This window comes from Rhamphochromis sp. 'chilingali' (genome assembly GCF_963969265.1).
Source record: "Rhamphochromis sp. 'chilingali' genome assembly, chromosome: 1".
In the NCBI taxonomy this organism is placed as follows: Eukaryota; Metazoa; Chordata; class Actinopteri; order Cichliformes; family Cichlidae; genus Rhamphochromis; species Rhamphochromis sp. 'chilingali'.
In genome coordinates, this window is record NC_137929.1 from 43946341 (window position 1) to 44007288 (window position 60948).

Genomic DNA, 60948 nt, shown 5'->3' on the forward strand with positions numbered 1-60948 from the left:
TTTAGGCTCACGAGCGCTGCACCTTTCCCCTGTGTATTACACACTCTCATACAGAGGGTGTTTCTTTTTGAACAGCTGAAATTTTTACTTCTTTCAGAATCAGAATACTTTATTAATCCATAAGGAGGTTCAGTAATAATATCTTCATGGAGCTGTGCCACTGACTCTTTGTCACATTCAGAATTTTCCATCTTTTTAAACTTCGTGTCACGTCCAGGAGTTTTAGATGAAAACAATGCATCTTTGAACCTTGTTATTATAACCGTGTTATTGTATGTAATGAGTATAATTGACAGTAAAATTATTCACTTCCTCACATCTAACTTGATAACTATGAATTCCTCTGTTTTCATAATTTTTTTTATTAAACAAAATATTTGTAGACAGAGAAATCATTTAAGCATTTAAATAATTTAATTTACACCCTCATGAGTGTTTTAAAGCCATAAATAAGAAAATAGAGATATAAAAAAAATCATTTTTTTATTTAAAAAAACAAAACAAAACAAAAGTCTGACTGGTGGGTTAAAACTCGTCATTTAAAAGGCAGAAGATTATTTAATCTGTAGCAGTAAGCAGTGATACTTCAATTACCAAATGTAATTACATTTAAATGTAATTTAATCAAAATTTTCAGGCAGTAGTAATGATCAGATTTCTTCATTGTTGCATTGTTGTAATTTAGACACATGTACACACTGTCTTTGCATCACTAACAGTCAATCAAAATTCACTAATAAAATATAGAATAATTTACCTAATATATATTATTTATTTATTTGTGTGTATTTATTAAAAATACACACACACACATACAGACCCTGTGTGTGTGTGAAGAAAGATTAGTGCTGGTGGGACTGAATTTATGTGACACATTAGCAAACAAAAATGACAAATATTTAAGAAGATCTAAAAACAGTATATTAAAATGCAAGCAAATACAACAACAACAGTAATAATAATAATTCACTAATAAAATATAGATAATAATAATAATAATAATAATAATAATAATAATAATAACAATAATAATAATAATTATTATTATTATTATTATAAATTGCTCCCCTTTTCCTTTACTTGTCCAGTGTGTGTCTAGATGCGCTCGCCTCTTGCAAATAATTTATTGACTTGTTTAGCTAATGACTCAGTATATGTAATGAATGGAGCCTTGTATTTTTATTATTATTATTATTTCTTTATTTATTGATGATAATGTCAGTCTTTACTGATTTCATTCTCATTTACTTACACAAACACACATGATCATGCATGTTTACCCACCAACCCACAGTACTATTACTATGTATCTTGTACATAGTAACAGTACAAATATTATACATTTTGAATCTCATTTGTGAATATAGTGTTATTTAATGTAAACCATCATGGTTACATAAAATAAAATACAAGGAGAATTGTAAAATGTAAGGCATGTGTAATTTATTTACACTCATGTCTATAGTTGTTATTTTGCCCGAGGACCTGCAGCGTTGGCCTGTTACGGAAATATTTTATGACTCACTGACGGGAAATATTCAGTTTTACAAGGCCTCCCTGTGAACTACTTTGGGGGATTTCGTGTGTGTGTGCAGTTTTGTCCTTCTCATCTTAACCTCCTCTGACAGATGTTGCACACACGCACGAAGACATCCACTGTGATTCCCATAAACACTGCGCACACACATACGGAGAACAAATAAACCTGTAAAGCTCTAAAAGGCTTTGAGGTAAAGTTGATGAGTTATTGTGTGTGTTTGTGAGTGCGGTAGGGGATGAAGTGTGTCAGCAAGGTAGTCATATTGTGTGTTTACTGTGTGTCATGTGTTCTTACATTGTACATAAAATTGGTGACACACCGCACGCTCACAGCAACAACATGAGAGAACGGTCTGTACTTGTTAGCTTTCACCTCCTATCAGACTTCTATAGGGCGGAGAACCAAATTACAGCTAATCATAACAGACTTGCTTAACAAGGTGCACTAATTGTAAACTGTAGAGGCAAATCTAAGGGGGGGGGGGGAGTTACAGTTATTTTGAAGGGTTAAATTAGCTACAAAGTCTAAAAACCTGGCTGTAAATATCTTTATTTTATTGCTGAAGCTGGAAATTTTAACAGAACTGACTTGCTCAGAGAAGATCTGACACGTAAGCTTTGGCTTCACTTTTAAGTTCTCCGCTTGGTTAAGGTCAAAGATGTGAAGTGGACAGAAAGTGTCTGAGAGAACAGCTATGAACTATGAACAAATAAAGATACTTTTTTTTAGTTACAACTATACTCGTTGTAGTTTCTGACTTCACTGACTAATTTTTTGGCTTAAACTAAATGCTCTTCAGTCTTTCTTTTAAGTTAGGGCTTGTTGCTCTTGAACTAAAACATTGATGTTATTTGTTTGTTGTGAAATTAAATGTCAGGGCGTCACTGCAGTCAGCAGGATTTGTCATTTTGATGTTTTAAATGCTAGTGCCAAATGTCACAAATATCCCTCAATAACTTAAAACGTGTTTCTCTCTGTCTGTGTAGTTTTTGCACTCTGGTCGAATCAGCGAGGCTCACTGAATGAATCTGAACATAGAAGCACATTTAGAAATGAAATTTAGAGATAGCCTGAATACAAACGAGAACTATCTGTCTGGATTTGTGCCACCGAATCTCTAATCAATACACTAATGGTAGATGGTGTGCCACGTTAGACAAACAAAGCACGAGAGTCAATAGTGTTCCTGTAGCACATTACCGATAAGCTAAAAATAAACGTGTTTAAAGATGCAGGGTGAAAAACCCCCAAAAAACTGGGTTTTATAAAAGCCATTGCTGAAGTAGAAAAAAAGAAAGCACAGCTGGAAGAGGCAGACAAGATTTTTCATTAGCACCTCCAGCCGTGAAATTAAACTGCTGCAAAAGCTGATTTATATGTGCTGTAGGAACATCAGAGAAATATTGTATCTGCTTTAATGTGAGACTTTCTCACAGATATCCAAGTCAGCGACATGTGATTATAATTTCTCTGTAACTCTGGTGCATAAAGCAAAACTAGGTTACAGCTGGAAGTGATGAACTTAAATTCAAAATTTATAGTTTGTACAAAAGCGTTTTAAATTCGTGACATTTAGCTTTTGTTGCATAACTCAATAAATAAATAACCTTTGTTTGAGTTTGTTTGAACATAATGGTCTCGTTCATATTCTAATACCGACACAAAAACATACGACCGGGGCCCTGTAACAGCAAAGTTACAAAGAATATTATGAACATGTTAAATTTATGTTATTAAAAATATTTCATTTGGTAACAAAGTAACCACAATCTTATGCAAAGTCTTAGTCACTTTAGCAAAAAGCATCGTATTTATGTTTGTTTTGAGACATGTTACATTGTCATGTATATGACATATACACATATAATTTTATGTGGACTAGTTACAGTTGCGATTGTGTGTGTGTTTATAAGAGTACTGTCCACCTTCTGATCTCAGATCTTGTTCTGATATCGTTGAACGTAATAATGTGGGACTGCACTGAATTAAAAACAAATAATTCAATAAATCTGCATTCGGTGTTTAGCATTTGGGTTCACCTTTAAAAATGTCAAACTTATGGATAAAGATGTTTGTCTATTTGACAGGTAGAAACATTAATCTGAACTAAGTCAAACCCAATGGATGAAAAAGTTATTGTTCAATTATTAACGATTGACAATTATTGTTCTGTTAGCAACTTAGGTTAGTCTGTTTTTCTAGTTGCTGATTGCATCAGTATAAAGTCATGCAGAGGAGAAATCCAGGGAGCCAATTAGAAGACAGTTGGCTTGAACAGAGAGTGGTGTTAAAGGGAGATAAGCGCAAACTTAGAGGCTCCATCAAAGCCATTGAGAACCTAACCAGTTAAAACTGTGAATCATGCAAAGATCCTCTATTAGAGTCTAGAATGAAAGTATGGAGCTGGGAATGATACTAAGAGTTCCCCCTTGAGGAGCTTTTGTGTGGCAACTGTGATTTTTACTGATGAGCAGTTCTTAAACTACTTTATATTTTTGTAATATAAACTTGTGAATTCAGAAAACAGGCTTTTTTGTCCTTTAAATGCTTTGAATTTTAAATTAAGTAAAGGTTTAATACTCCACTTGGGCAAGAATTATAAAAACTATATTTAAATATGTATATATATATGAGTTGTCGATGTGGCAGGTAGGCTTAAGAAAGAGCCTGATTTTTTTCTAAATTATCATAACTCTGGCTCATTCTACTTCTGATTACTTTTAAAGAGAGAGATAAGTGATAAGCGCTGCCACTGCTGAACCTTCACCATATTTACTTATCAAGCATTTATTGACTTCCACTCAAGGCCTTCCCACATTTATATTACCTTCTGGGTAACCCATTTCTGTGAACACCAGCCTGCACAGTCCACACGAGGACTGAATGCTGGTCAGATGAGGTCATGTCTGCAACCCTTCGATCAGGCCGTCCAGTGGAATTCAAGTTGAGAGTTCAAGTATCATTGCCTAGTCAGGCTTTTTTTTTTTCCAGAGCTGATGACAGTGGCCTGCCTGTGCTGGAAGAAAAACTGGCACAGTCACACCATGAAGGCTGAAGCCAGCCAATGCTGCTTCAGTCTGCAGCACAGGCCACGCTGCAGCCTCCCACAGAGAGACCCTGGCATGATGATTAAAGTTCACTGGATTTGCTTTCCCTTTGTAATGTGGAAACTTTTTTTGGCAATGAACATGAGACAAAAAAGCCAAACAAACACATCAGTTACAGCACTCATTGTATTGTTGATGCTGCTGATCAGGAAGGACCTGACCTGCCAACAAAAGCCGATTATAGCTTCTCTTCTTGTGTAGCTTAAAGAGGGTGTTTCAGGGTTTTTCAGTGACGGTAAAGATGGAAACTGTTTCACATGAGCACAGGACACAATGAAAATGGAAACTATCACAGTCAGAAAAAAAATCGATGTTTAGCTTTGATTAGAAGTTTACATTCGTAGACATGGATGTCATGGTAATTTTGAGCTTTTAATGAGTTTTTGAGGGTGAGATTGTTGTACAACAAATATCTTAAATTACTTTATGCTCCAGAGTACACATACGTACTCTGTCTATGATCTGGTGCAGTACATTTTATTTGTAATATTCAGTACATTTAAAATATAGTCAATAGAAATTTGCTGTATCACTACCATCAACACCTGCTTATTTCACCTAACAAACTCTTTAGAAAAAAGAATTACAAACTTGAGGAAACCACAGGTGAAGTTGCAACAAAACGCCCCTGAAGCAGCTGCAGTGTTTGTTAGGTTGTGTGAAAGTGTCTGATTGCATGATGGAGGCAAGGTACACTGAGGTGGAGTTGCATCATTCAAAATTGCAGGTAAGTCTTCTCGTGTAGGCTGCCTGTAAGCAAGCAACAGTGTTTTAACCCATTCAGTCCATGCATTTTGTTAACTATATCTCCAATCCAGAGTTGTAGAGGGACTAGAGCTGGCTGTTTTGCAGAGAGAGGTGGGGTAAACTCTCGACGGGTTGCCAGAGTGTCTGTATTCTTTTTTCTTTTTTCTTTTGTCTTTACAATTCAAATTCAATTCAAATAATTTATCTAGACTGAAAAATACCTTTAACCTTCGGCACATCCTCACTCCCTTATAGAGTTATGACTGGCTTGTAGTGCGCAACAGAGTTACACTATGAGGATCAGGAACGTAATATTAATATATTTGCACTACCGTATATACATGTAGAGGAAATTCTTGTCAAGTAAAAATGTAAAAATCCCCCTGGTAGCATGTATACATATTTGCAAAGTGTAATGCAGCTGGAAACAGTTTAGTGATGTATTATTAATAGCTGTAATATAATCAGAAGACAAAGGACACGACTTTAAATACAGTTTTTATCTGCCATGCTTAGGAGGAGAAATATGCATGTCTCTTTAACTTGTTCCTTTAAATATTTAAACCAGTTGCAGATAACCAACTCTTGGCACTGGTCCTGCATCAGCGCAGCACAGCCGACACAGAGCCGGCGTGGAATAACAGTCTTTGCTGTTCTCCTCCAAAGCCCCCAACAGCGTCATCTGTCCCTGAAGTTTCTCTGCTGTCAACACGATAAGTCACGCTTGGCGATAAATCACGACGCAGATGTTCTGAGTTTATGTCACGCTGATTCCTGTCAGTCTTGTGGGCTTAATGGTGAACAACATTACAGGAATCTGCACAGTAACTTTCCACTACATCCAACCTCAGATCCTCTTTATGAAATCCACCTCCACTTGTTCTCTTTTTGTTTCATTTCCAAGTATTTTAATCCTGTTTCTGCTGTGAAACATACTCAGGATTGATTTACATGAAAATGTTTCCAAAGGTCAGGCTTAGTGCAGTTTACCAGTGATTATTTGAATCCACATCCAGATGTAGATCAAGGAATTAGATGTTAGATGGACTCTTTACAATTGTGTGATATTTTCTCATTGTTTATGCAGGGATTTTCAGCCTTGGCAGACGTACGTCTCTTACTTCTGTGTTGGTGCAGTATATCCCATAAGATAAGTAGTCCAAGGGTTGCTTTCGACACACAGGTAGAGACGCTCCTGTTACTCTGTACCTGTGTTAACACTAATTCAGTGAAAATACAAACTACAGACTGAGATTAGCTTCACTGGCTGCACTTTAGAAGGTGGTGATCACAAACATTAAACTTACTTTTTTATTTATTTATTTTAAAAAAAATTTTTTTTACATCCAAGTGATCATATACTGACACTTGGTTTGGACTCCACATTGTAACACACTAGATCAAACTGTAGTGTCATTTTCAACATGTAGTTCAGTACGATGGAGTTCATCTGCAGCGCCTCCACATGCCATGTCACACATGGTTATAAAAGCATAAGCACATGCTGTAAAGCTGTCTACATGGTAAGCAAAGAGACAAAAATGAAAGTAAAACATGTAAAAAAAAATACTAAGAGGAGCAGAACGTCACATTTATACTTTCAATTTAAATTTCAGATATTTATCATTAAACAATTAAATTTAAAACACTTCTGATAAAATTTATTTTAACTCTATTTAAACCTTCTTCTGATTTTTTTTTATGTTACTGATAAGTGATAAGCTTTGGCACTGCTGAACTTTCCCACATTTACTTATCAGGCATTTATTTACTTTTTATCTCTGTGAGCCAGAAGCTCAGACTCCTCTAAATGCTCAGTTTTAGTCTTTTTAATTTTTTTTTAAATTGGATTTTATTATGTCAGTGAGAGCGTACGTTCCTAATACAGTTAGCTTAGGTGTATAGCACAGAAGCCCCACCCACCTGGTGGATAAACCTTCTGTCTTCAGCCAATCAGGGGAAGGTTTGTTTAGAGAGAGGAGAGATAAGATAAGATAAGATAAGATAAGATAAGATAAGATAAGATAAGATAAGATAAGATAAGATAAGATAAGATAAGATAAGATAGAACTTTATTAATCCCTCGGGTGGGTTCCTCTGGGAAATTCGACTTCCAAAAAAAGCACAGCAACGACCGAAGTTAGTTACAGAACTGTTATATATATATATACACACACACACACACACACACACACACACACACACACACACACACACACACACACACACACACACACACACACACACACACACATATAAATACAGAGACAATATATATAAAATATACGAAGGGGATAAATAGAATAAATAGGAATAAAAAATAAAAATACAAGTGAATTGCACATTTCAAGTATTGAGTCTATTGCACTGTTGACTATTTACAAAAAGTATTGCACAGTGAGGTGAAGAGGCACTACAGCTTAGTTGTTCCCCCCTCCTTTGTCCTCCTGTTTCCCCTCCCTCTCCCCTCCAGAGAGGAGTTAAACAGTCTGATGGCGTGTGGGACAAAGGAGTTTTTAAGTCTGTTAGTTCTTGTCTTGGGGAGAAGCAACCTGTCACTGAACAGACTCTTCTGATTGTTTATGGCCGTGTGCAGAGGATGCCCAGCATTGTTCATAATGTCCATCAGTTTCTTTAATGTCCTTTTCTCTGCCACTGTCACCAGAGTGTCCAGCTTCATGCCGACCACAGAGCTAGCCCTCCTGATCAGTTTCTCCAGCCTGGATGAGTCCTTCTTTGCTGTGCTGCTCCCCCAGCACACCACAGCATAGAAAAGTACTCCAGCCACCACCGACTGGTAAAACATCCTCAGGAGCTTCCTGCAGATGTTAAAAGACCTCAGCCTCCTGAGGAAGTACAGTCGGCTTTGGGCTTTTTTATACAGGTGCTCTGTGTTGCATGACCAGTCCAGTTTATTGTCCACCCACAGCCCGAGGTACTTGTACTTGTTGACCACCTCCACCTCCTCCCCCTCTATCTGAACTGGCAGTGGACCTGCTCTAGACCTCCCGAAGTCCACAACCAGTTCCTTAGTCTTTGAGGTGTTGAGTTGCAGGTGGTTTGTGTGACTCCATGCGACAAAGTTCCTCACCAGGCTCCTGTACTCCTCTTCCTGATCATCCCAGATACACCCCATGATGGCCGTGTCGTCTGCAAACTTCTGAATGTGGCATAATTCAGAGTTGTAGCAGAAGTCAGAGGTGTACAGGGTGAAGAGAAGAGGGGACAGCACAGTTCCCTGTGGTGCTCCTGTGCTGCTGACCACTGTGTCAGACGTGATGTCCTTCAGCCTGACGTACTGTGGTCTGTCGGTGAGGTAGTCGGAGATCCAAGCCACCAGGCAGGGGTCCACCTCCATCCTGTTCAGTTTTTCCTGAAGCATACAGGGCCGGATGGTATTAAAGGCACTGGAAAAGTCAAGAAACAGGATCCTGACCGTGCCTTTTCCCCCATCCAGGTGTGAGTGGGCTCTGTGTAGGAGGTACAGGATGGCATCCTCCACTCCGACACCCACCTTGTATGCAAACTGTAGTGGGTCCTGGGCATGTTGTACCTGTGGTCGGAGGAGGTTGAGGAAGAGCCGCTCTAGAGTCTTCATAAGATGTGACGTCAGTGCCACCGGTCGGAAGTCATTCAGCTCATTGGGCCGGTTCTTTTTGGGGACCGGGACGATGCAGGATGTCTTCCATAGGGCGGGCACTCTCCCCAGTCGCAGACTGAGGTTGAAGACTCGTTGTAGCGGCTCCCCAAGTTCAGCAGCACACGCCTTAAGCATCCTAGGACACACCTTGTCTGGGCCTCCTGCCTTTCTGGGGCGAAGCTTCCTCAGTTGCCTCCTGACCTGATCCACTGAGAGATAAAAACCCACTGAGAGGCGCTAAAACATCTTGTTTTAGACAGAAGAACTGTGTGAGAATCATGCACATCCACTTGAGTAGTCCTTCATCCTGTCTTCCTTCTCTCACCCCAACCGGTCGCAGCAGATGGCCCCGCCCCTCCCTGAGCCTGGTTCTGCCGGAGGTTTCTTCCTGTTAAAAGGGAGTTTTTCCTTCCCACTGTCGCCAAATTGCTTGCTCATAGGGGGTCATATGATTGTTGGGGTTTTTTTTCTCTGTATGTTTTATTGTTACCTTACAATATAAAGCGCCTTGAGGCGAATGTTGTTATGATTTGGCGCTATATAAATAAAATTGAATTGAATTGAACTGAACTGAATAAATGAATCTTTTGAAAGCTTCTATCATTTTTACAGCCAGAAAGATGGATAAACCAGGTGATGTTTTTTTTTTTTAGATAGCTGTTCTTTATTCTGAGCTTAAACCTATAAAAGATAAACAGCAAGACCGTTTACATTTTGTCTTTAAGTCTGATCTTTTGTCATATAATGATGAATAAAACGTTCTCTTTTTGTAGTTTTAAGAAAATGAAATTTTAATTTTGGTGTTATTTTAATCTTAGTCTGTTTGGAGTGACTGAGAACATCTGCACACATCTGCCACACATACCACATCCCTGCTTATGTTTGCTTATGTAAACCCTACCCTCATAAATTTGCACCAGCTACATTATATAAGTGCATGATGTCAGTGTCCCTGGTATTCAAATATGTATTGCAGAACACAGATTGATAAAAACCTTATCATCCTCAAAGTTCATTCACATGCATTGAAATAGAAACACATAAATTTAGCAACCTCTCTCAAACGAGTTTGACCCAGCTGCCCTTGTGTTACCGTCACGTGGGCCGTGTATGGCGCCTCTGTGCTCACATTAGACACAGAAGGAAAAAAAAATGTGTTTGTCTTTGTAATAAGAAAGGACTTTCTCTGAACATACTGGACACATCATGTGACATTTAGACTGGATAAGAGAGGCAAAGAGGGTGAGATGAAGCAAATGGGGTGGACGCTGCATGGACTGTGACTCCCTCTCCCGCCCTCACTGCTCTCCCTCTCCAGGGATCAGGCCCTGACTATATAACAGAGAGACGAGCCCTCCTGAAATCCCCTAAGTCAGGCTCACTTGAAAAGACTTATAGGTTCCAGATTCACTTCTTCTCACTTCTGGAAGTTGGCAGGGGTGCTTGAGACCTCCACAAAGTCTTGGAAATCAGGGAAGCCTCCAGGTTGAGGCTGAGCAACGTAGCCAAAGAGAAAGAAAGGACGATAAAAGCAAAGAATCTCCGTAGACTTACCAGCAAACACCCCGGTCCACTGGAAAGATGCAGAAGACAGGCTTCTTCACCCAAAAGAAAGCAGCAGCAGCACTGTGCATTGTCCTGTTAATGGTGGCTCAACAGGTGAGTGGAGTAAATTTAGTCATAACCACAGATGTGGTGTTAAATTTACCCTGTTCATTCTGCCCTGTCATCAGGAAACACCCATAACCTGATTATGACTATAATTGTAATCCTGGGCAATTAGAACATGTAACTTTTGTTTCTATTCAATTGTTTTTCCAAGTGAGGAAAAACAAATCAGCTTAAAGTCCAATTTGCCTTTCTTTAAAGGATAGAGTGATAAGTTTGTTAGACTATGGTTACATTAATAACCCTCTAATGTATTCATCTCTTATAAGTCTACCAGCAGCATCTTTCACTTCCATTAGTTTTGGATCTAAACCCTTTTTGTGAAAGCCTGCTTTGAATTTTCCCACTTTTCACATCAGGCATAAACTCATATTTTCCTCTGTGGAGTGTCCACAGTTAAGAACTAAAGTGTAACTGAAAGGGTTTTCTCTCCTGCTGGTTGTGTTTGATCCTCTCTTTCTCTTGCTTCTGCCTTATTTGACTTCCTGTCAGAAAAAAAAAGAGTTTTTCCTCCCCACGGTCACCAACACCAATGTCTTCAGTGTTCATATGAAGTCACTGAGTCACTAAATAGTTGATGAAGCTTATATCTTCCCAGTGCTTTGAGTCAGAATACACTGGACTACATCAGCATCAGTCATCAGTGTGGTTCCTTTTAACGAAGATGTGCATACCTTTCTGTCCCATCTGTATTCCAGGTGTGTGCAGGTCCTTTGGTTTCACAGGATCAGTCCAGCTTCCTCCAGAGTGCAGATCTAAGGGGGTCAGATGTCGTCCACGCTCCGAGGAGGATAGCCCGGATGACCCCACTGTGGCGGATCATGAACAGTAAACCCTTCGGAGCATACTGCCAAAACAACTATGAATGCTCCACAGGCCTCTGCAGGTAACTGTGCTGGCAGAATTGTTAATGTAGAAAGAAAAAAGGAAATGTGGAGATTTTTGTTAAGTTCAGAAAATCCACTGGGCTGGTAAATCCTGCAAAATGAAACAGATCTTTTCTATGGCAGCTTGTATCTGCCACTCAATATATTTGTATTTTTTCCCTCAAAATTTCAAAATGTTATTTTTAATAACACGAACACTTAAATACACCTGATTGGAAATTTTGGCAGAAATAAGCTTTGATACTTTGTTAACATCTGCTTGTGTTTTGTTTTAGGGCAGGACACTGCTCCACGATGAACCATTCGGCATCGCAGCCGGTGAACTATTAGACGTCCGAGGACACAACCAGCATGTTCATCCTGACGGGTTCTGATAACTGGGAGATCAGCTTACCCAGGCTTCTTCTTCTTCTTTTACTTCTTCATTTTAAATCAGAATTTGTATTTATTTTCCAGTAAAATTATATCTAAACAATTTTTTAAATGCACCTGTCAGGCAGCTACTGCCCCACCTGATGCATTTCTAATTGGGAATTGTCAGGCCTTTCAAACCTTAAGCATTTGATGACAGTTTAACCACACAGAAAGTTGTATTTCTGCAACTATTGAGCTTTTTTTTTTGTTATTATCTCTGTGTCCTACTAGTTACCCTGGCTTTGAACTTATCCCACAGCTGATATAACGGCGCTCGATAACAGCGTTTCATTTAAAACCCGTTCCTTCAGAAATATCATAAAACAGTGAAACATTTTTAAAGGACATTTGTAATTCTGTAACTGAGCAGATGCGTAGTCTCCACATTTTTATGACTGAGATGTAATTGGTCGTGTTTTCTAGGGTGTGATAAACTCAGATTTTTAATGATACGACTTTATCAGAAGTAAATGTAACAACTAGCTGTGCCTTCTACAAACTCCTCATTTACATAAAGCAAAGTTTTAGAAATCTTAAAAATATGAATGAATATGAATATGAATGAAGTTGCGGAAATGACATAAAAGGTGATGGTATAAAAACTGAGAAGAGGTGGAGCAATGTTGTTATGGATTTAAGATAAAAGTTATTTAAAGTACACTCAGGTTCTTGACAAAAGGTTCAAACACAGTTGGATTAACTAACAGTATCTGTAATGCTGATTCTGGTATTTTATTTATTTTATCTTTTTTTTAAATGTCAAAATGTGCCCATTTTCATTTACTATTTTAAACTCAGTTTAGGATATTTCACTTTTTTGTTTTGTCCCATAACCGTTTGGGTTTTTTGTTTTGTTGTTTTTTAAAAAAAGGATTTAAAGCAGGAACGTTATGACATCTACATGCTCAAACAATCTTAAATCTGCAAAGTCTCAAAGTCGAGCTACCTGATGGGCTGAGTGTACAAATACTGGGAACAGATTCCTCACTATGAGCTGCACAGCCTTGTTTTTTATTTGCACATCTATGAAATCCTGAAATTTAAGAGGAGGTTGCAGCTTTAGCTTCAACTCACCTGCAGTTTACTTCATGCACACAGCAGGTGCTTGCTGATATTTTGTACACTCAGGTTGCACTTTTAAACCCAAATTATCTTTGTACTGTGTATTGCTTACTGTACTGTTTTACTTGCATCTGAAGGGCCGGAGATGAAGTGAAATAAAAGCATCGGACAAAAGAATCAGTGACTCAAACGTGGACTTTTGTACGCCGTTGCTTCGTGTCTTCTCATATACCTTTCACCTGGGACATAATGTGGACAAAGCTGACATTTGAATCCAAGGTAAACAAATGAATCTGCTGCCAGCGTTCAAAAGTCAAACAGCTGCTGGTGCACAGATATTCAGTCTTTCACAACGAGAGAAGCCAGCCAAGCGTGAGTGGGTGCAGGAGATAAGTCGTGTTCATTTAAGAGGAATGACGCCTCCTGAAGGAGTTTTCCACATCTTAAGAAAATCTGCAGAGTCATCAGAAATGTCTGTTTGCATGTTTGTCTGCACATTCCTGCTGAATTCACTGACAAGAAAACAGAATAGATGGTAATCCAAACTCTTATTTGTCTTTGTAAAAAGTGCAAGTACAGGTACTGGATCCAAGTCCTTTAACAAGGATTACCTTACCTTTTCAGACATTTTGTTTGACCTTTACTGTTTCGATAGGAGTTAAGAAGGGAAGGAGCAACTAAGTGGTGATAATACACTTGATTAAGCATTTGTCAGAAAGTCTGAGCACCGCTATAAAAATCAGAACTTCTGGAAGTTTCCTCGCCTGGAACATTCAAGTGTGTTTTAACACCATGATGCAATTTCACAAACTGTGCAACATCTCGGACGCTACAGGCTTCAGTTAGTTAAAAGTTAAAGTTCATGACAGTATTGTTAGAAAAAGATTGAATAAGTATGATTTGTGTAGAAGGGTTGCGAGGAGAAAGCCTCTTCTCTCTAAACAAGGCAGCAAGGTTCAAGTTTACAAAACCGCATCTGAACAAATCAGAAGACTTCTGAAACAATGTCATTTGAATGATGATAGCTGTAGCCCAGGTGGTGGAACAGGTTGCCTACTAATCGGAAGGTTGGTGGTTTGATCCTTGTCTGCTCCCGTCTGCAAGCCAAATATCCTTGGGCAAGATACTAACCCCAAGTTACTCTCCGATTCATCCATTGGAATATAAATGGGTGAAATCTGTGTAAACCGACTTGACTGCTCAGAGTAGAAAAGCACCATATAAGAACCATGATACCAAAGTATTCTAGAGTCAAATGTGAGGCCATCTGTCTGACAACGTCCCAAGCAAATCTACAACAGGATGGCTGAAAAAGAAAAGACAGTGGTGCAAAGTCCAGACACCAACCTGTGCATTAACAAATGTCCACACACCTCAATGTGCAGAAGCAATGCTGTAAAGAAGAGTGAGACAAAACTTCTCCAAAGGTGAGAGACTGAAGAAGTCATGCAGAAAACGATGGCAATGCCAAAAAGTGGTTCTACAAGCTACTGAATAAAGCGGCATATTCAGCTTTTGTCACAGGACTGTATAAAAGATGGATGTAGGTATCGTGACATCATCCACTGGGTTGGGAAGTCTGAAACTGAAGAAAAGTAATTTGTCAGTCACAAGTTTTTATCCTGGATAATCCTCCTATTAGACTCTTAAAAACAACCAAAATTTACAAAATGGACTTCATGCTTTGAGAACGTCGTGAAATAAGTGAATAAATCAACCAGGCAGAGGTCTACTCAGGGTCAGCAACCAAGACGCTTACAAAAAAAGTGTGGAGAGTGGAAACCCAGCATTGACTTTGTCCATCTTTGTCCATGACTGATGTTCATTGTGTTGGAGTGTTGGCCATATAGAGTGCAGTATGAGCCATAAAATTGTGCTCACTGGGGTAAATTTGTGTGATTAAATCCTATAACTGGGTATGTTTGTTGATACTGCCAGAATACGACATCTGAGTTGTTTTAGAAACAGACTCCATCAAACAGATTGCTGGCACATGAGTGTAACACTTACAGCTGAAATGTATTCATGTTTTTGGCAAACAATAAAGAACAAGAGAATTTATCACTAAGTATTGGCATCAAGTTTTTTCAAATCACATCTGGTTTCGCTGTGTTTAATTAATCACATAATTCAGTGAGCAAGCTGAACAGATGACTAAGATGGAGAAAAGAAAAAAAAAAAGTGGTTTACGTGAAATAGAAACTTTCACTGACCATAATTTGCTTAACCACAGAGACAGATTCATGCCTGGCATTGGACAAGTAATCATTGGTCTGCATGTTCAGGCCTGCCAAATGCAGTCCCTGTTTATCCTTGTACGTTTGCTTTCCACATACATGTAACCAGCCACACTTTGAACTGTTTTTGTTTTGTTTTTTTAAAGTTCAGCAGCACTTAACATACTTAATTTATCTGATTGAATATTTTCTCTTTTGAGGCCATTTTATTTCAGGTAAAAAAAAAACCCAAGATCCTGTGCTTAAACCATTTATAACTCTTCTCAAATTAACTAAACCTTTCAGCAGAATTTGAAGAACTTACATCAGTGATGTTATGGTTATGTCTGTGGTTTCTAATTCACTACATTCACTCACCTGATACCTTTTTTGGTATACCTTATTAGTTTTTGGTTGGATGCCCCTTTTTGCTTTAATTCTTGGTGACACCGATTCATTAAGGTACTGAAACTCCTCAGAGATTTTGGTCCATATTGAAAGGACAGTATCGCACAGATACTGGCTGGACATCCACGATGTGAATCTTTGGTCTCACCACATCCCAAATGTGCCCGGTGACTGTGGAGGCCATTTGAGTACAGAACTTGAAACTAGTTTGAGATTATCTGAGTTTTGTGACACTGTGTTATCCTGCTGGAAGCATCTATCAGGAGGTGGTCATGGACATGGTCAGCAACAATACTTGGGCTATGGTGTTGAAAAGATGCTAAGGAGCCATAAATATTCCACACCACCACAAGCAGTTCTGCATTTGGCTAGGGTCAGTGTCACTACTGGTAGCATGAGGCGATATATGGACCCTACAGTGGGTGCACAGATAGTCCAACTCCTTGACGATGGCACATCAACACATGCCTTTGCCAGTGTCTCCAAGCAAACTCTGAGGAGCATGGAGGAGATTCCAGGAGACAGACAGGTACTCTAGGAGAGCTGGACAATGACAAAGAAAGTACTTAACCCATCAGCAGGACCGGTATCTGCTCCATTGTGCAAGGAGGAACAGGGTAAGTACTGCCAGAGCTACAAAATGACCTCCAGCAGGACACGCGTGTGAATGATTTTGATTGTTTGGTCAGAAACACGAGTTCATGAGGGTGGCCTGAGGGCTCTGTGTCCTCTTGCGGGCCCTGACCTCACTGCCGGTCAACGTGGAGTTCGATCTGCCACTCAGTACATTACGTTTTAGTCCATCCGACGGTGCCAGGTTGCACCTCAGACTGTCCAGGAGCTCGGTGATGTCCTGGTCCAGATCTGGGAGAATCCTCCATGATACCAGCTGTCATCTCAGGAGCATTCCCTGACATTGTCAGGGGTGCAAATAGGCATGTTGACCATACAAGCTACTGAGTACCCCTAATTACATTTAATAAGAATGGACTAAGCCTGCCTCGTTATTTATACACTTTGATTTTTTGAGGTGTCTTTGAATTCAGCCCTCACAGTTTGGTTATTTAATTGCCACTAAACTTCTTGGCATCCTTTCAATTTCAACACTTCCTTACTGCTTCCCTGTTCCTTTATTTTTTGGTTTGAGCAGTATATTCATATATATGAAGTTAAACCAACAAAGCACATGTAACAGGTCTGAAAGTTCAGGCAACTGTAAGATGGAGAGAGCACTTTGAAAAGTTTAAAAAGACCTACTCAGTAACATGACTGATTAAAAACACTCATAACTGATTTTGATTATTTTATTACAGAATTAGTTTCAAAAACAAAAAAACAGTCAACCACCGGCTTGCTCATCGATACTCGTTCTGATACGATCGGCTGTAGTTCACGTGGAGTGTGCTGGAACGCCACAAAATGACTGACGTCAGCTGATTACTGGACATTTAAACAGGAGGCACGATCAGGCATGTTCTTCAATAACCTTAATAATTTATTCCAAATTTGCCGTCAATATCGTAAACAATGAACCATCGAAGAGCCAACAGACAAAATGTGTTCAAGTTTAACTGCAATTAATCTAAAAACAGAAACAAAATTACAGTTTCAGCAATCAGATGAGAAGATTAAGGCAAAGAAACGCATTAATACACTACATGCTGAAGAAAACGTTCTGAGAAATTAATTCAGTTCATTTATAGCTTTAAATAAAACAGCACTCCTGAAGTTTCAGTCACACAAACTTCTAGACTCAAAATACAACCATGTTAAGGCATCATGGCCTCTTTAAGACACCTACCTACAGGAGCTGACTTCAATTAACGGTTTAGACCTAAAAAAATAAATACTACTTTTTTGTTTGCTTTCCATTTGTAATACACCGTACAAGCACACAGGACTGGAGGTATACGAAGACGGGTGAGTCTTAGAGGTTGAGCGACCAGGTGAGGTAATAAATTAGGAAACGTTAGAAGATTAATTTGAAATTTACGAACTTCATGTTTAAGTTACGCAGGTAACAGTGGTTGGAGGTGAAAATGTTTAAGGTAGTGATGAGCGCAAGAAAAAAAAAAAAGGGAAAACTGTATTTTCTGGCCATGTTGATTATAGCTGGGATACATTTACATTCATTTCCACAGAGTGAATTAGTATATTTGGCTCATTTTCCCCATAAATAGATGAAAAAATGAGCAGGGGATGGAAATTAACTGCTTTAACTCATCCCCCCCTTTGAGAACTACTACGGATGACCCTCGTTTCTCTTGTCTAAACTTAGTTTCTGTCATATTTCCTTCAGAACAAAATGACTGGGTGTGCATCAGAAGGTATGGGTAGCTTACTAGAGCTACCTCTGGAAAACCAAATGTGCATTAATCCGCAGCTGAAAATCATTCCCAACAAAAAGATGCATTATTTACCACAGTTTTAGTAACATTTGCTAATAACTATAACTATGATATTTTAGGAAATGTATTTAAATATCTGGCCAATGTTTATTTTGCATTAACACTGAAAGTTTAAGTACGGTGCACAAATTTTAAGCTTATGAAACAAGAAATTTTGAACTAGTGGATGATGTGAATTTATACTAGTTAAAATACTTCAGCTCTGGCAAGGGGTTAATCAAAATTGCTGATTTCAAATTTCACATTTACGCTTCCTCCTCCTAACGTGTGCCATTAGAAGTGAATATCTGTGGATTTCCATCACAGCTTTTTTCAGGTGAGTAACACGAGGCATTTGAACGCACTGCCAGACTTAAAGTAGGGAACTGCTGGTGATTACTGAGAATAAAAGAAACACAGGAAGTCAGCACCCTGAAAAGAGGAACAGACGAGGCTAGCTAACGTGGCTGCTACAGTTTGTGCAGCATTCTGTTGCTTCGGTACGAGCAATGGTTGAAGACGACGAATATTCACGTAAAACTTGATCTATCATCTGCATTAACACACATGTGGTGACAACACGAAGCGAGGCTGTTACGTTAGTTTATGTAGTAAAAAAACAAACAAAAAAACCAAAAAAAATAACAACGAACTGTTGCACCATCTCGTCTTCTCACTGTACGGCACACGAGCCGCTGGGCAGGAAGTCCTGCACGTACACCGCCACAGCCTTTGTGAGGTAGGTCATGCTCCCGAAGCGTCCGCTGGGGGCGCTGTCATACAGCAGCCTGCATATTCCTGTGGACGGATCCCTCTCCAGGATGTGCTCCTCTGCACCAAGGTCCCTCTGCAGAACAATGGAAGAAGAACAACCTGCTTTAGCTGATGACAGGGATACGGACGCTGGAAGTTTAGAGCGACTGCTGACCTGGTCCTTGTCGAACATGTCGTTGGCCAGGTGGACGATCTTCTCCACGTGGATTATAGAGCCGATGCTCTGGATGTCCACGTCAGCCAACATGGTGAGGACCAAGATGGCCTCCACCAGCAGCTGTCGGTACTCGGGCTGAGGGACTCTGTTCAGGACAGTCTCCACATGGACAGAGAACTTTATCTCCCCTGGGGTCATCTGGTGGAAAGTTATAGTTTTTATTTTATGCGTAGTTTGTAAAATTATTTAGTTTTAAGGTTTTTCTGTTTAGTTTTTAAGTTTGGTTTCAGTTAGTTGGATAATTTCAGTTCTTTTTGTTTTTTATTACTGTAAAATATTGGATCAAATGTTTCGTTTTTATTCCTGGTTAACCAGGATGTTTTTTCACACCTAGTTTTAGTTTTGAATTTAATTTTAATGATCTTGGTGAGCAGATGAACAATAGATATGTCTGTAAAGAGAGTTTCTTTAAACTTTACAGATAAAAAAGGTGATTTTCTTGCATTTATGCATAGTTTAAAACCTCTAAATAGCTATCAATGGAACAAAAAATTACAACTTTAAATGATAAAATTGTAGAAACAATCTTAATTACTAGCAAATAACAGAACAGAGGTTTTTGCTTTTGGCTGTTTGACTGTGGCTGACCTGACCGACAACACTGCAGACTGATGAAAGTTTTACTTACATTTTGAGGGGGAAGTAAGCAGAAGAAGAGATAAGTAGGCTAACTACAATGAGACTCACATGTACAAGTAAAATGAACCAAAAATAAGCTAAAACTAAATATATTCAAACTTAAACAAGTGAAAAAATATTTCAACATATATTTTTGGTTTTCATAAGTGGTCACAATATACAGGAGCGATAACCCTGATGCAAATATACAAAGCACTAAATGCAGCTTCTCCTCACTTATTTTTATTATTAATACTATTTTTTTTTATGTTGTTTTAAGTTTATCATTCAAAGTTATAGTTTGTTTGTTTTGTTCTATTCACAGCTTTATGAAGGTTTTAAACTAAAGTGTAAATGCAAAAAAAAATATCACCTTTTTTAACTGTCGTTTCCAGATTTCAAGAGGATTCATTGTGCAACATCATTCAAATGTTTGCCGATCAAAGTATTAGTGTCTTAACAAAACGACACAATATATTACTCAGTATCGGTAAAAATCAGGATTAAATAGAGTCAAGGTTTTTCATGCAAAGTGTAGTAGCAGTAAAAAAAATGAAGGATTTTTAGGATTTTGATGTAATTTGGCAAATATCCCAGATTTTTCCCAAATACCCAATGTAGCATTTAAATGATAAGAAGACAGGTTTAAAAAAAAAAAAAAAAATAGAAAATACTAAAGCAGTAAAATTTCTCTCTCAGTTTCATGTGAAGTGTGTAATCAGACATCACCTCTCTGGTGGTTGAAGATGGAAGAACAAAGCCCTCTATGGACAGACCGTGGCACTGCAAGAAGCACATCAGTATCACCACAACTACCACACAAGTCCAAGTGTGACAGAAACTTTTGGTTCATCTCGTCTTGTCACTTTACGTTAAAGATGTTTTAAATTTAACCACATGAAGGCTCACAACAGGAAACAATAATTATACGACAGGTTTAAAATGTGGAATGCAAATGTTTACCAGTTAATCCAAGAAGTGAATAACATTAAAAAACACACTCATGAGTAAATATGCATCTGAGTCATAACTCACCTTCTGCAGGATCTTCCAGACTTTCTGGTAAAAGCCGACGGGCACTCGGTTCAGCGCCCCGTCCAGACGCCTCCTACGCAGCCACTGGCCGTGTCTGGTATCCTTAGCAACCGGAATCTTGTCCGGGATGTCGAAGGATTCCATGGACGGCAGCCGGAACCTCTGAACAGATGGGAAGAGAAAAGCGGAGTCACTCGCTGTAACTGCGTCTATTCTGGAAGAACAGCGCCCTCTTCTTGTTTTGAGGCACAGTGACACCAGCTGACTGCTAATCCACATCTGATGCAGTGGCTCATGTTAGAGGGCCACTACAGGAAAACAGAAGAAAACAAACAAACAAAAACACTAAGTAAAAACAAAAAGCGGGAGAATAAGGCTAAACTTTACCCCAGACTCGATGCTTTCTACGTCCGGTGACTGCATGCCCTGAGAGGCAGAGAATAAAACATAAAAGAGGAGAAAGGAAAAAGAAAGCAAACAAACAAACAAACAAAAAAAACTGACTTGAAAATAACTGAAGAATTAAGGATCGGTAAAAGCCAGCAAGCATGAATAAAACCAGGGCGTCAAGTGGGAGAAATTCTGTTAGAAAACCACGAATCACAGCACAGCTCCACCCAATCTGCATCATACTGTAACAGCTGGTTAAAGATCGGCGAGATCTTACTCACGAGACGGACCTGTGGGCTCCAAATATTTGAGGTTTTACAGAATCGACAACTGTGACATTTTCCTACAAAGCTTACTATAAATAATTCAGCTTAATTAACATAACTTTTCTTTTTCTTGTTTTAAATGGAGTAAAATTAAATTTACAGTCAACTCTGATTGGTCAGAGAAGCATTGGTTAATAATAATAATCACAATTATTGATTAATCAACAATAATTATTACTGATTAACAATTATTGGCAAATCAGTATCTGAAGCTGTGGTTAGCTGCTTAGATGATTACAATTGCAATGCAGTTTACTTGTTGAGCAGCCACACATTAGAGTGTTAATCACTCAAACCACCCTGAATGCTCAGTTATCAGACTTTAATGTCGTTATCACCGTCACCTTCAGGGTGGACGTCACAGATTGGTCGAGCTGAAAGGAAGAGAAGATCACAGATGGAGGCTTTAATTTAACTTCTGCCGAAACGTTTTCCATTCAGATTCCATGAGAGACGGGTCGAATCACCCACACCACCATCATTACCCCTCATAAGAGTGTGGCTGGTATCGTTTTCACCCTGTGAGTCTGATTTGGTTTTTAAGCATTACGGTAGGAATTGACTTGATCACACGGGGACAGAGGTTGCTAACTTTGTATCATAGTATAATTCCAGGTGTAGTTGAGCTCAAAGTAAAGGTTGAGTTTTAAGATGGGCGTGGCCTGATCAGAGTAAAGGATTCAATATAACAGACTCACACAGCTGTGAGCGATACAGCCACGGAAGTTCAGGTTTGTAGTCAACATGATGACAATGATAATAACCAGCCAAGGTTTGATTCAGTTTGATCAGAAACGACCTACAGCTCCACTTCATTTGAATGAAGTGTGAACTGAAAATTACAATTTCTAAATCTTCCTCACACTTTCTTTATCATCGTCACCTCAACTGAGTCGGTCAAAGACACGCTGCGGTCTGTCTGTAATAGACAAAAACACATTAAACAAAGGCCAGTTTTTAAATCTGCAACCCCAGCTTGCTCTTCCACAGCAAAGCCAAAAGCACATTCAAATCTTCCTCCTCAATACCCATGAAATCATCATCATCATCACGAGCAGAATTACAGCGGCTGCCTGAACCATCACAGCTTGTTGTTCCAGAGCTTTCAACTCTCTCTCACAGTCTTTATCCTCCGGGAGCGTTTATACAGTGTTTAAATCAACTTTAAATACAAATATATGGAGGGTCAGTGAATTTAGGGTAGTTGAGTGATATAATTCAGGCTAACATAATACAGCGACGTTGCAAATCTCATCTACAGATTAAGGATGAGAATTAATAGAAGTTTGTGATAAGGGTCATTCTGTGAGGTTAACACCTGCTGGTGGTTTAACAGATACACAAATAACGGCAGGAAGAAGTCACCCAAAATGGACACAATTATAGCAGGTGACTCAGGGGACCCGATCCACAGATCAATAGTTTGAATCATTTTATTACCAAAAAGTTCTGGTGTAACAAGTTTGCAGTACACACCCTCAGTTTTAAAGCATCTACATTAAGGAATAGTGATATCAAACTCATCTCCCCTCATGGGTTAACTGCAGCCCCATCTGAACTCATGCACAGCCCAACCACTGAAACCATTTCAAAGTCTATTTAAAGTTTATTTCTACTATGGGGTCCCCATTATTCATTTTTTGTTTTATGAGATGCTCTATAGTGGGAAATAAAATAAAAAAATATCTCTCTCTCGATACACACACACACACACACACACACACACACACACACACACACACACACACACACACACACACACACACACACACACACACACACCTTATCTGATAGCCTATAAAGTTTACAGTTAAATGACTGCTGTATTTTAGGTTATCTTAAGGAAAATAATGCATGTTCAAAAAATAAAATAACATTCATCAAGACTGGTGTCATTATGTGTACACTACAATTTAAGAATCATGGTAAAAAAAATAATATAATTTTTGTCTAACCCAAAAAAACAAAACAAAATAGCCATAAGTTTCTTTTGACTTAAGGATGTTTTGTTAGCTACTCTCCAAAATGTTGACAAAACTCATCTAAAACCTTCATCATGATGAAGTCTGAGGAACGCAGCTGAAAGCTCTGGAGCAAATAAGCAGGCCTTGAGTTTTACAAATGAACAGCCTCCCTAATGATCGATCTGTTGATCTGATCGATCGGTGAGGTTTACACAGAAGGTGAATTAACAGCTACAGGTAAAAAAACAAAAATAAAACAACAACAACAAATGAACAGATGTCATCACTGTAATAGGTAATATTCTTTCATGTGATCATCACCTTAAGTGTGTCCATCATGGATAACCTGCGATCCACCTGCAACACAAGGACCAGGTCGTGAATGAACGACTGAGCTGTTCTAACAGACATAATGATTCAAATCGATCAATAGTCTCGATCTTAAAGCCGACAATTTCCCATCAACGAGCCACCGCTCTCCTTCAGCACATGCTTTCAGCTCTCTATGAATTACTTCATGTCCCACCAGCACCCTCTTCCAGGTGAATTAGCACCTCATTTAAATCATTAACATCACCTTGTTCAGATCCGTCAAAGACAACCTTTGCTCCAGCTGCAAAAACACAAAAGTCGAGTTTGCCAAAAAAGCTCAACAATTTCAAAATAAGAGCCTCTCCTGCCTCCATCTCCATCTCTGTTTAATGGGCTGCTGAGTCTACTCGTTTCATGACAGTCAAATGTTAAAGTTGACACAGTGTGTGTGTCTGAAGAAGCGCTTTACGATGAGCTTCCTATGTGGAGCAAGGTAACTGTAACCTCACAGTCATGGCATCCTACCATTTTCATGTCGCTCTTCAGTTTGCTGATGCCGGCTCTCTCGCTTTTAGTGGCTCCCACATTCCCGAGATGATGGATCGAGATGGCAGGACTGACGCCGGCATCCATCTCCCGAACTGTGTGGAGGGTTGAGGAAGAAGAAACAAACAGCACAGGCACAGAGAGAAAATAAATGGGAGTAAAGGTCAAACGGTGAACGTGTGGATTTTTGTTTAAAATCAAGTCTGGGAAAACAGATTAGGACAATGATATCAATAACAAGAATAAACAATCTAGAGAGGTCTTCTCTAGCAGTTAGTGGAACATCATGCGTGCAATGTTACAGTTTCTCTGTGGAAATATGAGGCCTGTCAGTGGCTTACTTATTAAAAACTGTTGCCCACCCTTCTTCCACAGCATATTGAAACAGATTACTTTGGCTACACTCTTGTCAAAAGATTTCTCTTTTCATGTGACGACTGCCCCACCCAATCAGAAAGCTTCACCGTCATTGCAGATGAAGCAGCAGTGACTGCGTCAGAGTTGCAGCATATGACTGGTTCTCGTGTTACATGAGGTAAGAGGTCTCACCACTGCGCTCCACTCCAAACTCCTTCCCGCTGAGGATGTGATGGAGCAAGTTCTTCAGTTCAGACGGACTCAGACTCATCAGGGTCTCTGTGGCCTCCTCTCCTGTTTTCACAAACGCAAAGACAAACATGACACCTGAAGCCCGTACTATGAAGAAAGATTACTGTGGAGCTTTAAGTCAGAGTTTCTCTTCCCATGAAACAGACTCTTATCTGGCTAAATCACCATGGTAACTTATGCTGAACACATAACTTGGTTAATACATTACAACAAAAACCTTGAAGATAAAGTTTACAAGAGTGAAAGAAGACTTCATTAAGATTTCATTTCCCACACATTTCTTTTCTTAGCCTTACATCAAGCCAAAGAGGCCAAAGAAACTATTTGGAGGGAAAGCCAAGGAAAACATTTTACGATTGGAGGCAATATTTCACATTTAACTCGCATCAACAAATTAATCAGTTTAATAAGATCTGTGACTGTGTTTACAGAATGTTGATGATGCACTGCTTGGATACGTTTGGGGTGTTTTGTTGTATATATGTGCTTTTATGTCCCGGGGCTACAGTTGTAAATTAGCAGTTCTGTTAAAAGCCAACACGTAGTTCATCCTTGTTCAATTTACAAATACATGGTTTGTAACATTTAGGCTGAATGTGATCTTTGGTTTGTTACTCCACTATAGGCATAAAGTCACAATGAGAGACATGGATTTTTAGTAACAAACTTGAGTAATTTACTTCTTAAAGCCCAGCTTTAAACCACCTTCCCGTCTTACCTGAGCAGCCGAGTGACTGAGCCAGCTCGGTGGCCATCACCTGGATGATGAGACCGATTCTCAGCCTGAACATCTCGCTGAACAGCCCGGGCTGAGTCCTGATGCTCATAGCCAGGTACACCATGATCTCCTGGTGGAAAGACATTTAAAGGATGAAGGACAGAGAGAGGAGAAGGTTTTAAACACATGATTGTGGAGGAGGTAACTCACCTGTGTGAGAATGGCAACACTGATGTTGTTTTCACTGGCCTCGTCGATAAGATTCGCCAGCTGGTCCGGCGGTATCGGAGCCGTGATGGTTTTCTCTCTCGGCTCAGGAGGGAGTCCGATCGTCAGGTGCTTCTGGTGGGCCAGCAAATCAGAGCAGGCCTACCGAGAGAGACCACAACCAATTAGGAAAGAGCAGGAAAAGTTAAGGGCTTGCTGGTGGGAGATCTAATGCAGCATGGAGTCAACTGATAGCAGAGGGTTGGCATTTCAGAGGTATTTCACTCCAACTTCAGGAGCTTTTCTTTAAACCTTCTTAGAAGTTTTTAATTTAACCACAAACTGTGGTCAACTCATTTCAAGCTTTTCGGACTCTGTGACTCGCTGCATGTGAAGGTAAGAGATGAATGACTGAAGATTTAAAGGCACACGTAGAGTTCAAATCTGTGCCAATAATGAACAATGAACCCACCAGTTGTTCATATAGATTTTAGTTCTACATTATTTTTTACTTTACTTAAAACTGTAGCTTCAGGACTTTTTTCATAATCATGGCTAAAACAGAAGATTCACTAGTAACGTCACACCTGACCACACAGCTTCTGTACGCTGCCCTGTTATCTATAGCTGCACCGTACCGAGTCGAGCTCCTCCACCTTCTTCCTCAGCATGCCAGAGATCATCCTGATGAGACCCCAGTGTTTCAGTTCACCTGCCTTCTCATAAAGATCAGTCAGCAGAGACCTCACAGTGGAGCCTTTACCATGCACACCCGTGTCCCAGTCCATACCCCTGACAAAGGAAAGACAGCAAGGGCTTTTCATTCTTTTCAACGCCGTTTTGACATGTCACAGCAGCACAGTCTGAATCAACTGTGGAGTCAAGTTCAGATACTTCTTCCAGATCCTGAGACTCACACTGATGAGCTAGCTTGATTGGTTGACTGTTTGCATGATGCAGCACAAAATAAGCCAGCCAAAGACGCAGCCGTACACAGAAACAAGCCAGCCAAGCAACAACAAGACTTCACTGTCTGTAAATATCTGTCAAAACTATGACTAAAAATTATTTATTAAACAGTTTTTTTTATGTGTAAAACACAAAGAAAACAAAAAGTAAACAAACTGCACTATTTTGCTTCCACGTCAAGGCGGCGACCTCCGCTCAGCACAGCTAAAAATACAGAGCGCTACAAGTTGGCCAGTCAGCCGATGACCTTTAGACTTTAGTTCGTTGTTTCTTGTAAATCTTTAGAGTCTTCCAATGAGCTGTAAGTGAGCGTGTCACCATTACTAAATCACAATCATTCAAAAGGAAAAAATGTAAATGTTGGGCTTTAACCTGGTTTTTCACATTTACGAGGAGATATTGAAATAGACAGTTTTGTTTTAATCCTTCTATTCTGTAAACATCCATCAACTGCTGGGCTGCCGGTGTCTGGGAATACACGCTTCCCTAGCAACCAGTGGTTGCTGGGGGTAGCTGACGAGTCTCTAGGCTTTTGTGACTGAGGCTTTAATATTTTAATACCAAAATTAAGTTTGCTGCAGTTCCTGCTTTTTCGCATCACCTTCGTTGTGTTTCATATCTGTTTTAATAAAAATCATGGTGATGTCGAACACACCCAGCCTCATGTTTCTCACTTGTCTTTGTAGAGGATGTAAAGTATATCAGCCTGGTCCTGCAGAGACTGTGTGTCTTTCAGCAGCTGGGCCAAAGCGTTGTAGTCGATGGCTCCGCTGGCATCTCTGGGAATGCCACTCTGTGTTGTGACCCCTGCCTCAGGACCCTGGAGTGAAAACACAGAGAGACCGAGGAGTCTGCAAGTGAGCAAAGAGCTGACATCAGAGGAGAGAAAAGAAAGAAAGGAAGAAGAACCTGAACGTCTGGTGATGCAGGAGAGTCTGTAAGATTCAGGTTGAGCGTCGGTTGAGGAGAACGAAACAATTTGCTCGGCAGGTACATGTTGACATCTGAGGGGGAAAAATAGAAAACAACGTTTTATTATTAAATTTGTGATTTAGTCGAGTTTGTCAGTCGGAGACGAAGCGCCGACTCACTTTGTATGTTGAGGTCCTGAGCTTTGTTCATCAGAGTCACCATCTCTTTGGTTTTGGTGGCCGCAGCCTTGAATCTGCTGAGACCTCCCACCGGACGCTTGGGCTTCTTGGGGGCAGAGTGGGCCAACAGGTGGTCAAGGTACTGCGCGAGGTCGTCATCCTCTGTAGGGAGGGACCAAGAGAACAAAACAAAGCGATGAAGGAGGGTGGGATGAGGAGAAGAACAGAAATGTGGAGAGGGAAAGGAGGAAAAATGAACACGCAGAAAGAGATCATTTACTCACCGCTCTTTTTTGTACAGACAAGTGTTAAAACTGAGTTTCCTTCTAAACTTCATAAAGTACTAAAAAGAAATAAGATCTGAAAACCATTTTTCATTTTATGCTAATTTATAAACTTTGAACTTGCAGCTTTTAAAGGGTTTGCTCACTCAAATCTCACAAAAACAAAACTTATTATTGAGTATCTGAGAAAAAAAGATCTTCGTTCATTTCAGGTGGTTTACAACAAAATTAATATTGCTTTACAGAAATTTCTGTTTTTCCGAGGAACAAATTGCAAATATTCATAAACACCATTAAACGTGACAATTGTGTGTAATAATTATAATGGCTTTTGTGGGTGAGGCTTTGGGGTGAACTGACCCTTTAAACTGAAGACTTTATTGGTCACAGCCATGCTAGCAAATTGTGATGCATTTAGGGACCAACGGGCTGTCTGTAAACAGGCGTTTAAGGCAAATCTAACCAGCTGTGCGTGAACACAAACAACACAACCAGAAACTGAGAATGTTTTCATTCTTCCACTCGTGTTAAGATTTTGAGGCGTTTTAAATGCACCACAGTCAAAAATACACTTTTTATTTTTTAAAGAGGACCCATTATCTTTATTTCCATATTGTCATTTTTCAATCATGGACTCTCTACAGCAGCAGTTCTGAAGCAAGTCATTTTAGCTCCTTCCTAACTTTCGTCTGATTGGCTGCAACGCTTAAACCAAGCGTGGGGAACTCCAGGCCTCAAGGGCCGGTGTCCTGCAGGTTTTAGATCTCATCCTGGGTCAGCACACCTGAATCAAATGATTAGTTCATTACTAGGCATCTGGAGAACTTCAAGACATGTTGAGGAGGTCATTTAGCCATTCAAATCAGCTGCTTTGGATCAAGGACACATCTAAAACCTGCAGGACCCAGGAAGATCCCATCTGCCAGTGGGCGGAGCTTCTGTGCTGTAATTCCCATATAGGTATATATTTTTTTATTTTCTCACTTAATGCATAGCCAAGCAGAGCAGAAAAATAAAGAAAAACTGCCTGAAAATGCTTTGTTTTAAATATTTTTAAAGTTTTAAATTGAGTGTTCAGATTGAACTCTGGCTTGAAAGGATCATTAAATCTGAGCGTCTTTTTTTCTTGTTGACTGCAAATGATTTTACAATTTTATTGTTTTACAAGCATTAATATCCGGTTCTAAAACAGAGCTAATGATTTTACTTGAGGATTTATACTAAATCTGAATATAGAGTACAGTTAAATCTGGTTTTTATTTTCCCTCTTTCAAACCAATAAACACCAGTTATCGACTCACACTGAGCCATTAGATCCTCCTCTGTCCCAATGATAGACACAGGAGGATAGGCTTTCTTTCCAGCCTTCAAAAAGGCTAAACTTTACTGATATAGTAGCTTTTACCCCGCATGCATACATTCATTTATTCAGTGCTTTTACTCGACTACTGTTCAGCACTACTTTCATATTTGCCCTTCCTTTGTAACATTGCATTTATCCATGTCTGTGATTGGTCAGACGATCATTAAAGAACTTGGCAGCAATGTTTAAAAAGTGCAGTAAAAGAAAAACAAAACATTTTAATTACTTGTATATTTGCAGACCTCATTACCAAGCTTTCCTGTGTTAAATATGAGCATCAACAAACTGACTGTACATCAAGTATATGACATAAAATAAGGAAAAGCATTAGAGGTCCACTTTACGGTCCATTACAATTCAAGTTTTGAGTTATTTTATGTAATAATTTAGAGCAAAAGAAGAAAAATATTCCAAGTTGCCCAACAAGGCACCCAAAGCCCTGAGTGGAAGAACTCTGATACACAGGGATGATGGGTGATGATGATAGGATGAAACAGGAAGTGTTGATTAATGAAGTCATGGGTATTTGATTTTAGATTTCACAATGAGATGGCATGAGGGGAAAAAAGAAATAAAATGTAGATGCACAGATGCAACTCAAAAATCAGCCAATGTTAAAAGAAAAACTGTCAACTTAAAGAAACTGTAAGTCTGCTAACAGCTGCTGGGGTCTGTGACTGTGTGAGTATTTTCAGGAATGATCAAACCAACCCAGGAAAAGAAAAATGAGCTGTCAGTGTGAGCTCCGGCTTTAAAAACGTGAATCCTGGTGTCACCATTCCTTCTCCACCCTCCATCCACGCTGTGTTTTTCTTACCAGCATCATAATGCAACTCATGCACGTATCCATCGCCGTAACGCTCATCATAATCACCATCATACTCTTCGTCGTGGCGGCCCATGCTGCCAGAAGCCTTACCGTCCAGGAAGCTGAGGTGAGCACAACAGGAAGTGGTCAGGAACTCCGACAGCTTCCCCGTCTGGATCCTAAAGACGAAGAACAGAAGAGGAGGGGATGATTATGAGAACTGGGAAACATTAATAAGCAGTTTGATGCATTTTAATGACAAATCTTGGCAATTAATCAATAAAAGAGGATTTTAAATTGTCTCTACAGTGCAGGAAAAACTAATAAAGTCTTTAATTGGACACGCAAAGAAAGACAAAATAAATAAAACAAAACAGAACTTATTACAAGTTGTCAGATGTAAGAATTCAAATTTAACGCAAAAAAGAAATTGACCTTGCTCCTCCGTAATATCCGTCCTGTAATTTCTTGAGTGTTGCCAGAACTGCAGGGTCCAGGTCTGAGTGATCTTCAGCTGAAGCACAAACATAAGATGAAAACATGCAAGCACAGAAAATGTAAAAAACAGAAAATACTTTTTTTTTCAATATTTAAAGATTTCCTTTCAAACTCTCTCTACCATTAATAATGCAGGTGCTTCATTTAATAAATAAGATGTATTTGGACATTTAGCAGAAAAGGTCTTCTCACTCACTCAGCATCGTCTGTGAAATGGGAAAAGTGACAGTCGGTCTTCCCGTCATCCTCCATCTGCATGAGAGGTAGGCGATTTCTGTCCTCAGCATCTCCACGATCATTTTATTATCCAGAGCCAAATAGAACTGCTGATGGTCAATGAACTGAAACAGAGGAAAATATGTTTACTTAAGTTTATTTAAGTCACCAGATTTCCCTTCACCAGAAGGGAATTTGGGTGGTCTGCAAATCTCATTTCTCATTTTGACACAGATTTTATTCACAGTATATGATCAAAAAGAACAACAATGGTGTGTAAATGTCTGGGAGCTGCTGGACTTTTGGGAGAGGAATACTGTCCCCATGTTTTGGCACAGATGGTTTCGCCTTCCCTGATGGAGCTTTAACCTGCACGTGTGGATGACACAGTGAAGATGAAGGACCTCCAGTATTGACTGTTGGCCTTTGTCTGCTGCACAGAGATCTCTCCAGATTACCTGAATTCTTTTAGGATATTCAGTACTGAAGATGATAAGACATTCAAAGCCTTCATAATTTAATGGCGGGAAACATTACAAATGTGGAACAGCTTCAGTAGACAGTGATGAACTTCTGCACATCTTTGCCTCTCTAAGACGCTCTTTTTAAACCCACTCATGTTACTAACTTGTGGCCAATGAACCTCATTAGTTGCAAAATGTTCCTCCAGCTGTTTCTTTTCACTTTTCCAGCCTTGTGTCGCTCCTATAAGCTTTTGTGAACAAGCCAATATTATTCATGAGACAGTAAAACAGTCTGATCCAATATGGTGTCCTACGGTGGCCGGGTGCACCCAGGACAGGCTGCCAGACTGTCTCAGGACATTCACACCTATGGACATCGTTAATTAATCTAACCCCACTAACTGCATGTCTGTGGACTGTGGGAGGAAGTCGGAATACCTGGAGAGAGAACGGGGGACAGGCTCCAACCAGATGGTGGATTCAAACCCAGGACCTTCATGCGTGCCACCATTAAAATAAAAAGTGAGCTGCGTGTTATTCTGATGTTTTCTGTAGTTTTTTCTAACCTGAGGTGTGAATGTGAACATGGTGTTCCTGATGATGTAGAACTTGGAGGTTCCCAGCACTCCTATCCTCCTGTAGGGGCGTCCTGTCAGCCCCAGCCTCGGGTTACGACCTGAAACAAAAAAAAAAAAAAAAAAGCAGTTAAACTTTTGATTTCATGAACCCCCCCCCCCTGATAAAAATCTACGCTCTACTCTTTGGCTTTTTTTGTGTCCTTCAGATATGATGTTTTGTGAAGTTAGTCAGTCTCATCTAATTTAGGAAGTACCGTCATAACTTTACTGCAGACGCTGCTGGACTAAAAAGCATCAACCCTGAACAGCAAACACTTCCATCCCAGACAAAATAATGCTGAATTTGAATTAATTTGATTTAAAAGATTCAAATAGTCAAGAAAAATCCCGGGTTCAGATCACAGACAGTCTATGAACGATAAATGTCGTCATCGTGACATCACCCGCTGGTTTGTGATTAACTTTGAAGCCTTGAGCTCAGCGTTTTGGCCGCCAACATCGTTTTTTGTTGTTGGTGGTTTTTAAATCATAAGCGATAAGCAGGCAATGCCTCACATTCACACGGTAACGACGGCTCAATCATAAGGTATGCTTGTCCTAAAGTATCTCTCTCTTTTTTTAATGGTTTATTTGACTGTAAAACGGACCATTATGTATAAAACTAACATGTTGTAAAAGAAAAAAAAAATCATGTGACTAAGACTATAATATTATCATTATCGTAAGTGTTTACTGAGGTCATGAATCTGTAGCAGGCTCTAGTCCATAACATTTGTGCCTGATGCATAAAATCTTGATGGGACAGATCAGGCTACAGCAGGGCGTTTGTACCAAGTCTGGCGTAGATATGGCTGAGGACTCTGGAGGGCTGCACGTGGATGGGGTGGATGTCCGCCACCGTCTCCACCTCTATCCCTTGCTTAAACAGCAGCTCTTTGATCTCCTCCGTCTCGGCCAGAATCGACACTGAAGGGGGAGAGACGCACATGAAACCATACAGATCACTGACATCACTCACATCTACTGCCCAGCCTGCATATTGAATTATCCTTGGGCAAAATGTGAGTGTGTGATGAGGTGGTTAAAAGAACTTAAGTAGTCCATTTAAAATAATTAACACTAATCTGGAGCTCAAAACGTCGTACTGGGACCTGGGCGGTTAACTCACCCTGTACGACCACGTCAGGCTTGGGGATGGTGGAGAAATGCCGGTTAAGAGGGTCAATTTCTCCAGGCGCCAGAAAACCCTGAAAAAAAAAAACCCACCAAGTTTTCTTCGACTCTTACGGTATAACTTTGTTATTAACACTTATCTGAGCTGCAGAGCTACAGCTGGTCATTTGTTTATGTAGCAGCTCACCTCAGCTAACAGGTTTCCCAGGATGTACAGACTCTGCCCCCACCTCAGGGGTAATTTTCCCATCGGGATCCTCTCCACGGTGTGAGGGTTTATGTACTCCTCCTCCACCTGTTTGAATAAGCAAAAACGAGACAGGATAAAGACGTTTGAAAGGTCTGAACGAGTTTAAATATGGGGCATTAAAAGTCAGAGGTCATGAGGTCGTTTCTCCTCATTTATCGTTTTAATGGGCACGGGCGTATTGCATTTAAGAAAACACTTAAATCACTTCTGCTGTGAGTAAAGAGAAGCAGATTACAGTTTCTGTTTTTTTCTACAGAGGAACTAAAACACCTGAAGATGAGAACAGAGAACAGGTTGAAACAAGTGGACTTGAAACTGAGGCTACCCTCCACACTTACATGGATATTCCCACTTTTTGTATTTGTGTTAAAGACCCCGAGTCAAGATTGTGGCAAACTGACGTGTGACACAACGGCCTCGGTGCTGACAGCTGTGTACATGTAATCAGCATATGATCAATATCACAAAGGGTGTGTAACAATAAATGTACATATACGAGGAAACACTGGAAGGACTTCCTGAGGGCTTGATGCCAGTATAACCAGTACATCTATGTGACAACATCATTTACAAGCCAATCAGGAAAGCATTTGCGACCACATAATTCCAAAGCTACTAAGAGCTGACAAAGTTAGACACAGTTTATTGTTAGCTTAAATAACAACCAGCGTTTAAAGATGAACAGCCTTCAGGTTGTCAGTGATGAAAACTTCATTTAATGCAAACTGTTTTAAGCCTGCAGAAATAATAAACTGGCAACTGAATAGTATCTCTATGTTATCAATCTGAAAAGCCTGTCTGGATGCTCCCGAGATATTGCATTAACAAACATGAGTCCATGTTGCCCATCTGCCTGGCAGGGTGAAGACAATACCCCATCGGCCTTTTACGGCTGCAGGGTCAAAACTAAGAATCTTGTAGCTCACACATTAAAATGAGTTAAAATCAGCTTCTAAATCATCAAGATGTCTGACCTTGTCTGCGGGGACGCTGTAGAGCTCCGGCAGCAGTCGTACCCCATCCTTCTGTTTGATCAGGATTCCCTCCAGAGCCTCCTGGTACTCCTGCACCTGGATCACATCAAAACACTTCCTTTGTTAATAAAGGAGGTAAATACCGTCAAACACTGATGCACACACACAGGCAGAGTCTCTGAGATTTAAATTACCTGTTCAGGGCTGTTGATAAAGATGCCATCCAGTATGAGGTAGGTCCAGAACAGAGGCCACTCGCACTCGATGTTCTCAAACAGCTTCAGCTCTGCGGACTCGTAATACAGTCTGTTTGGATCCTTTATGGAGACAGTACAAACCTTCAGCTGCAGTACTTGCAAAATCAGATCCAGATCTGACTTCTTTCCTCTGTGAGAGTCAAACTGTCTCAAAAATCTGAGTTTCTCAACATGAACCCGATACTTAAACAGAGATCCTAAATATGTCCACTTCTCTCAGGAACTGTTTGCAGGCTGTAACCATGTGAGTGAACTTTTATGATCATGCACAACAAACATACATATAAGTAAGATTAGGGCTGTGCGATATGACCAAAATCTCATATCCCCATACAAGACATCTAACGATATAAATCACAAACATTTAACATTTTCTGTAAATTCTGTGAATCTCGGGCAGCTCGCCTCGTGTGACGTGTTTCCAGCTGCGTGTCGCGTACCTGGAGTCGAGTGTTTTAACCGATGCATGAAACAATACATTTTTAGTCATAAGTTGTAATGGACGCAGTTTTCTTTGTGAGTATTTATTACACGGCGTGCTGCGGGGAAAAGCCTGTTCTAACATTTGAGTTTAAGGTTTATTTTTTAGCACCTGACGGCTCTTTTTTGCTTCTCATCCGTAAATACTCTGCATCCTCTTTTACGTGATTCAGTTTATTTTGAAAAGTCTCAACAGGATCTTGAGCTTTATTGTGAAAGGTTTATGTGGAAAATAAACAAGCAGACACGTGATGGTTTTGCTTGATGCTAACAACAACGCATAAAAACAGGCGCTTGTCCGTCCGTAGTGTGGTTATATTAAATATAAGAGAAAGAGAGAACTTTAAGAAATTAATATAGCCACTACAGTGTCCATCAAAACCATGAAAAAAAATGTTGCCGTAAACAGTTTATTTTGCAACACCACAAAACAAACGATAGCGTATAGATGTTTTTATATCGTCATCCAATATATATCGTTATATCGAACAGCCCTAAGTAAGATTAAGAAGATTAATATAGAAAATTGTATAAAGTAAGAGTGTCTTGGGTCTTTTGTACTTTTGTTCCTTTCCTTAAAAAAAATAAATAAATAAATAAATGTATGATGCCAGTGCTTCCCTGTCTCTACTTCCCTGACAAATCCATGTCTGTTCCCCTGTATCCCCCTGAAATCTATACCCATGCAAGGAATTTCACTTTGTCCTGTCACAAATGTTTGAGTTTTCCCATAACTTACATCTTTGGTTTGGATTTTTCTCCTCAGATTCCAAACCAAATCTGAGGAAAAATGACCCCGACAGATATTAAAGAGTAACACTCACAGATGATTCAGTGCTACAAGATAATCTGTAAAGCTGCAGACATTTGACACACTCCTTTAACCAAACATGCTCTTTTCACAATCCCATATGTAACAACAAAGCAGCACAAGCCTGGTGTTCGCCTCAGACGTGCCACCAAGCTTCATAACAGTGAACAGAGTTTAAGCCACAAAGTTTGACCACATTAATAAAGCAACAAACAGATCAGACAGCTGTGCATTTACTGACTGCAGGAGACAAAACAGAAAAAAATGCTACATAGATTCAGTCGAATGTTTTTTCTTCTTCTAATCCAAACAAATAGATATAAATAGATTATCCGACAGGACGAATTAGAGGGAGCATTGACCTTTACAGGTTGTCTACCTCTTTGGGGGTTCTGTGTCCATCTCTGAGAAACCTGCAGCAACCGTATCGACCCTGAACAGAGACAGAGGAAATCAGCACCTCAAACATGCCGCAGCATAAATACACGAGGCATATTCTTATAAAACAAGCTCAATTTTAGCTACAAGTTGTTTCTTTTAAGCTGGTTGGATTTGAAAACTACTTTTTGCCCAGTCTAACCTTCCTCTGTGTCCTGGCTTATGACCCAAACTTTCATTTACTGCTAAAACAACCAGCTGATTCAGAAATCACACATAATCAAAAAAAGTCCAGTACATTTTTTTTAAAGTGTCTTCTTTAAATGTGACAGACTGTTTGAATGAAGTCCACAGAAAATCAAACAACACATCCAGCCATATGAACGTTTTCCTGCTTTCTTGTTGCCGTTTTCTTCTTTTGGGAAACTTACATTAAATCAATGTTCTGCACAAATCAGCCAAAGTTTAGAAAATAAATTGTCCTTGATATACCGAAAATTATAACTTGAGCCCTAAACTTCTGCCACGTTGACCCTGCCTCTGTGAACTTGTCTGCACCTGCAGTTTGGAGATGATCTCCTCCTTGGTCGCGTTGACTATACTTATGTCCTCAACGGCAAAGGCGGGGTACGAGATGATGGCCAGCACTCCGGCATCCACTTCTTTAGAGATGGACGCTCTGGGTAACATGGACGTCAGGATGGACTGATGGGAATACAGACATATATTAAAATCAAAGGAAGCCGATGAGCTTCCTATCCTGATATTTAACTGTGTGCACGTACCTGGCACTGCTGTATGTCATCAGCCAGAGCGTGGACCAAAGAGCCCGGTCCTCCCTTTGCTCCAAACAGGTTGAGTTCATCCAGCGCCTCCAGAGCTGCCTGAAGGACACAAAGCAAACACACTCATTAATAACAGTCAATGAAAAGAGGGCAACTGTCCACTACTCAAGTCTGACTACATTCAAACACTCTTTTACTTCCCAAAAACAAACAACAAGGCACCGCTGACAGTTTAGAGGCTTACAGTTATTTCTGCTGTTTATCATGCGCTACAATAAAGCTTTAAAACCAAATCTGGAGTTTGGTTATCAATCCAGATAACATGTAAATAGGTTATACCGTGATATGACTGAAGTATTTCTAAAAAAACTCTGGTTGTAAATAAAGACTAAATGCTAAATACCAGCAAAGTCTGGAGGCTCAGTGAAGTCGGGCTCCATCTGCTACCAGGTGACTGTAGCTGCACAGCTATTGTTAGGGTAATACAAACTAATTAGCACAGAGATGGAGGATAAGGGTTAAATTGCAAAAACATCAGACAAAAGAGCATTTGGGACCCACAACACGAGGTTAGTCTGATGTGCGGCTGTGTGAAGCCATCAAATATTACGTTTTAGCTCAAAGAAATGAGAACAGTGCAAATAAAGCGCTGCAGAGGCTTTGCTACTGCAGATTCACTAGTAAAAACAGAGGATTAAAACACAGTTTGTGGATAAATACACTCTGGTTTGGTAAACAGCAGCTTATTTGCACTGGAAATGTGAGGCACTTATTTACATTTTTAAAATTATGGGTCAATTTAAACTGGAGATGGACCGATCCGATATTACGTATCGGACCTAAATTGCTGGATCGGATATCGGAGAGAAATAAAAAATGTAATCCGATCCGAAGTATCACAAAATCACCTCACAAAACGCGTTACTTGGCGTAACCCAGCTGAGCGCATCGGAGCGGTATGTGTCACGTGATAGAGCGGCTGTTGTCTGCGAGACCTGTCGGCGGTCTGGTAGAGCTAAACTTCCAAACCGCGGCATTTAATCTCGGAGAAAACTATCCCAGAGAAGTAAAGCAAGTGTGTAAGTTCATCGCTAAATGTTTGCATAGTATTTCCACGTTAAGCTAAACTGATATATGGAGCCACAGCTGGACTGGCCATCGGAGTTCCATATTGCAGTGAAAAGGAAGCGATTTGTCCCGTAATTCAGCTAGAATGAAAAAACAAACAAAAAAACCCCCAAAGCTGGACTTCTTCTGTCTTTGCTGCACAGCTGCCTCTTCTTCTCTCATTCTCTCCCCCTCCTGCTGCTACTTTAATCATGAAACTGATCAATGATCAGCTGATCGGCTTTTCTGATGCAAGTCCCGTCTCTCTTGTTTATCGCCCACTTTGAGCCAGAAAGAGGAAACCAGCACGTTTAAGCTTGATCAGCTGTTGTTAGAATTTATTTAATATTAATTTCAAGTATCAGCTGATGTTTGCTGGAGCCAAAGCTGTAAACCTGCTGGTCATGATATGGTTTGGTTATCTGGTGAGAGGGAAACATGAAGATGAAACCAGGAGATGTCCTTACTGGATCATCAGAGCTGAACAGGTGATGGAGAAACAGGTTTACCTTTTAGGTGACATGAATGAGTTGAAGGGAAGTTATGAACTGTTTCTGAGAGACAAATAACACCAGGATCCTTTTTTTACTAGCTGACAGCTGGTAACTGTGCAGGGGCGGGTCTAGCAAAGTTTTGCCAGGGGGGCCGATAGGGCATTAACAGGGAAAAGGGGGCACAAAGAAATACTTTATTTTGTTTATTCATATCGGTAACAGCAGATATCCAAATTTATGATATCGGTATCGGACATAAAAAAGTGGTATCATGCCATCTCTAATTTTAAACCTTGTGGTTCAATGCGTTAAGGAGCAAATCATGTTAAAGCTGCTCAGCTCAGGTCTGCTGTTATAAATAAGATTAACTTTACATAATTAACAGAGCAGAGAAGGTCCTGTAGTGGTGCTTGTTTTCAAAGTCTTAAATTAAACGTGTGTGTGTGTGTGTGTGTGTGTGTGTGTGTGTGTGTGTGTGTGTGTGTGTGTGTGTGTGTGTGTGTGTGCTGAGTATTATGTTATTTCTGAGTGAGAAGCCATTCTTGGAAGACCACAGAGAACATGATAGCCCTCTTTTAATGCCAACTGAGGACAGAGCCGGACGCACAGAGAACATGCCCGGCTGCTGCTGCGTGAAAAAACTCACAGTAATGTTTACCAGTAACCTGAAAGTTTCACTCTCACTGCAGATTTTTACCGACTGAGGTCAAATGTGCTGCAGAGAATTCAATAAAATTAAAACATGTTGGAATTAAAAAAAAAAAAAAAAAAGCAAGACTGACTTCACAGTTTATCTGAACATTTACTGACATGCTGCGGCTGAGAAGATACTTTCAGTACAGAATGTGATCCAGACTTAGCTCTGTGGAGTCAGGGTCTTCTAAAGGTCAGCGTAAAGGCCGCTGTGCACCTTTGACAGTGCCAGACATTTTTACTGGAGCACCTGTTCCCCCTGTGCGTTGGAAGCTCTGCTCTCACTTATTTTGTCCCCCCGAGCTTGTTAAAGTGTCGTAGATGTCTGCGTTTATTGCATGTTTGTGTGTCTGTGCCAACCTTGGCCATGCCGATAGAGCTGGCGTTCAGCTCAGTGATGCCCTGGTTGGTTTTGTCTCCTCTTTCCCACATCCCATAATCCTGAGGGGAAATAGAAACAAGACAGAATGAATAAAACAAGAAGCAGTCATTTTCTGTGGAGCTGGAGAAGAATAAAGTTGACTTACAGCCACTTTGTAAGCCGCCTCAATGTAGAACATGAGATTCTGAACTACGTCCACTTCGTCCTGGGTGTAGATGATATGAAGACCTGGGACACAGACGTAAACAATGAAGACAGGAACCTTCATTTAAAAATGTATCACAATCATTTTGTTTGGATGCAAATCACACACATACAAATTATTTTTCTAGATTCTGGAAGACAAAATGATACCACACACAGAAAATAACACTGACAGCATATATGTTGAAATTTTGGATTGATTTTGTTCTAGTTTTGGCTTTCCCTTGTGAAAAGGGGAGCATGAAAAAGGTGTTTTTCCCTTTAAATTGTATAGTGTTTATATTTTCACTGAGTTTAGTTACTTGTTACCTGTTGTGCTTCCCTTCCTTGCCCCATTTTGATCTTTTCAAAGAAATACAACCCAAAAAGAAAGGAAACAAATACACTGATTGATGTAAGACGTTTTAAATTTAACTCCCCACCCAAAAGAAAGAACGCATCTCAAAACCTTACATCTGCCCAAGTTCACATCTAGATGTGATAAGACTTACTCCAGGTCTGATGTTCGGCCACGTTCTGAAGGTCTCAGGCTACGTACACACTAATGCGTTTCCTTTTGAAAACACATCGTTTTCTCTCCATTTTAGCCTCCCATCCACACTGAGACAGCATTTTGGCTCAAGGAAAACGCGGCGTTTTGAAAACACTCTCAAAAACGCACACATTTGAAAACGGTGCTTTCGTTTCGCAGTGTGGACAGCGAAAACTGAGACTTTTTGAAAGCAATGACAGTCATGTGATCCAGTCATGTGACCAATTAAACTAAGATAGCGGAGCAGTTGTTTTGTTTCCTCTCAGTTTTGACAGCCCTATTAAAGATTAATCTCAGTCTGTACATGCTCCAGATAGCTTTTCTTCAAATTCTTTAACTCTCACTCGCTTTTGCAACTTTGTACTTTTGTGTTACTCGCAGCAGCAACTCCACCTCACTGTTAGTCCATTTAAAAACTCGCCGCAACGTTTCAAACAGCTGGAAAGTAAATAAAGGGCAGACAGAAATGAGGCAGGTTGAATCGTCTTGCGTTTCACGCATGCGCAGTACTGGAACATAAGCGTTTTCGTCTGTTTCAATGTGGATGCACAACTCTGTGAAAACGACTGAAAACATTAGTGAGGACGCGGAGCGTTTTCAGACGAAAACGCCATTTTCAGATCTATCCGGGCGAGTGTGGACGTAGCCTCAGTCAGCCCCAGCAACCACTGGTTGCTAAGAAAATGTGTACAATTTGCGACAGGCTGGCAAGAGTCCTTTCCATGCAAACTGCTGGCAATCAGGACAATCTGCTACTTTATCTCATTTCTGTATAGTTGTATATTTGAATTTTTTCGTCTTTATTTTTACAGTTTGCACCTTTGATCTGATATCTCGTCCCACTGTATACTTGAGTGCATATTGTTGGGGTGACAATAAAACGCTACTCGACTTGATCAAAGCAATTATGACAAAGTTTTTGGTGCAGGGCTCTCTCTATGACCAATTTCACCTAGTGACCGGCAGAAACCTACAGCCAGTCAGGGATTTTTCCCTGTACGGCACTAACGGCTATCTAGACCTGTGCAACTGAGGCCTAAGTCTGACCAACATGGTTTAAAATTCACTTAACAACTCCTTCAGCTAAATCAACACAAAATGGGAAAAAAAATATTAATGATTCTTCAGCAACAAAGTCTGATGTAGACAGACTCAAGGTAACGACAACATCTATTAACACTGGTTCTGGTTTTCCTATAATGCTTTTTAGTTTAGTTTCATCTGTTTTACAGGGGATGTTATAGGTTCCCTCCTACCAGACGCAGTCATCTGAGCGAGGAACAGCAGGAAAAGCGAGGTGGCGTCGACCTGCAGGTGACCCCACTGATCGTCCCCGACCACTGTCGCGCAGGTCTTGGTGTTGTACTTGGCGTGGAGCGAGTCTGAGGTACTACGGCTGTATTTAAACTTCTCCACCTTATCCAGCTGAGAACAAGAAGGGTGGAGAGATTTTTCTTTTAAAGCGTGTGAAAAGAGCAGGTCCAAAGAATGTGCAATGATTCCTAAACGTTAACAATGATTAAAATATCCAACAAATGTAATCACAGAACTGCACAAATGAATGCAGAGGTTATAAATATGGAATCAATGTTATTTAAAATGGCAACAATAATGTTCACATTTATATATAAACTGTGGAAATTCACAGTCACACTTAGAGTCAGCCGCCCCCGCTCTCAGACTCACAGCGAGCGCAGTTAAAGTAAAATCATAATAATAATCCAATCTGACGACGGCACGTTCAAGTTTAATAAAAGTAATAAACATCACAATGTGAGCAACGAGAAGCTGGTAGGGAAACAGCTGACAGGGTTAGAGAATTTTTTTTTTTTTTAAAGAGAGAGAGAGGGGAAGTGACGTGTATCTAACAGAGAAGTTAAAAGACAAACAGAATGGAGATATCCTACCTGCCTCATTATGCACTGCAGGACGCCTCTCATTAGCTTCACCACATTCTAGAAACGCAGAGAGACGCTTAAATGTCAACATTTACACCTCAGCCTGCACATCTTTAAATAAACAACCCAACCAGCCAAGTCAGAGAATAAAAACACAACCTCTTGACCTCAACGCTCTCCACCCACAGGCGCACACCTACCTGCTCCAGCTCGTAGGCCTTCGCTTTGTCTTCGTCCCGGTCGGCGTTCTTCCTGTAGGCCAGACTGAGCGCCCACACGGACACGATGCTGTAAACATTGTCACGGACCCAGGCGTCAGGCTGATCTGGGCTTGCTGGGAGAAGGCCTGTGACCGGATCCTATGGGACACAGGCAGAAGTCAAAGGTCACAGGCACTGTAACCTTTGATAGGCACTGTAGGCAATGTAGAGGTAAACTTTGCGAGAGAAGTCAAGATTATTGGACATGCAGAGGATAAAACGTGTTTTCTGTGCAGCCCTTTGTAACCTGCAAAGGGCTGCCAACACAATTGGACAGATTCGGAGCGAGAAAGGCAAGAAAGACGGGGCAAATATTGCAAAGTCAAGATAGCTATGCTGATAAACTCTTACCCGAGTGCGTACACTTGTGCAACCAATTTATTGTACTTCTTTTTTTTTTAAAAATCTTTCTCCCCCCACCTGTTTCATTGGGAATGACTAAAATCAGAGGGACAGCTCAGGCTGAGCAGTCTGGAGACAAGGTTGGAGAGGTGGGGCTGAGATGGTTTGGACATGATGAGAGATGGAGGATATATTGGACAAAGGATGTTGACGATGGAGCTTGTTGAGGAATAGAAGAAGAACTCATAGGAGGTTAATGGTTGCAATGGAGGAGGACATGCAGAGTGTTGGTGTGACAGAACAGGATGGCTGGAGTTGCAAGACAGAGGCAGATGATCCACAGCTGAAACAAGTTCAGTGGTAAAAGCAGAAGTTGTTGGTTTTAAATATTGCATCCAATGAGAAAATGCACAGAAATACAGACACAACAACAGCAGACAGCACAGCTTATACTACAACTTTGATGTTTTATAATGCTTTTATGACAACATGCTGACGTCAGCCCATTACAGCGTCATTGTGATGTTGTAGGGCAGGGGTCTCCAACTCCAGGCCTCGAGGGCCGGTGTCCTGCAGGTTTCAGATGTGTCCTTGGTCCAACACAGCTGATTTAAATGGCTAAATAACCTCCTCAACATGTCCTGAAGTTCTCCAGAGGTCTGGTAATGAACTAATCATGTGACTCAGGTGTGTTGACCCACGGTTATATCTAATACCTGCAGGACAGCGGCCCTCAAGGCCTGGAGTTGGAGACCTCTGTCATAGTGTAACGTACTGAAAAAATAAAAAGTGTGTGCTACAGCTCTCACGATGCACTTTCATATGACATATTACTGGATATGGTTTCTTCACATTTCTTTCTCATGGTCAACTTTGACCTTGAGTACTAACAGTGAAGGTCAAGTCCAAATGCTTAGCCAACCTTGGTACTCATGTCCCCCGGAGCCTAGTATATTGTTGTGAAGTCTGAAGACAATCTATAAAAACTTGTGGGTAACAAAGTTTTTGGTTTGTTTTTGATCAAGGCCATTTGGTGTGGCCTTGATCTGATTTTGAATAAAATTAAAGCAGCTCGAGTTGTTATCGACATCTGCCGTCACACAAAATTGAAAAAAAGATGGACTGAAAACTGTGGATGCTAAACTGATAACAAACAGACTGACAGACAAACTGAACCAATTACACACTCCCTCCATTCTGAAAAAAAAGACCATTATAGAAAATGTTGAGTCATTTTTGTCAATGTAATCGACGAGGGGAATTTGAAGACTAAGCATGCATTTCCCCTTACTGCACGAGCAGCATAGCTGTAACTGTGCATGCTTCTCTTCATTTCCCCTAAGGTCGGTGTTTGCTAATAAAACCGGATAATTGCAAAGTCCCTTTCTACGAGTAGAGAACTCTTTCTTCCTGTTATAGCGAGGTTGTTTGACAGCAAAATGCACTTTTCAGATCAGCAAATGTGAATCGCTGCTGTCTGTCTTGCTACCTGCTGCCTAAAGAATGTCCAAATGTCATTTTATCACATGCACAAGACATAGTACGGCTGTCAGAGCTTTCAGCATCAACACAGGTTTCATCACCAACAGAAATGACACTCAAAGTGTTTTGTGAATATGTTGCAGAAACACAGCGAGGTGTTGTCAAGCTCTAAAAGTGAGAATGGTTCGAGTGATTCGTGTGTGGAACAGCTTGTGTTTAGTTGCTTTTATAACAGGACAAACTGCTGCAGATCTTTTTCACTCACATATATCAGAGTCTCTGAGCTTGCAGCTGCAGCAAGGGCCTCAGCTCTCACTGAGTAACTGCGGTCCTTAGTGCACTGATCCATCTGAGCAGTGAACTGTATACAACTGCGGGCTGGCTAAGCAGCCACTTGGGACTTGTTCAAAAAGTGACCTCACACTGAATTTGTCTACTGGACTACAAACTCGGCAGTGAGACAGTCCAGGATCACCCCTCCCCAGGCTTCTTACGCTCTTCCTCCAACTTATAAACTCTATAAACTCCAAAACAGTGCTATTACCAGAAGCTTTTCCAGGTGTTTTCCTCTCTTTAAGAGGGTGAACTGTCCTCTGTCCTTTCTGGGTGGAGTTGTTGTGTTTGCTTTACTATAACCTCAGCCTCTCTTTTACCATTTTTAATTCCTTTGCTCTGTTTTTGTCTCCAAAGCGTCACCGATCTTATCAACGTGCTCTTCTGTAAACAGGACTCGCTAATCTCTGTAGCTTCTATGTAAACTGTGACAGGACGAAGACACACCAGCCGATACAAGGGTAGATGTGTGGGGTTATCTGCTGTTATTCTCCCTGCTCTTTGCTTTACTCTTTACCCAGATGAAGGAAAATGTTAATCCTGAAGCACGCTGGGATATTTTAAGCAATAATATGATTTGAGCTTTGTTGCTGCAGCTCATGTTCCCTGTACTGACGTAGCAACACTGCAGTGCACAAAGTCAGGGGTATCGAGATTATTTGTGCTGTTTTTGGCTGTGCAAAGGACTAAATTCAACAATTTCTGTGAGCCGGAGGTATCGTACAACATCAGAGGTGTCCAGGCCATAGATTTGAAGTTATCATTGTAGTGGAGGGATGGCATACACAAATCTGAGCACATAACACAAAGCACATAGACAGGTACACTAGCACCGTAATTGCAAATTAATAAGCTGGATAACTCAAAGAAACAAAGTGTGGGAGATGTCTGATCACCTCAGAGTCTAATATTTTACATAGTCTAAAATGAGGCCCACAAATTTCTGTTTTAGAGGAACGCTGATGTTTTCATGCACACACCAGCAGAGATATTTGGGCTTCAGAGCATCTCTGAACTGAATGCAGGCTGCAGCCACAGGAAAATGTCTCTCTGAGCCAAAAGTCAAAGGCACATTTCATGTTTATGCGCAGCCAGATTCATGGAAGCAGATCGGGCTGTATGACTCCTGTGCACGGCGACAAAGGCTCGTTACTTTCCGTTAACATGAGGATTAATTTGGTTGCCTTAAATGGCCCAAACTACCAGCGGCTCTCACATTCAGGTTTGTGAAACAGGCTAATTTGAGGTGGCTGTTTGTTTTAAAGCCTCTGAATAGAAATATCATGAGAACATCGTTTTGCTTGAATGAGTGAAGGAAACTAATAAACTGACCAAACTGAACATGAAACAGCTTAATGAGACATGCTTCATTCATTAAATTAAAAGCATGTTAATAAACAACAAGTCTGAACTTGACCGGGGTGACCTTTAGTGAAAGTGAATATGACACCGCTGCTGAAGGTCGACTCTCTCCCAGTGTATGCGACACAGGGAAAACACACTGCCCCCCCCCCCCATTTTTAATGTACTGCTTGTAAGTTGATCAAATTAAGTAAAGTAAATAAAAATGAATGACTGAAGAGAGGGGAAAAGACAATAAACTCAAGCAGTTATGACTACAAAAACCTTAAAAAAAAAATAAAACAAAATAATACCAACAATACTAGTTTCCTCGATGCAGGATGATAGAGGGGTCTCTTAATGTCAGTAATCAGGACTCGTTCTAATTATGGTAAATGGCCTGCATTTGTATAGCGCTTTACTTAGTCCCTAAGGACCCCAAAGCGCTTTACACTACATTCAGTCATTCACACACTGGTGATGGCAAGCCACACTGTAGCCACAGCCACCCTGGGGCGCACTGACAGAGGCGAGGCTGACGGACACTGGCGCCACCGGGCCCTCTGACCACCACCAGTAGGCAAACATGGGGTTAGTATCTTGCCCAAGGATATTTGGCATGCAGCCAGGAGGCAGCCAGGGATCAAACCACCGACCTTCTGATTAATTATGGGCAACACCTGCAGCCCAGTTATAAAATATTACATCAGACACTGCAGCAGCAGTTATTCAAACAGCCATATTACAGGGGTGTTCATTGTTGAATGTCTGGGGTGCCACTACCCCCTGTAAAATATGGCTGGCCACCAACCATATGAGAAATATTACTCTAACAACCCCCATTGAATGGAAAGCATGGCTAGGACCACTCAAGTACTGTACTTTAAGTATTTGTTGCACCACAACACTTGTTGGTAAGCTTTTGATGAATAAAATGGTACTTGTGTAGCACTACTTTACTGTAACTGAGCAATCTGAACACTTGACTCAATCACACACACATTCATACAAGTGAGCGTATGAAGCGCCTTGAGGCGACTTTTGTTGTGATTTGGCGCTATATAAATAAAATTGAATAAATTGAATTGAAAGTGCTTTTCTCTGTATCTAAGGGCCTTGTCTAACATTCATGCTCACTCTGATTAGGGGTTCGGCACCTTGCAGGAGGATACTTGGACATGCATACTGGAGGAGTTATGAAATCGACCCCCTCTACCCCCATTTGCCTTAATGAAGCACTTACATGGGTACTTTTACATTAAATACTTAAAGTTTCTTTTGCATTTAAGACTGGACTATCACGCCCAGAGTTTTTATATAATATTGATACAAATTTAAACATTTGTCTTTATTTCTAATCAAACACTGTAATGTCCCGTGGGCCACCCCATTTAAAACACTCTGAAACCGCCCCTGCAAGAGGATGTAAAACTTAACATGTCCGCATAGTTTTGGCCTCTTCAGAACAAGTTGACATAAAATGGCAAAAACTTCCCCAGTGCATCAAAGACCTCCATTACACTCACAGCTACACTCACAGCTACACACACACTTCAGGGAAAGTGTGTGTGATTCAAAGAGCTCTGCAGCCTTGCGAAATATCGCCCTGCCTCACCTCCTGCATGCATGAAAACATCTGAGTTTAACTCGCAGCGGACCAGCTAACACTGCCTGCACACATGACACCGCCTAAGTGTGTATTTTAAAGCTAACGGTCGCTAAACAGCTGTGAAACAACAACGCTTCACACTCACTTGGTGCCGCAGGATAGTCTGCTGCACTATCCGGGCATAGTTGTCCAATTTAACGCCCGAGTTGCTCCGACTTCTCATGGTGACAAGTCAACGGTTCACTTCAGGAGGGCAGAAGGAAAACTCTCTAAAAGCTCCCCAGAAAAGTCATTTCCTCTTCCCCTCTCTGGGGTCCAACAAGCCGGAAGAGGCCCGCTATTACGGTGACCGGAGGAGCTTCTGCCCGGCTGTCATAAAAACAGCTCGGCGGCAGCCTGGAGCTGTAACCTGAACCCAAAGCTGGCTGCGATAAGCTGGTTCCCGGAAGTACCAGTACCAGGAAGACACCGGAATTGTGGAGACTTCAAAATAAAAGCGTAGAAAGGGGGAAAGGGCTCTGCACTGTTATCCTATAGCTCAAAGATGTCCAACAAAAAGTTTAACTACACTTTTAGTCCTGGAGATATCTTAATATTAGAAAAAAAGAAGTGCAATTTCAAAATCAGTCTTTACCTTTACATAATAAATAAATGCTCCTGTAGTAAATTAAAGAAATCTGTCAGCAAGACTCTTTGGGCTTAAAATGCAAGAAATAATTGTGTAAAACTATAGAAAAGAATGTCCTGTAATTATAAAACAGGTTTTTATTTTTTAAAAAAAGTTTTAATTCTGTAGTAGTGAATAAAAAAACAGGTCACTTGTGTCTTCTTCTCTTACTTAATTATTTTTGTTTAGTATGAATGACCTTAGGGCAGGTTTTATTAGTAGGAAAAGCTGTAAAACTAAGACACTCTCCTATCAGCGTCATCAGAGGAATTAGTTGGTGTAATAGTTAGGTGACATCTCTGTTAACTATATGCAGTTTGAATGCTCATAGAAATGTTGTGCAAAGTAGGATTAAAAACTGCGTATTATTTTTGCGAGCTAATGCTACTGATCTGGAATTTGCTATACTTGCCTTAGAGATGCAATGTGTACGGTTCTGCCCTCTGCTGAATGGTCCTGTCCTCCTACCATGAAATTAGCTATTGTTGCTTTAAGAACAACAATTAGGATGTACTGCACTCTTGCTTATGTTACCAATATTATAATTACATTTGCAGATGATACAGATGCAGATGAAGTAAAAATAAAGTTGTAATACAAATCACTCAATAACTTCTTGATTACCAGAATTTAGTAATAGGTGGACCAATCTAAATATCAGTCATATTGATACCATACTAGTGTGGGTACTGATACTTCAGTTTTAGATTCTCTCTCCTATGCTCTGTACATTCCTCCCATTTCATCAGTAAGCAGACATGTCTTTGCATGTCTCTGCAAACATTACTGTTCTCCCAACTTACATGCACAGCTTGCTCCTCCTGTGCTCTACTGTGTTTTGTTGTTGTCATGTGACTCACTTCTTAAAAGTGTCAGTATCAGTACTTGGTAACGGTGTTACTGGCCCTGTATTTACTTGGTATCAAACAATACCAAAATTAGAAAGTTGGAAAGCTGTAAAAAGAAATCACATTACTTCTGAACTTTGAACTTGATTGGCTCTTTGTTGCCCTATCTTGTTTTACCTGCTCTTCTCTCTGTCAACAGACCATCTGTCCCACCCCCACACATGCCATTGGTCCCACCTGAGCAATGCTTAGTCCTAATTGGTTATACATAACACCAGTATAGTGGATTCAACCAGGAGTGGGTAATTGAGAGAAGTAAAGCTTACTGAAAGAAATGCAAAATAAAAGCATGGACAATGAAAAAAACACAGAAATACATAATCAAGTAAGGGGGGAAAAGGGAACTGTGAAATAATTCCACTGAATGACATTTGTCTACTGAAACACCCTACTGTCAAGTGTGACTTCCCTCGTGATTTCCTGAAACAGAGTGTAATCCGATACACACCACTTTTCCCTCCACAGTAAAACTGGTTGACATTAACCTTCACATACAAAGATTCACACGAGACATTCACACAGGACAGACAATGGATCAGGAAAAACTCTGCTGTTCAGTCTGTCTGGATCTACTGAAGGATCCAGTCACTATTCCCTGTGGACACAACTACTGTATGAGCTGCATTAAAAGACACTGGGATAAAGAGGAACCAAAAGGAGCCTACAGCTGTCCTCAGTGCAGAAAAGTCTTTGCACCGAGGCCTGAGCTGGTGAAAAACACTATGTTAGCAGAGTTAGTAGAGGACTTGAAGACACCTGCAATCCGACCTGCTTCAGCTGATCTCTGCTATGCTGGACCTGAAGATGTTTCCTGTGATGTCTGCACTGAAAAGAAGCTGAAAGCAGTGAAGTCCTGTCTGGTATGTTTGGTTTCTTACTGTGAGCAACACCTCCAGCCTCACTATGACTCCTCTGCCTTTGACAAACACAAGCTGGTCAAACCATCCAACTGGCTGAAAGGGAACATCTGTTCAACTCATAATGAGGTGATGAAGATTTTCTGCCGTACTGATCAAAAGTGTATCTGTTATGTCTGCTGTGTGAATGAACATAATCACCATAACACGGTTCAAGTTGAAGAAGAAAGGAAACACAGGCAGAAAGATCTCAAGCTGATTCTGCAAAAAATCCAGCAGAGGATTCAGAGAAGACAGGAGGAAGTGAAAGTGCTTGATAAAGAGGTAGAGGGGATTAAAGTGTCGTCTGATGAAGCAATGAAGGACAGTGAGACCATCATCAATGAGCTGGTGAGTTACATTAAAGAAAAGGGAAAAAGTCTAAAGCAGCAGATACAACTCCAGCAGAAAGAGGAAGAGAGTCGAGTTGTAATGCTTCAGAAGAAGCTGGGGCAGGAGATCACTGAGCTGAAGAAGATGGACGAGGAGCTGAAGCAGCTTTTACACACAGAGGACAACACAGAGTTTCTACTCAGCTACTCCCTGCCTTTCAAACTCAACGATTATACAGACTCACCAAGCTTCAAAATGTGTCCAGTTAAATACTTTGAGGATCTGCAAACAGCAGTGTTAGAAGTCAGAGATAAAATCAAAGCTTTTCTCGCTGAAGAATGGAGGAAGATCACTCTGACAGTGAGATCAGTGGATGTTTTATTGCCACAAAGCAAGCCTAAGACCAGAGATGAGTTTTTAAAACATTCGTACCAACTGACAATGGATTCAGATACAGTGCACCCTAAAATATTTCTGTCTAATCAGAACAAATCTGTGTCAAACACTGTTCAACATCCAACTAATGACTTTTCTTTTCAAAGAAAGGACAGGTTTTCCAACCAGCAGCAGGTCCTGAGTAAGGAGAGTCTGATTGGACCTTGTTACTGGGAGGTGGAGATGAAAGGGAAAGGTCTTTCAGTTGCTGTGACATACAAGAATAAAAATAACCTGGATCAAAGTGAATTTGGAAGCAATAATAATTCCTGGGCATTAGAGTGTTACGGTGACTGCTACAAATTCAGACACAATAAAATCACAACTTCCATCTCAGGCCCTCTGTCCTCCAAAGTAGGAGTGTACGTGGATCCCAGAGCAGGTGTTCTTTCTTTCTACAGCGTCTCTGACACCATGGCCCTCCTCCACAGAGTCCAGACCACATTCACTAAGCCGCTCTATGCTGGACTGTGGATTTGGAAGAGTTATTGGGCTGACAACACTGCTACATTTAATGAGATAAAGTAGACCGTCTTCATTGGTTTGTGAACCCATCTTGTTCTTTCCTTTACTCACTGATCAAATGCCATCATCTTAAGCCAAGTGTCACGGGGAAACATGAAATATGAATTAAAATCTGATAGATTTCTTTGTGCAGGAACATGAACTCAGTAGCAGCTAGGTATGATGAGTGCCAGTGTCTGCACATGTATCATTAATCAAAATGTGAGAATTATTTTGTACGGTTTATACTGTTGCTGTGAGGTTTTCTGTCTCACTGTATGAATCATTCATGAACTTTCTCAATCATTTTTCTTCCTTTTACATCTTTTGCATTTTAAGAAAATAACTGTAATGATGCGTTCAGTACACCCATAATAATATAAAATCAGTTGTACATTCTTAAAAAATAATGTTTAACAATAATTATTGATTGTTAAAAATGAACTAGTGAGGGCAGTAGGTTAATCAGGCTGACTATTTTTAATAGTGTCTGCAGTATTTATTGTATCAGTCCAGCTGTTACATGATGTCATTAGTTTTGAATTTGTTCACTGTTATTGACCCGTTATCATGTTTGTAACATTTGTGATGACCTATATGACATAGTTGTCTAATAAAGATGAGTTTAGTTTTATTCCAACAACTTTTCACACCTTGAATATTTATATAATTCAGTAGATTTCGTATAGTGAGCATCTTGGAGTATAATGCAGGATTTTCTCTATCCACACAAAAACTGAATACAAATGTTGAGTTAGTTTTTTTTAAAATGTACTTTTAAAGTATCCTTTTAAACAGCTGATTATATGTCATTTTTTTCATCAAAATACCAGCTTAGGTTTTGAAACTGTTGAAATATATACGACAAGACAGGCTTTATAATTCCCATTAACATTCAGATGATTTGAATTCAAACAGAAGTGTCAAGCAGTACAAAATAATAAAGACAGTTCATCACCCCAATGTGATGCATGTATAGAGTTCTTCCTAGAAAGTATCATGTTTTCCTTTTTTCAGTCTTAAGCAATAGACCCAGGAACTTCTGTGTTCAGCCCCCCCAAAGGAATTAAATTCCCGGACAGCAAGACGGTCTTTGTTTTCTCCATAATCTATCGCTTTGGTTCTCACAGCACTAAACCAAATGGGGTTTCTCAGCAGTTCTCCCCTGAGGATGAACCAAAACCATCTTGCTATACATCTGAACTTTCAGAAGTCTGATGTGGAAAACCAAAGATATAGTCCACTTAGCCTCATAAGATGTTTTGTGTCCTTTATTGTGTGCTTGTGGGTGATCCATTGGGCCCGCGCTGCCACCTCATGGTAAGTCAGAGTATTTGCTTTGTAAACTACATGTCTTGTGTCCTTCCTCAGGTAAAGATGCAAATTAGCATGTTGGAGCTTGTTTAATCTGTTTCAGAAGCAAGAGCAGCTCAAAGCAGACTGTGGGTTTTCTCCAGGCTTTACCACTTCCTAGTAGGTCCTGGTTGCATATGACTGTTCTTACTGGCCTGGCTCACTCCAAAAGCAGTCATTCTGTTAGTCATACCACCTCATTGCCGTAGAAAAGCATCTCACAGCCTCTGAAGCAGATTTAAGAGTAGAACATACATTCGGTCTCATGGTATTCCCAGTAAAAGAAAGAGAAACTCTCTGACAGAGTGCTCCTGCACACGTCTGTAAAGCCTCCTGCTCAGCTTTAGATTAAAGCAGCCCTGGGAGATGAAGTCGTAGATAACCAGCTAGGTGATATCCTTTGTGGAGGATTTAAGTAAAAGATGGCCATTTAAATGTGAGACAACCAAACTGATTACGTTACTGTTTTGAAAAAGAGGACAGCTGTCATGGGGATGGAGCGGACTGAGGCACAGACTGAGAGATGGGATTTAAACAGTTCTTTATTTATCCACACCGGGTGCACTATATGCACGGGGGGAGGGGGGGGGACACACCAGGGTTTTGAGGGTCCACAGGGTCTGGAAAACACAAAGCCTTCACACTCGCTCCGCTCCTCCTCCACATAATCACACTCAGTAGTCCATGGTCATGGACTACTCACAGAAACGAGGGTTACTCCGAAGCGAGCATGAGAAACGACTGAATTCTGCAGAGTCGGGTATTACTAACTAAAGTTACTCAATATTCCAGCGACGAGTAGCTCAGCCCCCCTGCCTTAAGAAGAGCCAGCAAAGAAATTCAGAATCACAGGTGATCAGCTGCAGGTGCATGGCCCAAGGGCGGGAGCTCAGCTCCACCCAGGCAGAGCGAGAGAGAGAGAGAGAAAGAAAAGACAAAGCAATAACAAAAACATTTGTAGCCACACTGGGCTGGCCGGGCAGGCACAGGTACCATGACAACAGTTGTAAGAATACGATTGATCTCTAAAATGGCACATTAGCAGGTTTCACCATATTTGGCCATTTATTCTGACCCTATACCGATAACAACAGGTGACTAACGCTGGTTAATAGTTTAATGTTACAGGTTCTAGACACCTCTGATGGGCTCACCAATAAGACAGTTGCCCGCCCTCTCAGCCTGGCCATACAAAATAAAAATCAACCACTAAGTTTGACAGGTTGCTGAATCAAGACATAAATATCCAACTACTCTGAATATGAGAAACAAAAGAAATCAGTTTAGTGTAAATTCAGGTTTGTAATGTTTATTTGTGTAATTTTGGTATTGAATCTGTTTAAATGCTGCATATGCAGTACCATACTTGTTGCTCATACACAACAGCGTTTAAAGTTCATTTCCTTCACTGGGCCCAATCTGGCAACTCCTGCGTCTCAAAGGAGGAGTCTCGAGGAATGTATTTGTCAGACACAGTCAGTCCCATCTGACCTGTGAAGAAAGCAGGACGCATGATTTCTGGTAAGTAAATACTTCTATGTAGTTGTTTATTTATTTCAAACAAGTTTAATCCACAGGTCCAATGTACAGATCTAACCTTTGTTTCAGAGACAAACAGCCAGCAATACTTGATTAACAGGACTTATTAAGCATATTTTTTGTTTTTCTTTAAATATTTGTAATAATATATGATATTATTACATAATGATAATAATGAAAGTTGTAACCGGTCATAAATAAATCAATGTTTTGGACACTCAATGATTCTTCTGTCAATGCAACAAGTAGATGATCTATGATAGCTTCTTCTGCGTGCTCCCTTTGTCACAGGAGTGGCCACAACAGGTCGGTCCACATTTTTCATTTAACTGATTTTTACACTGGTGTCCTTCCTGACTTCCTGCTTATGTGGCAAATGTGTAAAACACCACTTAGAAGAAACATTAAGGTTGAGACATTTATTTATTATACAAACTGAAAAAAATGGTCTCTTCTTTTTATGTGGACTGAAAATTATTGATTTTATTCCACCACAGGCCATCATGTGACAATGCAAAGCTTTTAATGTTTTAATTATGTTTAACTTGATAAATATTGGCATCAGAGACCCATGAAGAGCTACTACTTTTTTACTTTGAAATGTGTGTTTTGTTTTGTTTTTAATTACAACAAGCAGTCCATCACTCATCACTTCACTCTGCTTTAATTTCTGCATGAAATCAAATATCTTGATGCATTCTCAATCATCCAGGAAAGTAAACCTCCAAAAGTTGATTCTGTTCATCTGGACGTAGCGTTTTGTAGGAGAAACGTTTCGTCACTCATCCAAGTGACTTCTTCAGTCTCAGCTGACTGCAGGTTTCCCCAAATCTTATAAACAGTACATTTGCATAATGACTGAAACCAGCCCACTATAGGAACAATGGGCTGGGAGGTCAGTTCCTTAATCATAATTATGCAAATTCTCATGACCATTGATCAACAACCACTGATCAATGGCCATGAGTACCATTCACAGAGAGTTGGGGGTCTCACTAGGCGTAGCTCAGGGTGATGTACCAAACCCATAATTTTCTGTTTTTTTAATATTCATGTGACCTCAGCCCCCATAGAGAATGGAGCGGGTAGTATTCACACTAAGGAAAAAAATATAAGAATAATATGAGAATTGTTCATTCTAAAATTGGTGCTGCGCTTTTACTGAGGTGCCCAACAAAACACCTGCAAAATATAAAGTGAATCAGGTAAAGAGTTTTTCTGGGTTTTCTCAATGCCTGGCAGTGTTTTCACACTCTGGTTTGAATCAGTTAATGAGTTTAGCAGGAGCAACAAAAAATGAGCTGTTCTGTTTTTAATGTGTGAATAACAATGAGAGTTTATATTCATTTTACAGCTAGTTGCTGTAGTTTGTGTAGCTTACTCTGCATATCCCAGAATATGAAGCAGACCTGTGGGAAGGCAGTTTGTTCAAACTTGCAAAGTATGCTGTATGGTTTTGAGGGCTTTCTGGAGTAGAGCCAGAACCTGCTGCAGAGATTATATGTCTTGTGTGGTCTGAGAATACTTTGGGATCCCTCAGTTGGACCCGAAAACCTGGAATAGCCTGATGTCACTGTGGACCAACTTTGAATAACCAGAAGATAGTGGGTGGATAATTAAGAGTGTGACGTATGCCTTTCTGGAATGACCTGATACATCCGTCTTCTTTTCACAGTGAAACTATTTGGCATTCACCTCATCACACAGAATGGCACAACAAGGAAGCAAGTCAGTAAAATTCCACTGTTCAGTCTGTCGGGATCTACTGAAGGAGCCGGTGACTATTCCCTGTGGACACAACTACTGTATGAGCTGTATTAAAGGACAATGGAATAATGAGGATCCAAAAGGAATCTACAGCTGTCCTCAGTGCACAAAGAGTTTCATATCGAGGCCTGAGCTGGTGAAAAACACTATGTTAGCAGAGTTAGTAGAGGACTTGAAGACACCTGCAATCCGTCCTGCTTCAGCTGATCTCTGCTATGCTGGACCTGAAGATGTTTCCTGTGATGTCTGCACTGAAGAGAAGCTGAAAGCAGTGAAGTCCTGTCTGGTATGTTTGGTTTCTTACTGTGAGCAACACCTCCAGCCTCACTATGACTCCTCTGCCTTTGACAAACACAAGCTGGTCAAACCATCGAACAGGCTGAAAGGGAACATCTGTTCAACTCATAATGAGGTGATGAAGATGTTCTGCATTACTGATCAGCAGTGTATCTGTTATGTCTGCTGCCTGGACAAACATAAATGCCATGTAACAGTTCCAGTTGAAGTTGAAAGGGCAGACAAAGAGAAAGACCTTAAGATGAATCTGCAGGAAGTCCAGAAGAAAATTCAGACCAGAATGGAGGAAGGTGAAGTGCTTGAGAAAGAGATGGAGGGGATCAAACTGTCTGCTGATAAAACAATTGAAGACAGTGATGCCATCATCGATGAGCTGTTGAGTTACATTAAAGAAAAAGGCTCAAATCTAAAGCAGCAGATCAAATCCCAGCAGGAAACTGAAGAGAGTCGAGTCATGGAGCTTCAGAATAATCTGGAGCAAGAGATCACTGAGCTGAGGAGGAAAGAAGAGGAGCTGAAGCAGCTTTCAGGCACAGAGGACCACACCGAATTTCTACTAAGTTACTCCATGATGTCAAAACTCAGTGAATATACAGATTCACCAAGCTTTAAAATGTGTCAAGTTAAGTACTTTGAGGATCTGCAAACAGCAATGTTAGAAGCCAGAGAAAATCTCAAAGCATTTCTAAGTGAGGAATGGAGGAAGATCACTCTGACAGTGAGATCAGTGGATGTTTTATTGCCACAAATTGAACCTAAGACCAGAGATGACTTTTTAAAACATTCATGTCAACTGACGATCGACCCAGATACAGTCCACAAAAATCTCTTCCTGTCTAATCAGAACAGAACCGTATCAGACAGTGCTCATAATCCAAATATCTATCCTGGATATAAAAAAAGGGACAGGTTTTCCAACTACCAGCAGGTCCTGAGTAAGGAGAGTCTGATTGGACCTTGTTACTGGGAAGTGGAGATGAAAGGGAAAGGCCTTTCAGTAGCCGTGACGTACAAGAATAAAAATAAACTGGATCAAAGTGATTTTGGAAGCAATAATAATTCCTGGGCATTAGAGTGTTACGGTGACTGCTACAAATTCAGACACAATAAAATCACAACTCCCCTCTCAGGCCCTCTGTCCTCCAAAGTAGGAGTGTACGTGGATCCCAGAGCAGGTGTTCTTTCTTTCTACAGCGTCTCTGACACCATGGCCCTCCTCCACAGAGTCCAGACCACATTCACTAAGCCGCTCTATGCTGGACTGTGGATTTGGAAGAGTTTTTGGGCTGACAACACTGCTACATTTAATGAGATAAAGTAGACCGTCTTCATTGGTTTGTGAACCCATCTTGTTCTTTCCTTTACTCACTGATCAAATGCCATCATCTTAAGCCAAGTGTCACGGGGAAACATGAAATATGAATTAAAATCTGATAGATTTCTTTGTGCACAGGAACTAGAAATCAGTAGCATCAGTCATAATGAATGCCAGTGTCTGCACATGTATTATTAATCAAAATGTGAGATTAGTTTTGTACGGTTTATACTGTGAGGTTTTCTGTCACACTGTATGAATCATTCATGAACTTTCTCAATCATTTCTTTTCTCAATCATTTTTTACTTCTTCCTTTCACTTTTTAAGCATTTTAAGAAAACTGTAATGATGCGTTCAGTACACCCATAATAATATAAAATCAGTTGTACATTCTTAGAAAAAAATCATGTTTAACAATAATTATTGAATGTTAAAAAGGAATTTGTGGCAGTGCTTATACCACCTATGACAACTGAGGAAGTTCAGGGTCTCTCCAGTGATCCTCAGGACTTTCTATACAGGCACTGTAGAGAGCATCCTCACACAGAACGTCGCATCCTGGTTTGGGAACAGCTGTGTCTAGGACAAAAAAGCTCTTCAGAGAGTGATCTGTACAGCAGAACGCTGCTGCAGGGCTGCTCTCCCCTCCCTACCGGACATTTACACCAAAAGATAACCCAGCTCAGATACTAAAGGACCCTTTCCACCCCAGCAATAAACCGGTCCAGTTTCTACACCATCTGCAGAAGGTTCCCCACCATCTGGGCAAGAACAGAGAGGCTGAAGAGGAGCTTCTACCCTCAGTCAGGCCATCCATGTATTAAATCAGGACATGCCACATTTTATTGATTCGTTATTGTGTTTGTAACACTTGTGATGACCACAGATATGACATGTGTCATGATCCTGGGTCTTATGACCCAGCGGTTTCAGTTTCTTGTGTTTTGTCCTTTTGTATTATGGTTTGAGTCCACCTTGTTACTTTAAAGTTTAGTCTGAATCACTAGGTTTTTATGTTTATTTTTTGGTTGTTAGATTTCCTGTGTCTTTGCTCCTGTGTCTCCCTCTGTGTATCTGTAGTCATATAGATCTGAGTTCCTGTGCCTTGTTTCCCCTCGTGTTTTATTCCACGTTTCCCCAGCCCGTTAATAACGGGCCGTTATGTCTGCGCTCTGGCGACAAAGAACTGTGCGTGTGTGAAGTGCATTTCACAGTATCAGTCTAATAAACTTAAACCTACACCATCCTCCCTATTCTGGTATTCTAAACAGTACCCGAAAGTAGACTGCTTGGTTGAGTTAACCTCCTGAACCATCTACAACACATGGTGAAAACCTGAAATTAAGACAGAGAAGACTAGAGGTGAGACATGATCATTACTGATTACTGATGACAGATTTAGATATATTTTCATAAACCATTCATTTGCCACATCAATAAACAGCATGGCAGGGCAAGATATTTTTTCTAACATGGCAACCTTTAAAAAGTGAAAGGAGATAGAAAGACAGGTGAGAAAGAATAAAACTTAATTGACTTTTTGATGGCATTTTACACACAGTACTAAATCAAATCAAATCAAATCACTTTTATTGTCACATCACATGTGCAGGTACATTGGTACAGTACATGTGAGTGAAATTCTTGTGTGCAAGCTTCACGAGCAACAGAGTTGTGCAAAATACAATAATGTAAACAAGCAAAATACAAGAATGGCTACATCTGAAACTAATAAATATATGTACAATATATATATATATGCATACAGTATATGCATTTCTGGATGTGTATACTAAATATGTTTTTCTGCGTGTGTGTGTGTGTGTGTGTGTGTGTGTGTGTGTGTGTGTGTGTGTGTGTGTGTGTGTGTGTGTGTGTGTGTGTGTATACATATTTTACAAATTAAATAGAGTAAACAATAAAAAAATATATAAAAATATACAGAGTTGAGACATGTGCAAAACAGTGGCGTTACTGTACAGTATGGAGTGCATAATGTTGAAGTTCCAGTAGTGAAGCTGAGGTGTCTATGACGTGTTCAGCAGTCTGATGGCCTGATGGAAAAAGCTGTCTCTCAGTCTGCTGGTACGGGACCGGATGCTGCAGATCCTCCTTTCTGATGGAAGTAGTCTGAACAGTTTATGGCTGGGGTGACTGGAGTCCTTGATGATCCTCCCCGCTTTCCTCAGGCAGCGCTTCCTGTAGATGTCTTGGAGGGAGGGAAGCTCACCTCCAATTATCCGTTCAGAGCACCGCACTACTCTCTGGAGAGCTTTGCAGTTGTAGGCGGTGCTGTTGCCGTACCAGGTGGTGATGCATCCAGTGAGGATGCTCTCAATGGCACAGCGATAGAAGGTCCTGAGGATGCGGGGGCTCATGCCGAATCTTTTCAATCTCCTGAGAAAGAAGAGGCGCTGCTGCGCCTTCTTCACTGTTTTGTTTGTGTGTACTGACCACGTAAGATCCTCAGCCAGATGTACCCCAAGGAAGTGGAAGCTGCTCACTCTCTCCACAGCAGCGCCGTTGATGGTGATGGGGGTGTGTACTTCTCTGCACCTCCGGAAGTCCACTATCAACTCCTTTGTCTTTGCGATGTTGAGGGTGAGATGGTTGTCTTGACACCAGTGGGTCAGGGCGCTGACCTCCTCCCTGTAAGCCGTCTCATCACCATTGGTGATAAGACCCACCACTGTAGTGTCGTCCGCAAACTTCACAATGATGTTGGAGTTGTTAGTGGCCGTGCAGTCGTAGGTGTAGAGTGAGTATAGGAGAGGGCTCAGTACACACCCCTGTGGAGCACCAGTGTTCAGTGTGATGGGGGATGAGGTGATGCTGCCCAGTCTGACCACTTGGCGTCTGTCAGACAGGAAGCTAAGGATCCAGCTGCAGAGGGAGCTGCTCAGTCCTAGATCCTGCAGTTTCCTGTCCAGCTTCGAGGGAACGATGGTATTGAATGCTGAGCTGTAATCTACAAACAGCAGTGTGTCTGTTAAATCTGCTGCATAGGAGTATATGTGGATCCCAGGGCAGGTGTCCTGTCCTTCTATCCGGTTGTTCAGTGATGACGCGACGAATCCTACTTCCA

General features: G+C 40.5%; 4 protein-coding genes across 11 annotated transcripts; 3 read left to right on the forward strand and 1 right to left on the reverse strand.

The window, feature by feature from the left end:
* Window positions 1–10615: 10615 nt before the first annotated feature.
* leap2 (liver-expressed antimicrobial peptide 2) lies at window positions 10616–11919 on the forward strand (the record flags this gene model as incomplete). The annotated part of the gene is made up of 3 exons (XM_080887312.1): window positions 10616–10693; window positions 11401–11588; window positions 11865–11919. 3 exons carry the CDS (start codon window positions 10616–10618, stop codon window positions 11917–11919), a joined length of 321 nt encoding a protein of 106 aa, XP_080743438.1.
* Window positions 11920–17006: 5087 nt separating this feature from the next.
* On the reverse strand, window positions 17007–48272 carry phka1a (phosphorylase kinase, alpha 1a (muscle)). 8 transcript variants are annotated; one of them, XM_080874928.1, is made up of 33 exons: window positions 47994–48272; window positions 42682–42840; window positions 42491–42538; window positions 41840–42008; window positions 39993–40075; window positions 39826–39906; window positions 37172–37270; window positions 36945–37091; window positions 36388–36441; window positions 34655–34777; window positions 34461–34556; window positions 33424–33531; window positions 33232–33310; window positions 32895–33029; window positions 32052–32161; window positions 31002–31146; window positions 30743–30821; window positions 30419–30486; window positions 27853–28014; window positions 27671–27765; window positions 27436–27581; window positions 26431–26584; window positions 25796–25954; window positions 25586–25715; window positions 24808–24909; window positions 24238–24353; window positions 23722–23757; window positions 22320–22355; window positions 21108–21146; window positions 20721–20882; window positions 20415–20468; window positions 19005–19205; window positions 17007–18923 (listed from the first exon to the last, which is right to left on the reverse strand). In XM_080874928.1, the coding sequence occupies exons 1-33, from the start codon at window positions 48069–48071 to the stop codon at window positions 18750–18752; spliced, it is 3627 nt and encodes a 1208-aa protein (XP_080731054.1). In that variant the 5' UTR covers window positions 48072–48272; the 3' UTR covers window positions 17007–18749. The 8 variants fall into 8 exon arrangements, with proteins under 8 accessions (XP_080731054.1, XP_080731050.1, XP_080731049.1 ...); XM_080874924.1 differs by lacking the exon at window positions 22320–22355 and adding an exon at window positions 21781–21810 and having other exon boundaries at window positions 30317–30486; XM_080874923.1 differs by having other exon boundaries at window positions 30317–30486.
* Window positions 48273–49962: 1690 nt separating this feature from the next.
* LOC308392142 (tripartite motif-containing protein 16-like) lies at window positions 49963–51738 on the forward strand. The gene has a single exon (XM_080875035.1). The coding sequence runs from the start codon at window positions 50038–50040 to the stop codon at window positions 51613–51615; it is 1578 nt and encodes a 525-aa protein (XP_080731161.1). The 5' UTR covers window positions 49963–50037; the 3' UTR covers window positions 51616–51738.
* Window positions 51739–54419: 2681 nt separating this feature from the next.
* Window positions 54420–59109, forward strand: LOC308392136 (tripartite motif-containing protein 16-like). The gene is made up of 2 exons (XM_080875024.1): window positions 54420–54465; window positions 56159–59109. The coding sequence occupies exon 2, from the start codon at window positions 56192–56194 to the stop codon at window positions 57866–57868; it is 1677 nt and encodes a 558-aa protein (XP_080731150.1). The 5' UTR covers window positions 54420–54465; window positions 56159–56191; the 3' UTR covers window positions 57869–59109.
* Window positions 59110–60948: the final 1839 nt, after the last annotated feature.

What these genes read in the sequence shown, in the direction of transcription:
- LOC308392136 (XM_080875024.1), top strand. Translation starts at nt 56,192, where the DNA reads ATGGCACAACAAGGAAGCAAGTCAGTAAAATTCCACTGTTCAGTCTGT.
- phka1a (XM_080874923.1), bottom strand. Translation starts at nt 48,071, where the DNA reads ATGAGAAGTCGGAGCAACTCGGGCGTTAAATTGGACAACTATGCCCGG. An exon ending in CCATATCTACGCCAGACTTG is followed by an intron (nt 32,162 to 32,894) that starts GTACAAACGCCC and finishes TTTTTGTTTCAG; the next exon opens with GTCGTAACCCGAGGCTGGGG. An exon ending in TAGAAAGCATCGAGTCTGGG is followed by an intron (nt 20,883 to 21,107) that starts GTAAAGTTTAGC and finishes CCATCTGTTCAG; the next exon opens with AGGTTCCGGCTGCCGTCCAT.
- LOC308392142 (XM_080875035.1), top strand. Translation starts at nt 50,038, where the DNA reads ATGAGCTGCATTAAAAGACACTGGGATAAAGAGGAACCAAAAGGAGCC.